The sequence below is a fragment of the Diabrotica virgifera genome, chromosome 9 (genome assembly GCF_917563875.1).
Source record: "Diabrotica virgifera virgifera chromosome 9, PGI_DIABVI_V3a".
Taxonomy (NCBI): Eukaryota; Metazoa; Arthropoda; class Insecta; order Coleoptera; family Chrysomelidae; genus Diabrotica; species Diabrotica virgifera.
In genome coordinates this window covers 143,689,324-143,761,412 of record NC_065451.1, presented here as the reverse complement: position 1 = coordinate 143,761,412, position 72,089 = coordinate 143,689,324, and the positions used below count along the sequence as shown (strand labels likewise).

At 35.2% G+C, this 72,089-nt stretch overlaps 3 protein-coding genes across 3 annotated transcripts; 1 reads left to right on the top strand and 2 right to left on the bottom strand.

Annotated features, from left to right (window-relative positions):
* Positions 1–16,679: 16,679 nt before the first annotated feature.
* On the bottom strand, positions 16,680–19,534 carry LOC126892075 (uncharacterized). The gene is made up of 2 exons (XM_050661507.1): positions 17,170–19,534; positions 16,680–17,123 (listed from the first exon to the last, which is right to left on the bottom strand). The coding sequence occupies exons 1-2, from the start codon at positions 17,918–17,920 to the stop codon at positions 16,954–16,956; spliced, it is 921 nt and encodes a 306-aa protein (XP_050517464.1). The 5' UTR covers positions 17,921–19,534; the 3' UTR covers positions 16,680–16,953.
* A 17,003-nt stretch (positions 19,535–36,537) lies between these two features.
* Positions 36,538–37,520, bottom strand: LOC126891497 (uncharacterized). Its single transcript, XM_050660675.1, has 3 exons — positions 37,150–37,520; positions 36,957–37,094; positions 36,538–36,901 (listed from the first exon to the last, which is right to left on the bottom strand). Exons 1-3 carry the CDS (start codon positions 37,518–37,520, stop codon positions 36,538–36,540), a joined length of 873 nt encoding a protein of 290 aa, XP_050516632.1.
* A 754-nt stretch (positions 37,521–38,274) lies between these two features.
* On the top strand, positions 38,275–39,132 carry LOC126891496 (uncharacterized). The gene has a single exon (XM_050660673.1). It carries the CDS (start codon positions 38,275–38,277, stop codon positions 39,130–39,132), a length of 858 nt encoding a protein of 285 aa, XP_050516630.1.
* The last annotated feature ends 32,957 nt before the right edge of the window (positions 39,133–72,089 follow it).

Genomic DNA, 72,089 nt, shown 5'->3' with positions numbered 1-72,089 from the left:
CGTTACCGCTTTACCATTTATTTTAACTATATGTGTATTGTTACCGTTAATGTTAATTTTAGCATATCGAGCCCTTTCAGGAAAAACATCGTAACCAGCAAAAGTGGAATTTTACAGGAGGAGGTTTTTTTAATTAATATTCGTACAAATCAATATTAAAAGTAAAATATTTTATATTATATTATTTGGTAGTGTGCTTTACAAATGATAACAGTAATTATGTTGTATGTTTGTTTTTTGTAATAGTACTGGTACTTACGATGTTTTGTTTTTCAAATTTTTCGTTTAAGTGTCACTTACGATTTTTGTCGAGATAGTTATGATGTTTCTTGTGTTCAAATTTAAAGCATTCAACTTACCTAAGATTTATGTTAATTGTGTTTTATTTGCTGAGAATCAATGATAAACATTAAAATTATTAAAAGATACATTTATTAAAAAAAGTTATAATCAAAAATCAACGTCACTTGTATCCTCGTTATCTGTTTCCATCAAGCAGTCTGTAATATCACCACTGTGAGGTAATAAAAGGAAGTCATCTTGAAACTCTACTGGGATAACACCCTTATCACAGAGTTTTTTAAGATCTAAGTACTTAGCTGACGAAATTTTGAGTCGGTTATTGTAAAGCTGTTGGGGAGCAGTATTGTTACTATTACGATTACGGCGTGTTCTTAAAGTTTCTTGCAAATTTATAGTTTTCAGTTCACTATTATCGAAGAATCCATACTTTAAAATGAAGCTTTGTGGGTTATCTTTATTAAACATGGCTATGCGAAGTTTACTAATGTTGATCTTGAATTTGTTTGGTATTAATGTTTCAGCGAAATCTTTCCAATTTAAAAAATTAGAAAAATTCAGTGACTCAGTAACATAGTTAAAAGGATTCGTTCTTGAATTCCGTATAATCGTTGGCCATTCTTTTGGAGACCACACAGTTTTGCGACGGCTGAAAAGTTCAATGCTACTATGCACGGAGTCTACGGGCATCATTGTATGACCTGGTAAAAGAAATGTTATTTTTATATTTTTTATAAATTCACTTCTTTCGATAAAATAGGACAGCATAGCCAGCATTGCTTTGTTACGATTCTGTCCGGACCAGCTGTCGCAATATAAATAAATTGTTTCATGTGTGGCCTCGAGATCTTTCTTTTTTAAGTACATGTAAACTATTGTACAAATTTCATTGCAGCCTCTTTTTGCATCTGATTCGCCCCACAAGTAACAATAAACATTTGCAGAACCGCTCTCGTAAAATGTTTCATTATAGAATGCGTATTTTCTACAATAAAATAAATTTACACTTTCTCCATGAGGAGTATTTAGCACCTTCTCCAGATCAAAGCTGACACATAGCACAGATCCTTCCTTTGAAAGATTCTGGTCTTTCAAAAAAATTTCAAGGCACCTTTCTTTATCTTTAATGTGCTGATTGAAAGATTCCGTCTTCTTTTCTTCCTCTTGTTTAATGCTAGGTAGATATTTTATCTTCTCACAAACATTACACTTGTCTTTCTTTGGTAGATGGAAACCAATATGAAAATCTGACCGAAATATTTTCCGAAACTTACTAAGTGAGACAATTTCAGTTAGTCTTTCGCTGTCAACAAGATATTTTTTGTATAGTCGATATAAGTTTGTAACGTTCTCAAACTCCGCTGGAAGATATAATTTATTACTTTTGTTCCTACAATAATGCGAAGGAACAGCCGGTAGTTGTTTAATGTATTCCTTTACCAAAGAGACTTGACTGGAGAGGAATTTATTTTTAGGGCTTCTTTTCCCCCGTTGGTCTTGTTTAGCAATATTATTCATTAGGGCATTTTCTTTTGTGTATCTTAGCGTCATTTGGGAAACATTAAGTGTTTTGATTAAAAATTGTTGGCAGACTTTTACTTTTTGGTTGTTGTATGGAATATAATATTCCATAGTTTTTGATCTTCGCGTAGACTCAGCCTTTTTTCGTTTAATTGGGGTTTCCACCATACAGGACAAGATCCAATCTCTTTGCCTTTGTGAGCTTGCCATACCCCAATAGTTTTCAAAAAACAAAACTCTATCTTCTTCACTGAACTTTTCAGCACATTTATTACCGCATTTTTTATTAAGACAAGGATTGGGTTGTACTGCTTTATTTTTTCCAGTGCATTTTTCAATTCTCCTTGAAACCTTTTTCGGTAGTGCCTTTTGCTTTCGGATTCCTCTCTGTCCTATCACTAAAAGATCTTCATTGGGTGGCATACTTTCAAGGTTCTCGGTATCAGAGCTATCCTCTTGTTCAATTTCTGGATTCCATGATATTTCTGAGCTATCCTCTTGTTGAATTTCTGGATTCCATGATATTTCTGAGCTATCCTCTTGTTGAATTTCTGGATTCCATGATATTTCTGAATGTTCAAGATGACTAGTTAGTGGAGCGACATCAGTATTTAAACAAGATTTTGTGTTATGTGTAGTTACAGCATCCGGCAATGATGCTGAAGATGAAGATGATGAATAATCTACAAGTTTGCTGATATTTTGTCGTGTAATTTTTGGAGAGCAATCCGGTACATTACTATTAATCCACTTCTGAACACGTTCATATGTACTATTACTTAAAAAATCTCTTTTTGAGACGGTTTCATTCAATCCAAGGGGTGGGTCTTCGTCCATTTGATACTCGGTTTTTAATGCATTTGAGGATAATGCCATATTCAGCATTCTTGCACTTCGGTTTGGCTTTTCAACCTGAAATATAAATTATTTTCTCGTAGACAAAAAAATATCAGGAATATCCAACACACATAATTTACGTCCTCATTTATTATTATTTATTTATTTACGGTATAAGTAACCCAATTTATAATAAATATAACAAACACCTGACCATAAGCATTTTTAAAGACATTTGGAAATAAAAAATTGGTTACCACTTCGGCTCAAGAAAAATAAATAGATTTCTCAAAGAATTGTATACGATTATATTTTTTTTGTTTCCAAGTAGGATTTGCTCTAAATTTTACATAGGGCAGCGACAGGCTAATTGGATTGTACGATAATGAAAATACAAGATCACAAAAAAACAATTTGTTCTCAGGTAATTTAAGTTGAGAAAGAAATAGAACGACTATTTTAGGTAACGTTATGAATTTTTCAAACTTAACAGATGAAGTACATATCTTTTGTCGTGACATTTTTCACTGTAAATCGGTTTTACGTATTGATTAAAATAAAAACAAACAATAATTAATTCACAATAACACTTTCTCTCTTCCAAAAACTACTGAAACTCGTTTATCGACACTGTGAATAGGATACTGTACAGGTGTGTTTGATGCTATCACTATTCACCAGTCCATAACGGTAAATTCTACCCCTGCACACGTCCCAACTAAATCCACCAATGGACCGTGATAGTGTGACGTCAAAACGTCAAAATTTTTCCAAACAGTTGTGTCTAGGTATACGCTAACGTGTACGCAAATAAAAAAGTTAGGTAGAATTAAACGTCACAACAAATATCTTTCTATCAAACAAACACTAAACATATCAAAATAGCGTGTATCAAAATATACAGTCACTGCCCACGCTAAATAGTCACTAGCTTGATGAAGTTTCACTTTTTATTTGCGTACATTTTAGCGTGTACCTAGACACAACGTGTTTGGAAAACTTTTTTTGACGTTTTGACGTTACGACTATCACGGTCCATTGTCTAATAGACAATCTTTTACCTGATAACGTTTAAGGTGGTGTAGGATTGTTGACCTATTAAATTAGTTGTCACATCCCGACTCGACTGGGTTTTAGCCAAAACATCGTAACCATGCAAAAGTAACCTAACGATTTTTTAAATGCACGGTTACGATGTTTTGCCTTTCACTGGTACGGACTTGTGTTGGTAACGATAAAATGCATTATTATTTTTAAATTCAAAACCGTGTTCGTGAGACTTACGATGTTTTGGTCAATGAAAAAGCTTGTTGTTACGATCACTTTCGATGAAAAATTAAAAATTCGAAAAATTGTTGGTTACGATGTTTTTCCTGAAAGGGCTCGATATAGTGAAATTGTTAACAATTTTTGTCAAGTGGATATTTCTTTTCAAGTTGTATTAACCCATTAAGGTGAAACAGTAGCGATCAACAGGTAGCGAAAACGCGTTCCAAGATTGCGGCTGTAATTTTGAATATTTTTTCGAGATATTTGGCACACGTATTCGTAACATAATAAAGAATGGCGGTACAGAGCCCAATTTGAAAAATATATTAATATGTGGAAATTACTCTGTAATTAAATACAATATTAAAAAAACGAGCCTGTACCGCCATTAAGAAGAACAAAAAATACACTTTCTTTAAATAAACTTTTTTATCCGATGTCTAGATTTTGTGTCATTTTGGAACTACTAATGAAATAAAAAATGTTAGTAGTTCCAAAATGACACAAAATCTAGGCATCGGATAAAAAAGTGTATTTTTTTGTTCTTCTTAATGGCGGTACAGGCTCGTTTTTTTAATATTGTACTTAATTACAGAATAATTTCCACATATTAATATATTTTTCAAATTGGGCTCTGTACCGCCATTCTTTATTATATTACGAACACGTGTGCCAAATATCTCGAAAAAATATTCAAAATTAAAGCCGCAATCTTGGAACGCGTTTTTGCTACCTGTTGATCGCTACTGTTTCCTCTTAATTGCTAATCTTGTGTAAATGTAACCTTCTGAATAACATTTTTTTAAGATACTCTTCAACAGGCTACTGTTCTAGTCCAAAATGTATTGAATTCTTATTGACAATTTTTTATGTAAATAAAATGGATATTATCTCTATTGTAATATTCATTAATTAATTTGCTGTTTATCAGTGACTAAATGTTTTGAATTATATAATTTTGTAAATTTTAGCATAGATAGTGAGATTGTAAACACCTTTTTTGCCAAGTGGATATTTCTTTTCCAATTGTATTAACCCGTTAATTATTAAACTTGTGTAAATGTAACCTTTTGAATAACATTTTTTTAAAGATATTTCTGCAACAGGCTAGTCGATTGTCCCAAAATGTATTGAATTTTTATTGACAGTTTTTTATGAAAGTAAAATGGATATCTGTATTGTAATATCAATTAGTCAATTTGCTGTTTATCAGTGACTAAATGATTTATAGTTTATATTGTATAATTAAATTAACTTTCTGAATAACATTTTCTTAAGATATTACTTCTTCAACAGGCTAGGATCTATTCCAAAATGTGTTGAATTTTTATTGACAGGTTTTTATGTATATACTTAAATAAAATGGATATATTTTTTTTTTATTTAAATTAACGTGCATGTGACATCTATGGTCATTAGCACGAGTTACAGTTTACATGGTAATATTATAAATTACAAATTATAAATATATAGTTAACATTAGTAGTAGTTAACATAAGTAAAAAAAGATCCATCCATCCATCCAATGGCACTACAGCCCAAATCGAGCCTTGGCCTCCTTCAATAAGCTTCTCCAATCATTTCGATTTACCGCTGTTCTTTTCCATGATCGCGTTCCCAGAAAGTTCCTGGCATCCTCATCGACTTCGTCTTCCCATCTCTTTTTAGGTCTTCCAATAGGTCTTCTTCCCTGCATTCTTGCATTCAGCAATTTTCTGGGGATTCTACTCTCATGCATGCGGACCACGTGCCCTGCCCACCGTAATCTCTGCAGTTTAGTGTGTTGTGCTAGAGTTGGTTCGCTATATTGCTCGTATATTTCTCTATTATACCTAATTCGCCAGTTGTTATTTTCACTTATTGGGCCCAGTATCCTACGTAATACTTTTCTTTCAAACACATCTAATGCATTGGCAGATTTTTGTGTCACCACCCATGTTTCGCAGTCATAACTTACTATGGGCCTGATTATTGTTTTATATACCCGGAGTTTTGTTTTCCAGTGTACGTCTCGCGATTTGAATATGTGGCCCATCGCAAAATAGGCTTTATTTGCCAGCACAAGCCTTCTATTTATTTCCGGTTCTTCTTCATTGCTTGCAACCAGATCCATTCCTAGGTACGTGAATCTATTCACATGTTCTATATCGTCAATAAAGTGTTGTTGCGCCGGTCTATTTGATCTGGTTTGTATGAGTAGTTTTGTTTTATTTGTGTTTATTGCTAGCCCTACAGCTTCTGCACTCTGTTTCAACTCAACGTAGGTTTCTTCCGCTGCATTCATTGTTCTGCTCATTATGTTTATATCATCCGCGTATGCTGCTAATTGGGTAGATTTGTTTGTAAGTATGTTATTTCCGCTTACCGTCAACCGTCTAATTACATATTCAAGAACAATATTAAAAAGCGTTGGAGCCAGTCCGTCGCCTTGTTTCAGTCCTTGCCTTATCGTAAAGGCATCAGTGATCTGTCCTTGAATACATACTTGTGCTTCTGTTTCTGTCATTGTCATTTGCACTAGTCGTATTAATTTTGATGGTATGCCAAATTCTTCCAATATATTAGGTAGAATTGTTCTGTCTATTGAATCATAGGCTTGTTTAAAATCTACAAAGAGATTGTAAACGTCCATGTCATATTCCCATGCTTTGGCTAGTATTTGTTTAACTGTAAATAGTTGGTCAATGGTAGATCTATTTTGCCTAAACCCTGCTTGATATTCCCCGATGATTTTTTCCGTGAGAGGTTGAAGTCTTCGATTAAGGATGTTTGTGAAAAAGATCAGTTAACAATAATTATATTTTGTTTAACAGTTGATTCTTCTCGAGGAATTTGATAACCTTGTTGATTTGGTCTGTACTGTTGAGGACATCTTTGAAGTTAGGACTAATACCAAGCTGTTGGCGTTCTTTGGCATAAAAAGGACAGTCACTAAGTATATGTCTGATCCGGAGAGTAGTACAGTCGAACCCGCTTATTAGAATCCCTGTTATAGGAATATCCCGGTTTATGGAATATAAATTCAAGTTCCCGAAACATTTCCATTTACTCCTTAATAAATTTATCTGTTTATTGGAATAGGATCTAACTAGATAATACCGCTTATTAGCATATTTTGCAGGTCAAAGAATATTTTTTTTTACAATTTACTAAAAATTTAAATTATGTACCTATGTTTGGTATTATGGTTTGTCGTCAACGGCTTGTTTGTAGTGCTGGATTAGATATTATTAGGGTAATAAATATTTATTACTTTGTTAGGAATACCAATTCGATCTTTAGCAAGGCCGACAAATACATGGGTCATAAAATAATTTTTATTTGTCTACACAAAGGCACTGTTGCCTGTTATAAAATTGTTAGAAGCAGTTTATTTATAATTCACTCAGAGAGTACCTACTTGTTTGCAAGATGGAATTATGGCTTTGTTAAATTCGAAAAGAAGAGAAAAGAACAAGAATGTAACAATCCATTTCTTGACGCCAATAAAACTTCTATTCAACCAATGGATTAAGGATGACCACACGGATTAACAACGAAAAAGCTATAATTACCAATAATTTCTCAAGAAAAAAAAAAGTAATTTTGTTATATATGCATTTTAATAAGAAAATATTTACATATCTACATATTGCATACATTTCATATTAATTACCTAATGTATTCATTCACATACATGTAATGTAATTTGGTATTTAACACATACATAAATAAATACTAGTTACACTACTGTATTATTGACGTAAAAAGACCTAAAACCATTTACATACACTGATTATGTAGGTACATATATGATATACATATTGGCATAGTATGTAATAAAACTACATATTGGCATAGTATGTAAAACTACACATTGGCATAGTATGTAAATAATATTATTACGTATATTCGGTAACACTTATTTCGACTAGCCACCAATGATCGGTTATTAGAATATCCCGGTTATAAGAATATTTTTGCCTTGCACAAAGGCTATTCCAATAAGCGGGTTCGACTGTATTGCAGTGTTGACATTTTGGTAGTGGAGATGATGTCATCAAATAGCCATGTGTTAGACGGGTATGTCCTATACGCAGTATTCGTACGATTGCCATGTTTTTCCGAGATAAACTAGGGCAGGTAAATAGGTTCACTGAGGGCTTAATTTCATGCAGCACTGAAGTAATTTTATTCCAGTGAATTCGCCAGGTGGATAGAGTGTGCTTCTTCAGTCTGGCTTTTAGATAATTGCAGATTTGTACATTAAGTATGGTATCCATCGATGATGCAGCTTTTTTGGCAAGGCAATCGGCTTTTTCGTTACCACTAATGCCAACATGGGATGGTACCCATAATAAAGTGACTTTTGTATTTTGATTTATAAGAAGCTGATAAATGTCATGAATATCTTCGACAAGAGGATGGTTGGTGTTTGTAGTATTGATGGAGTGTATAGATGACAGTGAATCAGTACATATGGCTATGTGTGTGTTTGGATATTTTTGAGCATGTTTGAAAGCACACAAGATAGCTAGCAGTTCGCCAGTGTAAATACTACACCAAGGAGAAATTTTACAGAGTTCGATAGGCTGTTGAAGAGTAGTTAGAGAATATCCAGCTCCACTTTCAGATTTTGACGCGTCAGTGTAAAGAACTATGTTATATTTACTTTTGTTTTTGGGGGAATATGTATGGAACAGATAGTAAGCTTATTAGGGCAAAATGTAGTTATGGCGATTGCCTCAAGATTCGTTGTTAAAGGAAGCATTGTTGAGTAGATTTCACTGGAAGCAAAAATTGATGCACCTCCACTAGCTCTGATGCAGTTCGTCCTAATGAAGTGGTATCCTTCAAAGGATTTAGGGTGAGGAATATTATTTGTAGTAAAGTTAGTCTCTTGTAGACAAATAAAATCTGGATGGTAAATTGATGTAAGATATCGTATGTGTTCAAGGCGCGGATAATATCCGTCGCAATTCCATTGTAAAATAGTGAAAATATATTTTTTTTATTTTTAGAATCGGTATCATTGGTGTTGGAGGTACATGAATTATTGGATGAAAGGCTTGCAACTTCGTCAGCGTCTACGGGATTTAATGTGATCTTAAGCTTTTTAGATAATCTTGTAATTCGATTTTTAAGCGATCTATCAGATACAGTTTGATATATTTGCGTAAGGTCTTCTAAAAGAGACTTAATGTTGGTGGTAAAGTTATGAGCTTCTTTGAGAGGATCACTGCTACCAAAGGAATTTTCCAGGAAGGCAATAAGCTGTAATGCTGTCAAAGAAAATCTCTCTGGATTAGCACTAATTAATTGTTCAATAGTTGATTGAGCAGAGGGAGTAATTTTACCAAGTTCTTTGTCATCAGTTTTTAATTTCTTTTTAGGAGCCGTTTTAGGAGTTGCAAAGGCTGTGATAGATTTATCATTTATAGGGTTTAAGTCTGGGGGGTTATCAGTAACCGATAAAGTGGGTGATTCGAGACTTGTGTCGGTAGAATAAGTTCTTTTGATGCAAGAATTTGAAGGTAAGGACACTGACATTAGAGACGGTTCATTTGGAATTATTAAGTCGTTATTAGTTAGATTGATTTCTTCTTTTGAGGAGGAGGAAGGAGGAGACATAGTAGAAGGAGGTTCAAATGGGATTAGGCTAGAAGTTGTATTTTGAGAAAGATTGGTAGATATTTCTTGAGGGTTAGAACAGGAGTCTGCAGTGTGTCCAGATTGTTTACATAAGAAACATTTTATAAGAAGTTTATCCGAAGTGATAAAGATTCTATTATTGGTATTTTCATGCGATATTAAAATTGAGGTATTTAATTCAAAGTTTTCTTTATCCGGTATAATATAGATAGAGCGTCGAAAACTGAAAATGTGAGCGTATTCGTCCTCAGGTGAGCCGCATCGGATAAAAGAGATAGGAGAAGCAAGTTGTAATCGAAGTTCGTCTTTAAGTGCTTGCTCTATGAGTGAATTCGGGATCGAAGGGCTCACGTTGGACAGTAATAGCCTCTTTGCAGGTGTAATAAGTCTGCGAATAGATACTGTTTGATTTCTAACAGTAATGGTCGGATAATTTTGCAAAAGATTATCCACTACGGATAAGGAAGAAAGATATATGCATATACGCTGGTTAGAAATTCGTGAAGCAAAGGTTATTTCTTTAGGGGTAACAATTTCGCCGATTGCCTTGATGTAATCAACTAGCACGACGTCAGGAAGAGCGTTCATAACGATGGCGAAACTTCTACTGGGACATGATATTGCTGTTGTAGGTTTTTTTGGTGTGATTTTTGTTACTGCAGCGAAGCTGGGTTGTACTGTTTGTGATGATGTTTGAGATGATGTTGATGCCATAATTTGCTTTTAATATTCTGGATGCCAAAATATTAAATATGTATGGCCAGTAAGAACTGGCCTAATTTTTTGGTTGTCGATATTTGCTGTTAATTAAGAATCGCCTTACCAGTATTTTTGTTGGTAAACATAGCACATTAACTAACTAGTTTTTATATGAAACACTATTAGCAGAGACGATAAGCGAGGAGTACTTTACTCGTTGGCCTCTGAAATGGGAATGAAAATGGATTGAAACGTATTGAAATGAATAAAAAACTTCTAAACCTAAGACTTATTTATTTACTTAAACTTATTTCTAAACTAATCTACTATAAACATAATTAAACTAATCTACTATATACATAATATAAAAAATACAACTTATTTGGAGGCATTTTCCCGATCTAATATAATTGAAAACAACTTTTGTTGATTTTCAACTAGGTTCAAAAATTATTTGCGTTCTGTCATCTCCATTTCAAACCTTTTTTCCCACTATTCCCACTGTTTTTCTTTTAGTGCTATTTCTCTCTCTGCTAAATTCATTTTTATTTTTTTTAATTCAACTTTTTCTTCCCCTAAAGCCAATTCCCTTAATTTCCGTTCGTCGTCTTTCCTAACCTTATCCTCTAAGTAATTTAGAGCTTCAATTTTGGCGTTCTTTTTATGTTGTTTTTGTTGCCTGGGACCTAAAATAAAAGACAGAGTTAAATACAGTACACTTTGTTACCTATGTGTTTTTACCTAATACTCTGTGTACTGATGTGGAGGTGGTTTTGCTTTTTTGAGGAATTCCATCAATTTTCCTCTTTTGAGGAGGGGTTTTTACTGGGTGATCATTTTCCTCTCTCTGATTTACTTAATACACTTCCATTAATTATAACAGAGGAAACATCCAAAGATTGCTGCTCATATTCTGTATTGCCTTCTTCTATTTCAACTAACATCATATCAGTGGCATCATGATCATTAGGTAAAGTATGAGCTAAAAATATAATATTGGTCTTCATATAACATAGATATAATAAGAATTAAAATTACATCCAAAATAAGGAAGTTATAATAATTTTAAAAATACTAAGTATTATCAAAAGTATATCTTAGATATACTTTTGATCTATTGATAATCGATATTTTGGATACATTTTTATGCTGGAGTATGGATCTATTTACTTACAATCCTGGTCATTTGAGTATTCTAATTCTATTGCTGCATTTACTGAAGTAGCAGCCCGCATATCCCTGACTTCTTTAGCTTCTTGAAAACTAGATGTTTGTTTTCCTTTTGTTTGTTTTTTCAGTTTCGCCTCTTTCATCAGGTCTGCTACTTCTTGCAAGAGAAAATCCATTTATGTTTGGATTTCCTCTATGCCAGATCTAAAAATTACCATTTTAATAATAAAAATTCCTACATCCAAAAAAGCGACTTTATGAAGTAGAATAACTCTTCGATTTAGATATTATACGAAGGGCTGAGAAACATAGTGGTGTAAGTCAAATTAACTAGTTTTTCAATTACGAAGGTTTTGCCTATGACACTCTAGAAAAATCAGTGAACCATTCAGAGAAACTGAATTAAAAGTTTTTATTAGTCAACATACTAAATTTACTTGTTAAACTCAGTAACATAATTTTTTGCAATGTTTGTATTTTTTTATGTATTTTATTATGACAGTACAGACTTACACCACTTACACCGTAATGCATACCAAAAAGTGACTTACACCATAATGAGTTTTGGGTATTAAAGTAAAAATATTATTTTTAAAATATTATTTAATTTAATGGAACATACATAAAAATGTTGTTACCAGTATATAACTAAGGTTCAAATTTCTTCTTCGTTCTCCTCAGAGATCGCATCAAGGAATGGACCTACGTCTTCTTCATTCTGATGACTCCTCATGTTTCTAAAAAAAAGACGTGATTCACAGGGGGAATGTATTTTAACAAATACACCATGTCTTTTTTCTTAAGAGAGGACATAGTTCGAGGACCATTGTAAAGTTTATCTTGTTCAATAAGAGCAAGGCTAGCGAGGTCGACCATGTTTGGCAGGTTTTACATCAAGTTCTTCAAACGACATAAAGTCGTTCAGTGTGTTCTTGTACAGGATAGAATAGTAGAGGGAATATGAGAATTTCAAATACAAGATGGCGGCCAGCTTGATGGCTAGGATGGCGTTGAGGCCGTAGAAGTAGCCTCTGGAGATGTAGAGGGTGATATACAAGAAGAAGTACACCCTGTCGTTATACAAGAAGTACGCCCTGTCGTCATAGGGTTGGGGCGCCATCAAGCTAGGGATTCACGTATTTTCTACTTCTCACGCCAACCCTATGACGACAGGGCGTACTTCTTGTATAACGACAGGGTGTACTTCTTCTTGTACATCACCCTCTACATCTCCAGAGGCTACTTCTACAGCCTCAACGCCATCCTAGCCATCAAGCTGGCCGCCATCTTGTATTTGAAATTCTCATTCCCTCTACTTAGAATATTCCTTGCCCTTTTGGAAACGAAGCCACTGCATTTTCAACCAGTTCACTTTGTCCCCGTCTATATTTTTCTGTCGTCTTGTTACTACTTTTGTCAAGTTTTCAACACTCAGGAAATCGTCATCTGCCATTCTTACTAACAAGAACTTGTTTGTTTTCCGTGTGGTTATTATTCTGTACCAGTCATCCGGGGTGAAGATAGTTTGATTTTGTGCTGCTTGTTCTATGTGACCAAAGTCCGCATCATTAGGTAGATACGAGTGTCCTGAAATCATGAACTTTAGATCAATGACGTCTACATTTTTTATTTCTTGTGTCAGTTTCATTAAAGTTAAAGCTACGTTAATATTCCGGTTTTGTCCGCCACAAGTGTCACTGAAAATTATTATGTGCTTACAGGGATTATGTTTTATGTGCTTGATAAGACACGCAGAAATTTCTTGTGATTCCCTGCTTACCATCGTCTCATCCCATACGTACATGTACCCTAAATTTTTCCCCATATCATGTACCCCCAGGTTGTAACAATACATGTTTCTCCGGTAGTACGCCTCAGACACTGTTAGTTTTGGAAACGGGAGGGCTTTCTGCAAATCAATAGCTAAGATCGGTGACAACTGACTTAAGTCACTGGGTTCAACTAGACTTAATAAATGGAAGTCTACCGTAGAACATATTGATTTCTCCCGTTCCAGTCGGAAGGCATGGGGACTGATCCGCAAACTGGGCGAAGCAAGCAGAGCACAACACTTAAACAAATCAACAATTGAGCCAAATAAGATAGCCAATAGAATAATTGAGAACTCTAGAGCTCCATCTGAGAAAACTCATACATCGATGGTAAAAAAGGCTCTTAAACAACTTAAAGCAAATACCCCCGCAACATCAGAATACTCACGTACCTTCTCATTGGATGAAATAAACGAAGTGCTTAACCAAACCAAAACGGGAAAAGCAGCTGGTTTCAATGGAATATATCCTGAGTTTATAGTCCACACTGGTACACAAACAAGACAATGGCTCAAACAATTCTTTAGCGACATTGTGACTACAGCTACGCTACCCCCGCCCCCCAATTCAAAAGAACAAAAATTATCGCAATCCAGAAGCCTGGCAAAGACAACAAGCTACCTGAAAGTTAACGGTCTATCGCCTTACTCAGTTGCTGTTATAAATTACTAGAACGACTCTTATATAATAGAATATGTAACACCATTGAGGACGCGATACCAATTGAGCAAGCTGGATTTAGAAAAGGACGAAGCTGCTGTGACCAAGTGCTGTCCTTAACTACATTCATCGAAGCTGGCTTTGAAAGACGTGAAAAATCTGCCATAACATTTATAGACCTTACGGTTGCCTATGATACTGTGTGGAGAGAGGGCCTTATTTATAAGTTGATGAAAATCATACCCTGTCTCAAAACTTGTCAGCTGATAAACAATCTACTAACTAACAGACTGTTTCAGGTATATATAAATGATGCACGAAGTAACGTTAGAAAACTTAACAACGGCTTACCTCAAGGCTCAGTGCTAGCTCCTTTATTATTTAACCTTTATACGGCGGATATACCTGAAACAAAATCGAGAAAATTCGCTTATGCAGACGACCTGGCCATTGGCTTCCAAGATAATAGTAAGGAAGCTGGAGAACGAGCTCTAAACGAGGACCTAACTACACTTAGTAATTACTTTAAGAACTGGCGCTTACGTCCTAACACAAGCAAAACTGAAACCTGTCTTTTTCATCTGTCGAATCAACTTGCGGGCGATACCCTCAATGTAACTCTAAATGATGCAGCTATCAAACATAACAACAATCCCAAATATCTAGGCGTCACACTTGATAAAACACTCACCTTCAAAAGCCATCTTACAAACGCAGCCGGTAAACTGTGAACAAGAAACAATATAATAACAAAACTTGCTGGAAAAACTTGGGGTGATTCTGCAGATACTCTTCGGACCTCTGCTCTAGCTTTGGTTTTTTCAGTGGCAGAATATTGTGCACCAATATGGTTAAATAGTGCACATACAAACAAAATCGATGTCCAACTTAATCAAACCATGACAATAATCACTGGAACAATAAAATCAACCCCAGTGGGATGGCTGCCTACTTTGAGCAATATTGCTCCACCAGATCTACGCCGTACCAGACATCTCAAAAGAGCACCAGCGACTGTGGTCTAGAAATCCTCCAATCAGATCTGCCCGAACAATTGGTGATTCCTATGATATACAAAGGCAATGGTCCACAAGATGGATGCCAATAATAGTAGCAGACTATATTCAGATATCCACCCCAACCCAGGGTTTCATCGGATCGGGTCTGCCCCGGTCCACCTGGGCGAGGCTTAATCGCATACGTACCGGACATGGTAAATGTGCTGATTCTCTGTTCAAATGGGGTCGTGCGGAAAGTCCACAGTGCGATTGTGGATCGCCTAAGCAGACCATAAGTCATTGTGTTTCAGATTGCCTAAATCGTGCCTACCGTGGAAACCTCCAGGACTTTGTGGAATGCTCCCCAGAAGCAATTGAATGGCTATGTAAATTGGACATTAATATTTAGATTAATTCATTATATTTTAGTGTTTGAATAATATATATGATATTTGTGTATTCATCGTACTGTGAAAGTCCATACGCTAAATAAATAAATAGCTAAGGTGCATAAATCTTCATTTTCTTTTGCTAATGTGCTATCTGTCTTCAAAGTAGCACGTGCTTTTTCAGCTCTTGCCAAGTGGAGCTTATGTTCCCTTTCCAGCTCTGCTCTTGTTTCTGGATTTTGCTGCATATTTACCAGTTGCTTGTACCTATCGCAGTGTTAACATGTATCTTTTCTAGGCAAGTGAAATTAAATTAAATTTTGAGATGAAAGTAGATCGGTAGTAATACTCTTTCACAGGATCAATTTCAGTTTCGACACACCACTGTGTATAAAGATTTTACATCTTTGCAATATTAAGATCTGGGCTCAAATATCTTCTGTTGGGATTATCGTTCCTTGTATAGTGGCTTTGATAAGATGGGAAACGGTTAATGTGGTCTATAACTGATTGTGCCTGCAACGGTGTTAACTTCTATGCAACAAGCAACAACATGTTTGCCCCGTAAGACTTCCCCAGGGGTTCGTCCATCTCTTATTTTATTAAGATCTTTAGTCACTCTACCATCGCTTACAGCAAAAGTAGACAAAAAGTACTTTTTGCACACTCGAACTGTGCAATCTCCTTTTTGAATGTGGAATAAATTTGTACTTTTCTTTTCGGCTTTTGCTCCAGACCGTGGACGTCTACACTGTATGGGCGCCTGATGGATAAGTTCACATAAGTATGCATTTTGTTTGCTGAAATCACCCATTTTATGAAAATTGCCAAACTGCACTCGTCTTCCTTCTTCTGTGAATGATGAAAAGCATCTCTTAGGGCACCCACAATTAATATTTGTAAAGCTCTTGCATGTCACAATATTACCTTTAACATTGATGTATGATTGTCCCTTATTACGAAGTCTCTTTGTACGCTCCCTGTTGGACTCGTTATTTTGGCGTTTGCGTGCTAAAACCGGTTTGTTCTGACAGCCTTGGACTTCCACATCCTCTATACTTGGCTCCTCTGCAGGAAAATCTTCTCCGACTGCCTCTTCAAATGTTGCTGGCTCTTGTAACTGAGCACTGTCGTCTGTAACAACGAAAAAAAAAAAAACAAAATAATAACTATTTTATTCTTAATTATGATACATTCATTAGGTTAGGTTATATTTTGGTGAAATTGACGTGTTTTTTATGTAGTTAATTTATGTTGAAAATTCATAACATAACCTAAGCGGAGCCGGACATTAGGGCGCGGCCACATAGGCGCGACCGTTTAGGCGCGGCCGTTTAGGCGCAGGGACATTTAGGCGCAGGGACATTTAGGCGCAGGGACATTTAGGCGCAGGGACATTTAGGCGCAAGGACATTTAGGCGCAGATACATTAGGAAAATTATTGAATAATAAAGTAGAATTAGTTCATTTCAAGCACAAGTTTATTATTATTCTATACAATAAAGGTCACAATCATATTCAACACAAACTATTCGTATAGGTATGTACATAGCAAGAGTAATCCGCACTTAGTAAAACCTAATTAATAATTAATAACAATCTATTGTAGCAATAATAATATTTAAAATAATGATAATAACAGTACTATTATGCGTTCATCTCGTAATTATGAGAGATGCCCCTAAGAAATTCAATAATGTTTCTATTTTCGTAGTCTCGTACAAGATTCTTTATTCTTACGTCGGCAAGAGTATATTTGGATCTTTTCGTTGGAGGTTCATTACCAGCAACCAGTTGCTCAAAAAACATGTCCCTACCTCGCTGTTTTTTGAGCAACCAGTTGCTCAAAAAACATGTCCCTACCTCGCTGTACTGTTTTTAAGCCATCAATCAATTTCCAAATACTAGGATGATTCATACTTAATTCTATTTGTAGTCGCCTATGTGCCGCCTCGGCATGATTATTTGTTCTATCTGTGTCAGACAAAACACGATTGTGAACGGACCATAATTCTGGGCCAAAAATGGCAGGCCGCCTTCCATTCCCGCGGCGATTTGGACGTCCAACATAGGTATCTTCAAACCACTGCAGCAACGGTTCTAATTCTGGAGGCAATGAATGGGATAATTCCTCAATGGCGTTATCCAAATCATGTACTGGAATAAACGCTAACGACGTTATCATACGGGCGTGCAGAGCAAAATCAGCATCATTATTATAACGACCCATCAAACCACATTCGCCCAAATGTTTTCTTAAGTTTTTCGTAAGGTGGAACAAACAACCCAGCATCTGAGCATTTGGAAATGCATCTCGAAAGGCATTTATGGCTGCCAATTCAAAATCGCAAGAAATTTTATTTGGATTTAAATTTGGCCCTATGTTTTTGAGCAACTCTATCATTCTTCTATAAGTGACACCTTGTTTGTTTGGCAATAATGCATATGCTACAGGATGAACTCCACCAAATCTTTTGGCCATTATTACATATATTTGTGAAAAAAAAGGCGGTGCCGTTGAAAATGTGCCATCCACAAACCAATGCTGCGATGGTACCAATATCTGTAACAAAATAAACACTAATTGGTGTGGTACTTGACAAACTCGTGCCATATAATTAGCTCACGCATATACGAAGTATATATAGTGAGGTTTACGAGATAAGTCCACTTTTATCATTTTTAGCGCACTTACTCGTGTAATTTTTAAGTTTTTTTGAAATATCCTCTTAATTATTAAATATTTTAAAATAACTTAAGTAGAAAAAATCTGATGTGGTCCAACACATGAGCTCACGCATATTGAAAAAAAGGACAAAAGTGTACCTATCTCGTAAAAAATGTTAAACAAACAAAAGTTACTTCTCTTTATAACCTACATTTTTTATACTAAAGTTTTTTAAAAATATTTAATAATTACCAAGATATTTCAAAAAAAACGGTAGAAATTTGACCATTCCAAAGCACACTTTACTCCTGTCATTTTTTCATTTTTTTTTTAAATATAAAGGTAATTTTTTAATTTTTAATTTACCTCCCGACAAAAGACAAAAGGATAGTCCCATTAAGAGACAAAACCTTAACAGTTTTTCAAAATATCTCACCTCATCGATATTCTTTGCTCGGCCAAATATTAAAATTCTGTCTGCGTCTGGACCGCTATCGGCTAGCAAAAAATTTTCTGCCGCTCCATTTGTTGAATAGGTTCTATATTCTTCGGGAATAATCAAGTTTTCTATCCGTAGAGGAACTGGAGGTGCGGCATTTATTAGATTCCTCTTTCTTCGTATCATTTTCTTCAACGATGTACTTTTAGGTAAAGCTGCTTGGGCGGCTTGCGACAAGTTAACTTCATTTAGACAAGTATTAATAATTTGAGATGTTTGTTCCATTGTTTCTTCAGCACGTATTCTCATTTTTGTACGCACAACATCAGCCTCAACCTTAGCCGCATTACTATCATGTGAATGTTGATGAATTTCCTTCACAATCACATTTTCCAATGTATGAATACGTTTTTTACAACCGTTGTTTTTTTGCTCACATCGCCAAAATTGTTTTGTTTCACATGCACTAAGTCTATCAAAAATATAACAATACCCATTGCTATGAAATTTCTTGTTTCCTTTCTGCGAAACTACTTCCATTTTTCACAAAACACCACAATAATCACAAAAAATATCACAAACAGCTATACTGTCAGAAAGCTAGCACACTAGTAACTAAATGAGAGCATGTTTACCTGTATTTATTATAGTATTTATATACCTGTAATAATCCTACGGCGGCCAATCACGATGCTAATTACCTGTAAGTACCATTGTAATCTACTGATGGGGGTTGTAAATATTTAAACTGTATATTGCCTTCTAAGAAAAAAAAATATACAATGTTTATTGTGGGATTGTTTCTTTTAGAGGACAAAAGAAACTAAGTGGTTTTTTTTTTCGGGGAAATATTATACTTGTATAATCCCTCTGGCCATAAAATGTCCCAAAAGTTTACACCTTTTCGGGCAGAGCCGGATTATATACAAATTTTGTTTACCTGCATACCTTATATTATTATATTTTAAGTAGGTATATTCATTCTACAAGTTCCACTTCTGAATACCCCTCTTAACTTAATGTATCTGCGCCCAAGTGTCCCTGCGCCTAAATGTCCCTGCGCCTAAATGTCCTTGCGCCTAAATGTCCCTGCGCCTAAATGTCCCTGCGCCTAAACGGCCGCGCCTAAACGGCCGCGCCTATGTGGCCGCGCCTTAATGTCCTGGACCGTAACCTAAGATATTACGAAAGTGGTAAGAACATTGTTTTCCGTTATTATCATCACTTTATATAAAAATATACTGACCTGATGAGTAATAGTTATCGTGCTGAGGAATGTAGTCCTTATCGTCGCTATTAGAAATTATATTAAACATTTTATCACTGCTGCAATCCATGTTACTGCTATGTAGCTTATCTGATTTTTGACAGAAGCTTAGGCACATAGTGGTGTAAGTGAGACTTACTTCACTGTGATGCTTAAGGTATTTGATATTTTAATAAGTGCGCTAAGGAGATGCTACTATCTAGTAGCTAAAAGTTTAAGTTTGACTTACGCCACGGTGCGCCGTAACAGATTGCTTATTTTAGATGCCAGACAACGGGATATCTTAAAACTGCAAATAAGTGACTTACACCACTATGTTTAACTTTCTTTGCCTTGTGTATTCTTGCCTTGTGTATTCTTACCTGGATAAAAGGTAATGAAACAGTAATGAAAGGCTAAGAATTCCACGCATTCTGGTATACAAGAATATATTTACACTGTTACGGATCTAACCAAATTTAATAATGAAAAAATAAACTATAACTGGCAACACAGATGGAAAATATTGGCGAATACTTCAAATAATCATTATTATAAGATTCATCCTATATTACCATCCTTAACGGAATTACCACATATATTCCAATACAACATATCTAAACGATCAGCTGCAACTATCGTAAGACTAAAAACTAGTCACGGTGCTGTTCCAGCTCACCTGGCTAGATTTAAATTTGTCGAATCAGGAAAGTGCTCATGCGATAATATTTCCCAGTGTGATATTCATCACATCCTTTTTGGATGTTTTAAAAATAAAGCGCTTTCAGATATATTTTCTGAAAACCTGGTAAAAAGTAATGTGTAACTTCCAGTAAACATAACCAATCTACTGTCACTCAATCAGAAATCAATATGTGAACTCGTATGTAATCATCTCTAGGGGAAAGGCGGGCAAAATGGGGTACTTAAGGTTGAAAGATCAGTACAAAAAAAATTTGTATATTTACAGTAACATCATATGATTTTATTAATAAAAGCATATTTGGACATCAAAAAAAAAACATAAATTATTCCTAGCAAAAACAAATACAACATGAACATAAAAAATTAAGAAAAGTCCTTTTGCCCCGTTTTACCCGTCAGGTAGGGTAAAATGGGGTAGGATCAAAATAAGGCATAATAACCCAATAAACACGTAAACTACCTATTTGCAGAGTTCACAAACAAAAATCTCTTCGTCATCTTCTTCAATCCCAGCGCATGACATATGCGCCCAACGAATGCACCTGGAACATGAAGCCCATCCTTCAGAGGATGTAGAATAAAGATCTCCACAATAAAGGCACTCTGCGTCACTAGCACATGATTCACTATCACTTGAAGAATCACACTTTTTAGAAACTTTTACTATTTTCGTGATAGTTTTCCCTTTAATACCCTCGGTTTGTTTGATGGTTCCTATTTTTCTTTTTACTACCCCAAGCATTGGCATTCTTTTCAGCTTATTTTTTTCTAAAGCGTCTTCCAGCTCTTTCTTGTAAGGAGTAGAAATCAAAATAGCAGTTTTTCCCTTTCTGTGTGAACTCCGTTTAGTTGCAGAACTGGCTTGCGGAATAGGCATAAAAACGGTTGGTGATACTATCGGAAAAGCTGAATCATTGGAACTAGAGGTATTTGGCTTCGCATTACTGATTGGTGTTGTATTCTTTTCAGGGGTTCTTTCGCCGAATGGAACAGTAGCTCTTGATGTGTCTGGTTGTGGACTAACGGTGGGTATCGTTTTCGTTCTTGGTGTTATTTCTTCGAATTGAGTAATAGCTTTTGAAGTTGATGGCACTGCATCAGAAAACGTCGGATTATTATTTGTTTACTGGTTTGGCTTACTGCTAGTTCGATAGACCTCACAATTTTGTTCAGGAGTTCTCTCTTTTTTCAATCTTAGTTGTTGCAGATGGCAAAAAATCTGCGTCAGAAAAAACACCTAAGTCTGCAGGCCACACCCCAGTTTTTTAAACCCATTTATAGCAGTTGTCATTGTAGCCGCCCTTATAAAAGCGGCACTAAATAATGATGAGAGTTGGTGAAATGTCACTACTTTACCTGGATTGGTTCTCAGCCATTTTCTCACTTCGTCATCGTAATAAGTGCTTAGCGGCTTCATGAATGAGACGTCAAGAGCTTGCAGCCGATGAGTTGTGTGAGGAGGGTAACATAAGAGAATTACACCGTTATCTCTTGCATAATTTATTAATTCCAAATTCTTTGTGTGGGAAGAGTGGCCGTCCAATAAAAGAAGCACCGGTGCTTCTTTTGACGCTTTAGAAAATTTTACGAATTTCTTAAACCATTTAAAAAAGAGTTCCATGTCTATCCACCCTTTTTGATTCAACTCCACCCAACCACCAGGCACCAGTCCATCCATGAACCCTTGCTGTATTCTTTTGCGAGGAAAAATCAACATAGGAGGCATGTAAGCACCTGCTGCTGAAAAACATATCTCCGCAGTTACTAACTCTCCGCGTTCTCCGGATGTTAAGTTCCCCACCTGCCGTTTACCCTTCGTAGCTATAACTTTGGAACTTCCCTTTGGATTCACTGTAATTCCGGTTTCGTCGACGTTATTTATTTTTTGGGCTGAAAAATTATATTTTTCAACTACTTCTACCAGTAGTGTAAAAAACTGTGAAACAGCAACTTTATTGAACCCTCTAGCTCTCATTCAAGACGTAGCCTCAGGTTTTCTTATCGACAGCTCCGCATGTCTCTTTAAGAAGCTTTGCATCCAAGCTTTTCCAGCCATTCGAGTTCTTCTGTTGAATGGATGATCAACACCATTTAATTCAGCCAACTGAAAGGCGAGACCTCTGCATTCTTCCATCGTAAACTCAAATAATCGTTCTTCCATATTTTTTAGGTAACCAGCGATTTCCTGTTCCTGCGTCTGTGTAAAAACTGGCTTGTAATTTCCCATAGTTTTTGAAATAGGCACATCTGGATCATTTTTTCGTTTTTTCACATAACGTTCGAGTGTGGTTTGTGGGACATTAAACTGAACCGATGCACGGTAATGTCCCATTTCGCCGTTGATTACAGCTCTGACCGCCCGTTCCATAGACTGAGTAGACCAGCTCTGCCTCTGGGTGACACGTTTGTATTTAAACACCATCTGAAACAAAGTACCCAATTTAAGGAAGGGCAAAATGGGGTACCCCATTTTACCCTACCCTACTCTACCCCGTTTAGCCCGCTTTGCACTACTTTTAGGTTGTGTTAAAACATTCTTAAAACATTGTTTATTTGAACAACCGCTATGACATATTACGCTCAAAATAGTACATGTTTAGTTGAAATGAAAAAAAAAATGTGCAAATAACCTAACAGTACTTACCTTAGTTTAAATCGCTCTTAACAATTACAACTACTACTCGTCCGTTAGTCACACAATACACTTCAGTCACCTACAACGGTATTGTTTGCACTACCGGTTTATAAAACTCGATCAAATTACAGAGGATCGTTTCCTGCAAGTACCTGTGACGGTACAAAGTAGATAGAGTTGGGGGTTTCGTTCTCAATCGCGGTACCCCGTCTTGCCCGTCCACCCCGTTGTGCCCGCCCTTCCCCTACGCTTCCAGATATATAATTTAGATTTGTAACAGTCAAGTTTCAGTTCGTAAATAGACCATAATTAATGTAACTTAAAATAAAATTATATAAACATGCAAAAATCTGTGGCAAATAGACTAGTTTCCATTCCAAACATCACCATCATCATCATCATTGTGTATTCAATCTTTTTTCAGCCAGGAATTTATTAAATTTTCAACGTGTTCTTTAAGGCATCTAATAGTAAATCGTTTTCCTGTTTGTTGACAGACAGACTCTTGGATGTCTCCCCATCTTTCATGATTAAAATGCGAGTTGACTCCTCGCACTTGTCTAATTAGCAAAAGGTCATCCTCGCTTGTAAAGCGCAGCCATTTCGCCATTTTTAATAAATCTGTGTTCATATTGTATGTATGAAATAAATTTTTTTTAAAATAAAATGTTTTCTACCACATTGCCACTAACTCCAAATGTCAAACAGGTGGTCAACCAAAACGAAGCCAAGAAAACAAAGACAAAACACCTGTTAACGTACAGAAATTAAATTTCATAACACAGAACAGATTACATAACAGAACTTACATGTCCGAGTCTTGCCGAATTGGTGTGATCCGGGAGTCAATTCTCGAGATTGATCGTTCGCTGAACGTATACGTTCGTGACGTAACGAGCGAACATTTTCCAAAAATGCAATTCTGGAGGAACGAATCTTAGCCCGAAGTCGATCTTACGGAAGCGTCGTGCTCAAGTTTTCGTTCTGTTTCATAAACGATACTTCGGCTTTTCTCGGTTAAGATTGTGCTCAAGCATTGAAATCTAGAGAATTTTAGTACATTTGACATAAAACACCAAATAAAATGCAGATTCTGTCAAGTATCTTTGCAATATTTTTATTTACATAATTTGTTTTTTGAAAATAAATTATTTAAATGCTTAAGTTAAATTCCCTAAGTTATATGGGTGGGAAGATTACATTTTTATTTTTTCTAATTCAATAATGTTGTTATGTATGTTATTCAAGGGGTTATTGGTAATCGGTATATCCGTAATCTCTTATAGTTTTCATTATTATTTGTGTTTGTGATAAATGATTGCATTGTAAATTTGGATCTTTAAAACAATGGTTTTATGTAGGTACCTACATGTAAATAATGTTCTGTTTATACTTATTTTGAAATATAATAATACACATGAAACTGTTTTAAATTCTAAATGTCAATGCTATTTGTGGATATTGATATTACCCCACTAAAAATGACAAAATAGTGTGATATTACTTTATTTTTGTTGGGGAGTAATGGGTAATAATCAAATATTCAAAGAACAGAGAAAATACTGGGAGATACCCGTTATTTCTCACTGAAAGGAAGGAAAAACTTGAGTGCTTCATAGTATGTACCTACTGAAATATTTAGTACAAAAACACTTGGATAAACCCAAAACAAATCTTTATTTGACTACATATTAAATACAACTGGTTTATTCTTTTACCTAAAATCTACTAAAATATAATGCGATAATTAGCAATACATGAGCGTCGCGAGTGGGGTTTATAATTACATGGCCAATACATTACATCATCCCACCCTAAAATCCTACTTATAACTAAATTTAGGAACACAACAAAACTAAACTTCTAAATACTATATTTCGAATCCAAAACGTTTTGGTTGTTTTCTAGATCTTATTGGACGTCTATGTGGGATGCCTGACTCTTGGATAACATCACTATCATTTTGAGAGTCTAGCTGAGGCTCCCCACCTAGATTTCCTGTTGAGTTTGTAGCGGTTTGGATAACATTTTCCTCGTTATTTTGAATATTATTTTCCTCTGAACTATCGTGCATCGTCTCCGCAAATGTAATACCTTCTAAATTATTATTAAAAATTATTTTAATTTGATTACAATGTCTTTTCCACGTAAGTTTACTACCTAACGGATTTACCAAATATGCTCTTCTACCTAAAGTTCGTAAAATCTTTGCTTTGCACCACGACACCTTGGTGTTTCTATAATCTTTAACTAAAACGATATCCCCCACTACAAACTCTACCTGCCTCCTCCCCCTATAATATTTCTTATTATTTTCTTGCGCTTGCATCAAGTTACGTCTAATTTGTGTTAAATCAATTGGGTTTGATTGTTGGTTTTGTAAATCATCAGGTTTAATTAAATCTAGACGCGTTCGCAAAGCCCTTCCAAAAAATATCTTAGCGGGAGAAGTACCTGTCGACAGGTGCACTGTGTTCCTATATGTTAATAAAAATTTAGACAATGATAAGTGAATATTTCTTTGATCAATATCTTTTAACAAAAAATGCTTGACTGTTTTAACGCTATTTTCAGCAGCACCGTTGCAATGTGCTGAAAAAGGAGGTATTGTTATATGTTTAATACCATTAATTAAATTAAAATGTTTAAATTCTTGCGATGTTAGCTGCGGTCCGTTATCGCTGACAAGTACTTCCGGTAAACCATAACGAGCAAAACACTACCTAAGTTTAGCAATCGTAGCCATTGAGGTGATTGAAGACATTGGACAAACTTCTACCCATTTAGAAAAAGCATCCAAAATTATAAGAAAATGAGTTTTTCGTGTTTCGGCAAAATCTATATGCACGCGTGACCAAACATTTTGAGGAATGCTCCAGCCTTGTAAGGGAACCTTAGGAGGATCTGCCTGTATGTGCTGACAAGGAATGCAGTTCTTACTGAGAACTTCAATTTCTGCATTTAATGATGGCCACCAAATATAAGACCTAGCTAATAATTTCATCTTAACTATACCAAAGTGAGCTGAATGCAATTCATTCAGTAATTTATTTCGTAGTTTACTAGGAACAATTACTCTTTGTCCCCACAATAAGACGCCATCTTCAATAGATATTTCATTTCGTTTAAGGAAATAGGGTTTAATTTCTAATTCAACATTTGTGGGCCATTTGGCCATAACATATTTAGTTACACGAGACAAAATCGGATCTAATTCTGTTTCTTTCCTTATATCACTTACATTAATAGGAATTTCTTCGCTTTCTGCTAAATAATTTAAATTAACAGTTTCATCTATATTAAACTTAGAAGAATCTAGCCTTATCGACTTATTTGAAGGCAATCTAGTTAAAAAGTCTGCTACATTTTTTTGTGTCGATACATGCTTTATATTAAAATTGAAACCACTTAAAAATACTGCATATCGCTGAAATCTATTGGCCGCCGTAACCGGTATCCCATTTTTAGGGCCAAAAATGGATACTAACGCCTTGTTATCTGTGATTAAATTGAACTCCTTCCCATATAAAAATTGGTAGAAACGTTTGATTCCCCACACTATAGCTTGCTTCTTTATCTAGAGTCGAATAAGCCTTTTCGGTATCGCTGAGCGTTCTACTAGCAAAATAGATTGGTTTCTCGCTACCATCTTTCAAACTATGCGAAAGAACGGCTCCGATCCCATAATCTGAACTATCAACCGTCAAATTTAATTCTAAGGTTGGGTCGTAATGAACTAATACTAGATCTGAAGCTAACATTTGTTTAATAGTGTCAAAAGCTAATTGACATTCTTCATCCCAGTGCCAAACTACATTTTGTTTTAAAAGTTTATATAAACAATGAACAATGTTTGGGAGATTTGGAATGAATCGATTATAATAATTTATACTTCCCAAAAACGATTTTAGCTGTGTCACATTCGTAGCTTGACTTTTATGCAAGCCCTTTTTATCAATTATAAATCCAAGATAAGATACTGATTCCGCGAAAAACGTACATTTTTCCTTTTTTACTGTAAGACCACATTCTTGTAAAATTGCTAAAACTTTACACAAATTCTTAGTGTGTTCTTCCCTATTCCTTCCTGTAATTAGAATATCATCTAAAAAAATAGATATACTTGGCATATTGAGAAATATTTGTTCCATAATACGTTGGAACTGGGATGGACCTGATACAACTCCTTACGGTAGACGATTAAATGCAAATAATCCCTTATGAGTACTAATACCCGTATATTTCCGAAAATCTGGATGAATCACAATATGCTGATAAGCTTGACTCAGGTCAATTTTAGAAAACTCTTGACACCCTGTAACTTAGCAAATAAATCATCGATCCGTGGTAACGGATATTTATCCGCTTCGATAAAAGGATTGATAGTTATTTTAAAATCACCACAATTCCTAACACCACCATCATTTTTTAAAATCGGTACTATGGGTGTTCCCCATTCCGAAAATTCAACTGCAGATATAATGCCCTCCTGGACCATTTTATCTAATTCCATCTCTACCTTGTTTCTTAAAGAAAAAGGAACTACTCTGGGTTTAAAAAATTTAGGTCTGGCATCTGGTTTAATATTAAATTTTAACTGAAATTTACTAAATGTGCCCAATTTGTCAGAAACTACAGTGGGAAAATCTTTCATTAACCACCCCATTATTTCAATACTTTTATCTGCTTCAATAAAATTTAGTTCCCTGAAACCCATATTATAACACCTAATAAAATTTCTACCTAGCAAGGCTGCAGTTTCTCGATGCATAACATAAAAATCCAAATTATTTGTTTATTTTGAAAAAGTTACTGGTAAGTTAATTTTGCCCTTAGGATGAACCTTGCCTCCCGAAAAATTAACTAACGATACATTAACTTGGGATAATGGTTGTGTATTAAAATATTTGTTATATATACTAAAAGGTAGGACCGAGACCGCGGCGCCCGAATCTAATTCAAATTTAAACATTTTACCTTTAATATTAATATCGATATAAATTGGCGGATCATTATTTGATGATATACATAATACATATGATTCAGTTCCTTCTTCCAATAAATTTAAAAATCTATTTCTACATACCCGTTTTAAGTGTCCTCGGATGTTACATAAATTGCAGATATAATCCTTATAGGGACATTCTGAAGGCGGATGTCTCTTAGCACACCTGAAACACTTTTGAACACTACGACTGAACTCATCACGATTAAAATCCGAACTATGTCTCTGCATCCCCGAAGTTGAAGGTCTAGTCTCCTTAAATCGCCGTTCTTGTTGATGTGCTCTGCCATCCCCACGCTGGCGCTGTGATACTTGCAATATTTCCTTACTGCAACTTCCACTCGTTATTTGACACACTTCTCTCTCTTCTAGTTCCATTTTACTCACACTTCTACTATCTACTTCGTTAATGCCAGTTATTGCTGCTTGTTCAATTTGTGCTGTTTCCATAGCTTTATTAAATGTGATATCTGACTTCAGTGCAAATAGCGTATTCTTTACTTTTCCATCATTATATTTTGAAATAAACATATCTGTTAATTTCGTTTCCAAACTATTTCCAAATTCACAAGTACCGGCTAGTTTTTTTAAACGTACACTCCAATCTTGTGCACTTTCACTTTTTGTTTTCGAAGCACCATAAAACTTTGCTCTTTCTACCCACACTAAACAAGTTTTGTTATAGTAGCTATTTAGGCTTTTTACAATGACATTAAATTCACGTTCTTCAGGTTTTTTAGGCACGGACAAGTCGGATAACAAGATATAAGCTTCTTCTGAAAGGCTATATAACAAAATAGCTCTTTTAATATTAACATCTGTAATTTCTCTAGCGATGAAATATTGTTCTAGTCTTTTTATAAACACATTCCATTCACAAATTCTGGGATTAAATTCCAAATTTAACGATAAATCTAATTTCCCGTCTTTTGACATTTTGTATTCACTTATACACACTTTAAAAACGTTTTTATCCCGTCGCCATGAAATATTTAGTACAAAAACACTTGGATAAACCCAAAACAAATCTTTATTTGACTACATATCAAATACAACTGGTTTATTCTTTTACCTGTAAACTACTAAAATATAATGCGATAATTAGCAATACATGAGCGTCGCGAGTGGGGATTATAATTACGTGGCCAATACATTACACCTACCGTTTTATTAATGGTGTCAGCTTTTTCTGTTTATATACTTCATCAGACTTAAAACTACAAAACAAAGAACTAACGAACAAACCATGACATTGGAACTTAATATAAAATGCAATTTACAATTTCCGTGGGAATAAGTCACAATTTAAGTTTGAAATTAAATTTATTTGATGTTTAAATTTTTAAAGACAAATCACATGCTATGATTTTTCTAACGGATATTCTTAAGTTAAATTTGATTTTATGTAATCGAATGAACTATCTTTCAATAAAATCGTCCCATGTCAATATGAATAAGTCAGATAAACTTAAATTATTAGAAGGATTTTGTACCAAGCAACAAAAACAATATTGATATAAAACATTAACAATCTTACCCAAATAACAGCACAAAAGTATATATTCGTGAATATTACCCCAGTATAACAACATACTGTGATATTACTTTATTCTTGGTGGGGAGTAATGGGTACTAATGAAATATTATTCAAAGTATGTACATAGAGAAAACACTGGCAGATCTCCTTTATTTCTTACTAAGCAAATAAAACTCTAGTGCCTAAATCCACTAAAAATTTCTTATAATACTTTTCTTTTCTAGATGTCTACTTTCATTTCATCTTTCTTGTTTATTGTCCAATTGTCACAATCATACGAAGCCACTGGTCAAATGCCTGTTTCATATACCTACATATTTGAATTACATCTGCCCTACATACATATTTGACTTTAATCTTATACCATTGTTCTGCTTCCTTTTCTTCTTATTGTGCTGTCTTCTGTTGGCAATCACTTCTTTAAACGGTTCTCTATCTTTTGCAATATGAAATATCTGTTCAACGCTGAGGTTAGTTCAATCTCTGATATTCCTCAGCTATGCTTCCTTTTAGAAGTATCTTTTCTATTTCTTCTTCCTTCTTCTATATTTATCAATTATTGTCACTCCCAAATACTTGTATTGAAATGCCAAATACTGGCATTTTCAATTCTGGACCTCGGAGGTAAACTACACTATGTCGACATGGTGTTATTTTAAATAAGTTCCTTTAATCCACTTATTTTGTTAGTTGGATTATACAAATTGGTAATATATTATCATTAAAATATGGTCGTATTGACTTTCAACCAATTATGGGATATATCAGATCTTTATTAACATCCTAAGTGCTCTAAACTTTGTTGCAAACACAGTTGCTCGAAATGACATAGTGTAGTTTACCTCAGAGGTCCAGAATTGTGTATGCCTTTGTTCCTGTTTTTAGTGTGACAAATTTATTCTATTTCATCTCTCCACACATTTCAATATAATATTTTGTTCTGGTTTCATTTAGACATGCATTTTCTTGCTTCACCTTTCAAGTTCCTAACCAACTTCAGTTTTTTCTTATTAAGACAACAATGTCATCTGCATAAATAGTATATTGCTGTTTACATGCATAATTAACTGTATAATTGGTAAGGAAAGGTTTGTCAAATAAACACTTATTTAAAAGGAGGGAAACTCATACTCATTTATTTTAAAATAAAATATAAAAATACATATTAAGAAATAAAATAAAAAGAATGTATCTAACATAATACAAGGATTCAATAATATATTCTCAGAATAAATAAACAAATTCCAGTTGAATGTAGAACAAGAGAAAGACACAAAATTACTTTCCAGTTTAGCTCTTGGATCTGCTAATGCACTTGGATCAAATATTAAGATGTCATAACTTGATAACTGTATTCTTGAATGCTGTGATGAAATTCAATATTAAAACTCCATTGGATTTTAGATATATAATTTTATCACGAATTTGTATACTTTCCGGGCGATTTTCTTCTTCATTACAATCAATAAACTCTAAAATTCTTCAACTTCTTCATACATTTTTTATTGTAATTAGAAAAACGAGAAAATATGGATTGGAAGTGGAACTGAATTGGAAAAATTAATATTCAATCAAGATTCAAACATAAACAAAGTTAGGTTAGAAACGCAGCCTTAAGGTAGGTATATCGACGACTTGAGACTCAGCTGTCATTAGTGTCATTTTTCAGCTCTTCAAGACCGCATTTGAGGTTGAGATCGGTTTATGAAACACAAATTTGTTCAAGATCGGTCTTGAGCATCGACGCTGACTTGAGTCTCGACTATGTATACAGGCCTTAAACGATTCGTTCGAAATCATCGCTCAAAATGATCGGTCGACAACGAGTGGTCTTCATCATACGTTCGACAACAACGGCGTTCTTCTTAACATCAATTTTGTATTTTGTTTGTAAATAAAATTTTAGTAAAATGAATGTGGAGGATTTGGTATTAGAAAATATGTTGAATGTTGCGAGGGAAGCGGAAATTTTAGTGAAAAACGGCCGTGAAAGACATTTCTAAGATAGATTTAGGTTAGATTAAAATATGGTCATATTGACTTTCAACCAATTATGGGATATATCAGATCTTTATTAACATCCTAAGTGCTCTAAACTTTGTTGCAAACACAGTTGCTCGAAATGACATAGTGTAGTTTACCTCAGAGGTCCAGAATTGTGTATGCCTTTGTTCCTGTTTTTAGTGTGACAAATTTATTCTATTTCATCTCTCCACACATTTCAATATAATATTTTGTTCTGGTTTCATTTAGACATGCATTTTCTTGCTTCACCTTTCAAGTTCCTAACCAACTTCAGTTTTTTCTTATTAAGACAACAATGTCATCTGCATAAATAGTATATTGCTATTTACATGCATAATTAACTTTATAATTGGTAAGGAAAGGTTTGTCAAATAAACACTTATTTAAAAGGAGGGAAACTCATACTCATTTATTTTAAAATAAAATATAAAAATACATATTGAGAAATAAAATAAAAAGAATGTATCTAACATAATACAAGGATTCAATAATATATTCTCAGAATAAATAAACAAATTCCAGTTGAATGTAGAACAAGAGAAAGACACACAATTACTTTCCAGTTTAGCTCTTGGATCTGCTAATACACTTAGATCAAATATTAAGATGTCATAACTTGATAACTGTATTCTTGAATGCTCTGATGCAATTCAATATTAAAACTCCATTGGATTTTAGATATATAATTTTATCACGAATTTTTATACTTTCCGGGCGATTTTCTTCAACACAATCAATAAACTCTAAAATTCTTCAACTTCTTCATAAATTTTTTATTGTAATTAGAAAAACGAAAAAATATGGATTGGAAGTGGAACTGAATTGGAAAAAATTCATATTCAATCAAGATTCAAACATAAACAAACAAAGTTAGGTTATAAACGCAGCCTTAAGGTAGGTATATCGACTACTTGAGACTCAGCTGTCATTAGTGTCATTTTTCGGCTCTTTAAGACCGCATTTGAGGTTGAGATCGGTTTATGAAACACAAATTTGTTCAAGGTCGGTCTTGAGCATCGACGCTGACTTGAGTCTCGACTATGAATACAGGCCTTAAACGATTCGTTCGAAATCATCTCTTAAAATGATCGGTCGACAACGAGTGGTCTTCATCATACGTTCGACAACAACGGCGTTCTTCTTAACATCAATTTTGTATTTTGTTTGTAAATAAAATTTTAGTAAAATGAATGTGGAGAATATGTTGAATGTTGAGGGAAGCGGAAATTTGAGTGGAAAACGGCCGTGAAAGACATTTCTACGATAGATTTAGGTTAGATCCATTTTAACATCTCTCAAAAAATAAGTTCATTCGGATGTTTCGTTTAAACAAAGAATTAGTGAGAAATCTAATACAGATGCTAGATCCTTTTCTAGCGCCTCCTAGGAGACCTCACGATTTGGACAAACAAACTAAGGTGAGTTGTAAAATAATACAAAATGTTAAAATCTAAATAAAATTGTGTTTTTAGGTACTGGTGGCATTGAAATTTTTTGCGTCGGGTAGCTACCAGCTGGAAATTGGTGCGAATGTATAGGTAGGGCTTAGCCAATCTTCTGTAAATCGGTGTATAGAGAAGGTTTCAGCTGCTCTCAATTCTGATGCGATTTTTAATCAGGCCCTGATATTCTAGTTACGGATCTCGTCCGATTGGCGCATGATGACGTAAGCAACAGAGTAAAGCATAATCCCGTATATGCGTCCGTAATACGAACGCGAATGATTTTTATAGTTTAGAGGAAAATTATTAAATTATTTCCTTTTATTTAAATAGATTTTCAGTTATTTGTAAAGTGTCCAGTCTCTTGATTATATTATCATCCGGAAAATAAAAATATTCATATATTCATAATAAAAATATTCATATAATCGATATCTAATAAAATTATTATATTTCGTTAATTGGCAAACATTGATTATTGGCCTGCACATTAGAAAATATTTAATCTTTACCAAGGGGAAGAGAAATCCCAGAAAGGATTGGGGAGGGTTAGAGGGGGGATGGGGAGGAGGTGGAGGGAATAAATTGGTAAATTCGTAGTTTTCTAAGTTTTTCGTCAATATTTCTAAAACTATGCGGGGTAGCATGAACAACCTTCTATACAAAAATGTTCTACATTAAAAACTGGTTCAGCCAAGGCACACTTGGGTAAATAATCTCTATAATGATAGTGAGTATAATCAAATATCGCGGCACCCCAGTGTGCCACGGCACACTGGTTGTGAACCTCTGTTCTATACAAAAATGTTCTACATAAACTTTAAAACAAAAAAGGTACTACACATAATTGTTATAAAATGTTACGGAGGGTGAAAAATGGATGTTTTCGAAACTTTTTATATGTCTTGGGCAATTTATATTATTACTGATGAAAGAAATTTTCTTTAGCAGGATTGTGTCTTGTAAATAAAATTTACTATTTCAGTGGCCGATGGTGTGTTAGTGATCAGCCCTTGAAGAAACGTCAACCTCACCATCTTCTCAAGGGGCGCTACTTTTTAAGGGAAAAGAGGCTTCCACAGGCCTAGGCCATATAAACCTGTAGTACGGAGAAATCCAGTCTGAAGTTTCTATGGACAATGTCGCATGCATTTTTTTCAACAGTAATTTCCAACAAAATAATTTTAAATACCCGAAATATTTCATGTAGCAGTTTTTATCATTTTCCTTTTACGTAATGTCAGGTTGTTTAGAGACTTGTTTAATTCTTTAATGCGGAAGTACATACGCGACCTAAAAAATAACTTCTTCGCTTTATTAGCACAGTCTACAGTAACACTTTTGGACATAAGGTTTTCACTAGTAATACCACTAGAGGTCAAATTATTTCCGGAAATTTTTTTGAGATCATGAATATTTTGAAAATTTCCCGAGTCGCAGACGAGGGAAATTTTCTAAAAATATTCATGATCAAAAAAAATTTCCAGATATTAATTTGACTTCGCGTGGTATTCGGTAAGAAAATTCCACACCAAATTTGCATTTGAAAATCCAAAGCTGCATGAACAGATTAATAGCGCGCCATAGCTTTGTCAGCAATTATTTAGGCTTTCAAATTCGTAATTTCTACTCATTGTAGTTGCATGGGAATAGCATTTCAAGATAGAAAATAGTATATTCTTCAATTTTACATAAGTTTTGAGTAACTACAAGTGATAGAAAATGAATCAAAACTAAATTATGTAAACAAATAAAAACCAATCTGTCAAAAATGTTCTGTTATTGTAAACGTCAAAAAATTTCCACTATAATTCGCTGTTGGGTACCCCACGAGCAAAAAATTTCCGATAAAATACCTCCGTTGCCATGGTGATCTGTCAAAATAACGTATTTTGATTGGTTCAAAATTACAGGTGTGGAATTTTCTAAATAATTTTTAGTTACAAAAATGGAATCACCATTTATGGAACGAAAAATTGTCTCCAGTTGCTCAATATGTGACAAGAAAGTGTCTGAAGGTTTACATAAACCACCCTCACTTAAATGATCAACCCATGTGTATGTTGAAAAATCTTCGGATTGAATACTGGAGTCCTTCAATTTATGGCAGATATAACCAGCCAAATTCTCCAAACCATCATACTCGAGGTCACTAATGTTTTGTTCATTCTGACTCTCATTAAAAATTTGCACATCCACAACTGTTTCGTTCTTAGAATCCAGCCTTTGGATCAATTGTCCAGAAATTGGTAAATCTGGGGTGTTGTCTATTTCCACGTTCGAAAATTCGGAATATTCACCTTTATTTTTCCCCATGATGTAGGAACGTAGGCGATACTTAAATTCCAATGAATTGGGATGATCATGCAAACCACCTTTGGCTCTTATAACACCAAACAAATTTTCTAAAACGTCTTGGTTCAGCCGTCTGGTTAAGATGAATTGTGCACCAAATCTTCTTTGTAGATCAGGTAACAAAATACCTAAAATTATTCTGGAATAAAATTTATTACGTAACAATCTCTATTTTTACCTTTTTGAAACGGAAGATTCCTGCCTTTTACCCTGAGATTTAATATTGTTTCGGACATTGTATTTATAATTTTATTTTGTTCTAAAATGTTCAAACCATAACCTCTATTGCGTATCCTTGAATCCTGAACAGGAACGCTAACATTTAAAATATCAAACCAATCATTGACCTGTAATATAATTACACATATATAGAAATTCGGAAAGTAATTATTGTATTTATTTTTTCGTAACTTACAAGTTTAAAAAATTCAGAACAATCTGACCAATTAACATCATTGGGAAGATGACCTAGAATTCCACATCTACTAATCGCTTTAGACATGGTATGTGAGAATAGTTTGGTAGCAAATTTTATTCTCTGTCTTTGTGCTCCAGTAACATTAAGGTGGTCTTTTGTCATTTTGTGAGTTATTTTCAAGTCCGAAGTGGCTGTAGCATCCAACACTTGCTCTACTATTTCTTTATTTATTTCCTTGCCGTTGATAATGAAACCTTGATCAACAAAATTGTTCCGAATCAGTTTTATCAGATGAGGAACATCAGCAAACACATAAACTTTTTCACCATTTTCAGGATTGTTAAAAAATGGTGTTGTGTAGTTAACCCCAAGTTCATTATGTAGACCTCTATTTCCACCACCCAGATCACAAGTCATAGCAACAACTTGAAATCCTAGAAAATATATTTGTATCTTTAGATACATTTATTATTGTTAACAAAGCTACTGTTATCGTTAGATACATTTATTATTATTAACAAAGCTACTGTTATTATTTGTAAATGTATTATATTATTTACCTGCACTTTCTACAAACTTTATTATCTCGAACAGAGTGTCAGCTGACATTTTTTTGTCGTAATCATAGAATATTGGCTGTTTCCATGATTTAAATAATCCAGTTATCATTACGACTTGTGCATATGAATATGGTTTTAAAATTTCATCTTCCACACGGTCGTAGATAAATTCCTTTTTTACTTTCATTTCGTCAAATTATAATGTGCACACTCGGTCCTTTTTATTAAAGTCGGAAGATTCTACAAATTTAAAAATATTTCGCAAATTGCCTGGTTGAATACGGATTTTTTTTAACCAACATCTTAAGGTAGAGACGGCCGGATAAGGACCTTTTTTTAACAAAAGTCTATATGCTCGAGGACCTGCGGCATACAGATCAATAGCGTTGGATACATCTGAGACAGTCCAGCGTATTCGTTTTTGGCTTTTTAACTTAGCAATATGATTTTTTGTGTATAATTTTTCGATTGCAGATAAAGTCATTTTCATTTCTCTAGTTTGGTTATCCAGTTTGCTTTGAAGATCATCAATATTCATACCGCTTAAATCCGTTTGTACACTAAAACAGTTCACCTTTTATGTACGAAACAAGAAATTTATGTATGTTTACTGACCTCTTACTAATTTCATGCACACCAAAACCTGGTTGATCAACAAACACATTAGACAAGCTTGTATTTACAGCACCAAGTTCTTCGGCCAACAACCTATCACCAGCATCTAAATCACTACTGCTACTTGCACCGGTTTCCCTAAATAATTTTAAACCATACATTACAATAAATAACTTTGTTTTTGATTACTTACCTTTGTAATAACTCGCTAACCAATGCTTTGTGAATTTTCTTGGTGATTCTTTCACTTCGATCTATAGAAGCTTTTTCTTTTTGTGAATGCGGTAAATGTTGACTTGGAATAGCATCATCTTTTAATCCACGATAACGCTTTGGCGTATAATTTAATAGTTTATGCTGTAAATTAACTTTATAGTCACTTTCCACGAAATCTTTAGAACACAAAACTGAATTTTTCACTATAAATTTGTCTTTCCTACCCGTTAAATGGATCCACTTCTTACACAATTCACTGTTCTTGGGAAAAGTGAAGAATTTCACTTCTGGGCAAGGATTTTTCTTAGATTGGTTGTCAGATCCACATCCAAAAACTGCACAACGCATGTTTAATGAAAATATTCACAACGTTACAAATAAATATCACAACGTTATACAGAATAAATTCAAAATATTTTAAGAAAACCACCGTAGACGTTGAAGACACGAAAGAATGCGATACTTAAGTTACATCAAGAATTCGAGATAACTCTGTTGCTGGCGTCATGACTCCGCCCACTATGCGCATTATCTTATCTTCAGTGTCTCTATATCGTGATTTTTAATGAACATGTAAATGCTCTTTTTGAGAGTTCAGCGTCAGACGCTGAACAGTGCAGACGCGTACGGAGCTGTAGTACCGAGGAGAAGCCGAAGTAGTGGGGACGACTCGACCTTGCTGATCTTTTCAGATCACCGTGAGTAAGACACGGTAAGCGGGAAGAGAAATCCACGCGCTTAGGCAAATACCGAGAGGCAAAAGCGACATCTTTGGATGTGATTAACCGAGGGAATTTCATCTTTCATTGAGTTCTCTGGGAGGTCACAATCCAGGACTAGCCAGTGAAGAAGCGAGCGGGCCTTGTGCCTGTCGGGAGCTATCTGTGCCTCCGTAGGAAGGACAATGTAAGGTGTGGAAATTTTGAATTTCACATCGGACAGACCCGGACACCTGGGCCTGATAGCTGAGAAAACGCAAGTGGAACCCTCCCTAGCGCAAGTTAGGGCGTGAACAGCCGCGTAGGTCCCTGGGACGGCACCCAGAAATTGGATGAACAGCGGTTCATCCAACCGCAAAAAACAGAGTCTTCCAAGTAAGAAAATGTTGTCTTTAGAAAGCACTGAGCTTTCACCGAGCAATTCCGCTCATAATGTTGAAAAACCCACCTTACCCGAATCCCTCTCGAAGTCAGAGCATGAGTCGTCTGACGACAATGCTTCTGGCGACGAGTCCGCCCCTAGAGCCTCTTCCCCCAAGTCGGAGATGGAGGAAGAGTACTCTAGTTCTGAAGATGAGTCTATGATCGACGATAAGTTCTCCGAAGAAGAAATCAAAGAGATTTATAAAGATCTGCCCCAGGTTACTGAAACCCCTCAGGTTTCTGAAATAACAAGCCAAACCCGCGATTCCGAAACCCCTCAGGTTTCCAACCCCACGGAGTTCGACAAAGCGAACGCATACTCCCGGCGCATCGAGGAAAAGCAGTCCAACAAAAGACCGCGCAACCCCTCAAGCCCCACCCAAGAACAGCTGAAAAAAGCTAAAGACGTTGATGGCATGCAGCAAACAATAGAGGAATTGTTTGCTAAATTGCAAGAGAATGAGGTTGAAAGACGTCAGGATCAGGCAAGGCATAGCCAACAAATCGCTGAGCTAATGGATGAGCTGAAAAAGCTTAGGACCATGCTCGAGCAGAAAGATCAAGAAAATCGGGAACTAGTCGCACAGCTGGTGAAACTAACCGATAGATCTAATCCCACCCCAACCCCCTCAGAGCCAGAATCTGAACCCAACCTAGAAGTGGCAGAAATGGACACGGAAGAGGTTGTGGACTCAGGCAGTGAAAGCACCTATCGTTTTCCAAAATACAGGAAAAAGAAAGGTGCATGCAAAAAACCTATTCAAGAACCAGAACACGGCAAAAGCAGTGTTAAAGACGCCCAACCTGAGGCAACCTGAGAGGATAAATGAGTCTACCCTAGCAAAATCTGACCTCAACTTAGAAGTGGCAATGATGGACACTGAAGTAGTTGAGGACTCAGGAGACGAAAATGCCTACCAATTCCCTAATTACAGGAAACGGAAAGGCAGAAAAGCCACAAACAAACGCGAATGCAATGACGACACCCAACCTGAGGCAGACAATGCTGAAAAGGTTAAAGAGCCGAAAAAGCGAAAAGCAAATCCTACTACTACTGATAATAATGGAACATCTCATCCTGCTGCGGTAGTAAACAAGCCCACTGGCGTTGGAGAAATCCAAATGGCCATAATTCAAGAGAGACAAGAAAAAGAAATAACAGATCGCTTAAGTCAACGTAGCACAAAAAAACAAAAATCAGCAGAGGTAGCCAACAAGGCTACGACCAGTCAAGCAGTGGTAGCAACTACGACCAAAAAACCACCAGCGATCATACTAAAGTCTGTAGGCGAAAGCCAAAGGATTTTAGCAACAGCGGCAAGCAAAGGCATAGGCTCCGTGAATAAATTCGCGAAGTCTGGAAGGTCGATAGTAATACAGACCAATGAAAGAGAAGGTTACCTTGGAATGCTCAAAGTCCTTGAAAACCACAGACCCAAAGTGGATTTCATAGCATATCCAATCGACGTAGAAACAAACAGGGCCAAGAGAAAAATAATTAGAGGGCTAAACACAGGCTTAAACCTAAGAGCGTTAGGTCAGGAAATACTAAAAGCCGGTGTTGAAGTTCGAGGACTGGAAAGAATGATTTCCAGGAAACCGGACAAGAAAGAACTACCACTTTACATCGTCACCATCGATGAAAAGGACGAAGAAAAAATGGCCAAAATAAGTAACCTCTCCTTCATGAAGGTCACCATCGAGGATGAATTTCGCACAAAAAAAGAAGTGCTGCAATGCTACAATTGCCAGAACTTCTACCACGGCTCAAGGTCTTGTCATTGCAGTTCGCGGTGTGTAAAGTGTGGAGAGGGCCACAAAACAGAAGACTGCACGAAAGATCGTGAGTCACCAGCAAAATGCGCAAACTGTGGGGAAGCGCACACAGCTAGCTACAGGGGATGCAAAAGAGCACCCCAAAACAGACCAAAGGTCCCAACACTCCCAAAAAGCAGACGTGCACCAAGTGCACCTGTTAAACCCAACATTAGCTATGCTGCAGCCACACAAGCCAAAGCTCCAACCACCAGAGCGCCCACAAGCGCCCCACAAAACCCCAATCAACAAGAACTTGTTAGCGTGATTAACGCCGCTATGGCAAATTTCGCTAACATGTTCCAAACTATGACTGTTGCCCTCGATGCGCTCAAACTCTCCAACACCCAGTAATGTTGAACAACCAGTTGGACGAACTTAAAATTGGGTCATGGAACTCGGGCGGGCTACGCTCGAAAATTAACACTTTAGACGAGTTTTCCAACAGACTCGATATAGATGTCATGGCACTGCAGGAAACCAAACTCACCGAGAGAGTGAAAACCAAGTTCCCGGGCTATGACATCTATAGAAATGACAGGACAGGGAGATCCGGTGGCACGGCCATTATGGTGAAAAAAGGAATTGAACACCATCAAGTTCCAACACCAGATGGCCTGGTCACCATGGAGGCTACCCTGGTGCGGATCAATGCGGCTAACCATACACTGAAAATTGCTTCGGTGTATGTGAGGCCGCTTGATCCAGTACTGGGAGAGGATCTCGATCTCATCCTGGACTCAGACGAGCCCACTGTGATTATCGGTGACTTAAACGCGAGGTCGCCCAACTGGTTCGACAGACTAACAAACTGCAATGGCAGACGGCTCTGTGACTATCTCGAAAACAAGCATAACACTATTGTAACTGGACCCACAGACCCAACATGCTTCCAGGGAGATAACATCCCAACACACTTAGACATTGCAATTCTTCACCATGTGGGACTACAACACGAGATAATAACGGCAAACGAAGGAGACTCCACGCATAACGTAATAGTTATGACACTTGGGGCAATAGATTTGAACCAAGTAGAACCACGTAAAAAGAAGATAATAAATTGGCAAAACTTCAGAAGAGAGATGAGTGAGAACATAGGGGATATACCCACAATAAATAACATAAATGAATTGGACGAAAGCATAATAAAACTAGAACAGACAATACAAAATGCAATGGAAGTTAGCACCAGAACCGAAAGCATAGCTACACAAAGAGGAAGATTCAGAGAAATATCTATTGAATTAAAAGAACTAATAAAAGAGAAGAACAGAAGAAGAAGAAGAGCACAACGAACTCGAAACAGAGAAGATAAAAGAATTGCAAATGAACTAGACAGGGAGGTCAAAAAACAGTTACAAGAGCACCGAAGCGAATGCTGGGACCAATATATCCAAAGCCTAAATCCAAATAAATCTGCATTCTGGAAAGTATCAGCAGTACTTAGAAACGATAGAAAACCGATTCCACCTCTACACGGAGAAACAGGAATCGTATATACAGACGAGGACAAAGCAGAGGCCATGAAAGATACACTAGAAACGAATTGTAAGAAAAATTTCCATCAAAGGGAAGATCTAGACTTCACCACAGAGGTCGAAAATAGTGCAAGAAGAATAAGAAGGAGAAAAGGCAGAATAGGCCTTGAACACACCACCCCAGAAGAAATAAGAAATATAATCAAATGGGCTAAGGCGAAAAAAGCACCAGGACCAGACAACATCACAAATAGGGCAATTAAAAACTTACCGACCAAATTAATAGTGTACATCACAAATATCATCAACGCAGTACTGAGACTAAGATACTTTCCAGATAGATGGAAAGAAGCCCACGTAATAATGATTGGAAAACCGGGGAAAAACGGGAGCTTTCCTCAAAACTACAGGCCAATAAGCCTGCTATCATCGATAAGCAAAATAGCTGAAAGAGTAATACTCAAAAGACTCCAAGAGGAAACCGAAAGGCTAGGAATACTCCCCGAAGCGCAATTCGGATTTAGATCAGAACATTCTTGCGAACTCCAAGTACTAAGACTGACAGAGTACATCACGAAAGGCTTCAACGAGAAAATGTACACAGCAGCTGCATTTCTCGACGTCAGTAAGGCATTTGACAGAGTCTGGCATGAGGGGCTAATCCACAAAATGAATGATTATGGGTACAGCGGGGCGATGACATGTCTTCTGGCTTCATACTTAGCCAACAGGAGGTTCAGAGTTCGGATAGGGGACACCCTGTCCGAAGTCGGAACCCCTGAGGCGGGTGTGCCGCAGGGAGCCGTGCTGTCACCTTATCTGTACACCATATACACGGCAGACACGCCTAAAAGTAACAGAACGATACTAAGCCTATACGCAGACGATACTGCTATAGCAGCAAGCAGCAGAGACCCAGACCTGGCAGCAAGACATGTACAAGGAGAACTAAACCGATTATCACGATGGTGCATAAAATGGAAGATTGCGCTAAATCCAGACAAAACTCAGGCCGTCATGTTTCGTAAAAGATGGGGAACACCCAACACAGAACTAAGCATGGACAATAACCAAATAGAATGGGAAAATGAAGCCAAATACTTAGGCGTAACGCTAGACAGAAAACTAACATTCACACAACACATAAAGCAAACAGTAAACAAAGCCAAAGTACTAAGGAAACAACTAGCCCCAATAATTGGGAGGAAAAGTAAATTAAATATAAAGACAAAACTGAGAACAGCCAATAGCATAATCCTGCCCACCCTAACATACGCATCAGCAGCTTGGGGACATACGTGTAAGTCCAACAGGAAAAAATTACAAATCAGTCAAAATCACATGATTAGAGAAGCCCTAAACGTGCCCAGATATGTACCACTGCGGTACATATACCGGGACACAGATCAGAGAAAGATCCTAAGGACCATGGATGAAAAAGCGTATGACATCTTCACGAACGCAAGAAACCACCCCAGTAGGTGGCTGAGGGAATTAACGGATTATGACGAAAACGTCAGAACGAAGCATAGACGGCCTAAACAGCAATTACAGGGATACAGGCAGGTCCCAGCAGAAGAACATGATGTGTGAGATAGTTACAGAGTAGTCTAACCCCAACGCGCGATAAAGGTAGAAAAAAAAAAAAAAAAAAAAAAAAAAAAAAAAAAAAAAAAAAAAAAAAAAAGATCATGCTCTGGGGCCCAATCGATGTTAGATGATTGGACGCCAGATCGTGCTCACCAAAAAAATACATAAAATATACTAACCCACAAAAAAATATATAAAACTAACAAAAGACCCTTTATTGTCGCAACCATGTTAATACGAAGTATACTTTGAAGATTAGTGAACACTGACCGTACCCACTCGGCTCATACTCAACATTAAGGGTACAAGGGACCCCTCAGGTCACCTTGTACAAGCCACTTAGGCTTCAGGCCCTTAAGGCAGGTCGAATGAGAGACCTAACCATCGCGAAACTCTGAGCATCGAGACCATGGGCGTCGGCCATGGGCTCGGTGGCCAGACTCATTCGGGTGCCCAGCTGCCGAGGAGAACAAAATTTATTTTGCCAAATCGGCAGCTGGGTGACCGAGCTCACTACACGGTTTCCCCGCGGAGTGACATCAATCTAGGTTGATGTCCCTCCGCGAGGAAACACACTCTTAGGGACTTCAGTCCAAATTCATGTCAATACCAAAGTAGAATCAGTAATGTAAATAGGGAGAAAAGCTACACAGCTACCCCTACAGTGAGGTGGCCTAACCACAACCATGCTAAAGCGAAGGGTGCTTCTTTTTCCCAAATCACCCGACGCAAAGATCATAGCCTCCCCGCGTATGTCACACGTTGGGGAGGGGTGGAGGAAAAACCTGGGGGTCAGATAGGTACCGATCCAAAATGACTCGCTCTTTTGGGGCGTGACCGGTCTGATTTTCGGACATGTGGGTCCCGCTGATTAGCAGCGGTACACACATGTTCCTAGGGGGTGGGATGATCGGCGAGTGTGAGTGAGAGTGTAAATGCTCCTTCATCAATAAGAGACTGTGAAATCATACGAGAAAAGTAAGTTGGGGAAAGTGAGGCCAAATGGCTCAAACATCTTTTTAGGCTACACATAACAAAAAACGAAATATTTAAGCACAGTTGAATTAGGCAACAATTTGCGTATAATAGAACATATTTCTTTGAAAAAATTTTATTTAAGTATAGAGTTAAAAGTAAAATAACATTATTTTTAAAAAGCTCTAAAGGGACCATTTTACATCATGGTTAGGGTAAAATGAACCCATCCATGAGGTAAAATGGCCCCTATAGTTCTTTTGTAAAGGAAACGTAATTTCTACATTTTTATTTACAAAAATCGGAAATGTACAATTTCTTATTTCCAGTTACACCCGCACACAATAAATGACCCCATTTATTACACAAACTGCACTTGATCCAAACCTCCTTCTCCTGCGATTTACTGAATAATTCCGAGCAAAATATATAGGCAACGTCATCTTTATAATCATCAAATCTCTTATTTTCTTTGTTTTTTCCAAACACCTTTTTGCTTACAGCTTTTCTAGCTGATAGTGAAGTTGGCTTGGGTGTTTTTTGTTTTGCTTTCATCAAAAAATAATTTGGTGTGGAGGTGAAAACAGTCAATCCTTGCGAAGGCCTTGAACTCCTTGTCTGAGGAGGTGCCTGAGGTAGTGGATATACAGGGTGTCCCAAAAAGATTGGTCATAAATTATACCAAAGATTCTGGGGACAAAAATTTGTTGATTGAGCCTAACTTACCTTAGTACAAATGTGCACATAAAAAAAGTTATAGCCCTTTGAAGTTACAAAATGAAAATCAATTTTGTTCAACATTTCGAAAACTGTTAGAGATTTTTTATTGAAAATAGACGTGTGGCATTCTTATGGCAGGAACATATTAACAAAAAATTAAAGTAAAATTTGTGCACCCCATAAAAATTGTATGGTGGTTTTGTTCCCTTAAACCCCCCGAAACTCTTGTATATGTTCATATTAAATTATTGTTAAAGTATTATTAGTTAAACACAGTGTTTCTAAAACTTTTTTGCCTCTTAGTACTTTCTCGAAAAGCCAGTTTTTATCGAAATATTTTGAATATTTGTCAAATCCACCACCTATTTGTATATGGTTAAGTACGATTAATTATAGAGACCTGGTAATAATATGAAAAATCTATAATTTACATTTTTATAATATGAAAATATACTAAGAGGCAAAAAAGTTTTAAAAACACTGTGTTTAACTAATGGTACCGTAATAAAAGTTTAATTGGAACGTACACAAACATTTGGGGGGTTTAAAGGAACGAAACCCCCATACAATTTTTATGTAAACATATTAAAAAGAAGCCGCATCTCGAAAAAACTGGTTTATCGAAAAAAGACTAAGAGGCAAATAAGTTTTAAAAATATTGTATCTTACTATTGGTACCACAATAATAATTTAATTGTATCGTACACAAAATTTTGGGAGGGGTTTAAGGGAACAAAACCCCATAAAATTTTTATGGGCTGCACAAATTTCACTATAATTTTTTGATAATATGCTCCTGCGATAAGAATGCCACATGCTTATTTTCAAAAAAAATCTCTAATAGTTTTCGAAATATTGGAAAAAATTGATTTTCAGTTTGTAACTTTAAAGGGCTATAACTTTTTTTATGTGCACATTTGTACTAAAGTAAGTTAGGTTCAATCAACATATTTTTGACCCCAGAATCTATGGTATAATTTATGACCAATCTTTTCGGGACACCCTGTATATCATATGGAGTTACAAAGTATCGTCCAGCGATGATGGAATTTCATTTTGTTTTGAAGTGCTAATTTCGGAAATTGGGATTGAATTACCAACTACGGAGCTTGTAACGTCAACTTTATGATTTGAAGCAACAACTTCCTCATTTGAAGCTGCAGTGACTATAGTTTCATTGTCTGATAATTCCTCCGGATTGTTTCCAAAAAAGCTGACCTCATCCGAAGATTGTCCACTAGCTTCCCATTCCTCTGAATCGTCTGATGAAGATATATTACGAATTTTTCTTTTCCCTATAGATAAAGCCCTTACAAGAGAAGAAGTATCTCTTTGTGGAGAAGGTGTTCTATGTTCGCGGATAGGATCAACGGTTTCATTTTCCACTAGAGGTCGATCAGTCGTATACGATGGATTAAATTTCCAGTCTGGGAATATGTTCGGATAAAAAGGATAAATGCCTGTTTTCTCGAATCCACTGAGTCCGTTGTTAAGTGTGGCAGCTCGTCGGTACAATTTTCCAAACAAGCTAGCTATGTTATACAGAGCTACGACCTTTCCAGGGTTTGCCTTAAGCCATAAAATAATTTCCTCATTAAAATACGTCATTAGATGTGAAAATACTGCTACATCCAATGGCTGCATCTCGTGCATGCAATGTGGAGGAAACGACAGCATTATAATGCCATTTTCTCTGCAGTATTCTATAGCTTTGACAGATTTGTGGCTTGAATGACCATCAAGCAATAATATAACCCTATTTTCAACCGAGCACTGTGTATGCTATTGGAAATGCTTTAAAAACAGAATGAAGGTGTCAGATTTCATGTATCCAGATTCATTGAAAAGAGAAAGTGTTCCAAGTGGGGCACCTTGAAATAATAATTCATTCCTTCGTTTGCGTGGGAATATTATTGCTGGTGGGATGAATTGACCTGCAGCATTTACACAGAGAACAACGGTGACATTTTGTCCTCTTTCATCGCTTGTTAGGAAACCAACCTGTTTCCGTCCTTTATGTGCTAAAATTTTGGGTAACTTGCCAGGGACCGTTTAAATGCCAGACTCATCCATATTATATATCCTCATAGGGTTTATGTTATTTTTATTTTGTATTTCATCTAAAAGAGAAAAAACTTAGCGACTGCCTCTTTATTAAAGCCTCTCGCCCTGGCAGCTGAGGTAGCCTCAGGAGTTCTAAAAGAAATCTCTGGGTGTCTCTTTAGAAAATCTCTAAACCAAGCCGTTCCAGCTGACTTTTTGTTTTTAGAAAACCTGTGTTTAATACCATTCCTCTCCGCAAGGGAGTACGCCATTTCACAAATGTTTTTCTTCGTCATGCCAAATAGTCGGTCTTCCATCTCTAAAACATACTCCTTTAAGGAAGTCTCCAATTTTTCGGGCAATGTTGTAGTGAATCGACCAAGTATTTTCGAATAACCTGTTGCCTAAAAGAAAGTAACGATAATTTTCTGACATCTCCTTTATAAATAAACTAGTCTACTTTTAGTTAACTTACCAATACATTTTGATTTTTGGCCCTTCTTTTTAAAGTACTTAAAGGCAGATTATAAAGCCTAGCAGCTCTTTTAAAAGGCATACCGTTAGAAATATTTTCCAAGGAAAGTTTCATTGAATTTGAATCCCATTGCCGTCTTGTCGTCTTCCGAACATAAGTTCTAACCATTATTTCTGTAGAGATAATATAACTACATTTGTTTGTTATAAAAATATTTCTGTATAACTCAAAACTTTATTTGATAGGCTAAGCAAGGGTAAAATGGTCCCCGGGGACATTTTGCCTCAACATAGAGGGACCATTTTACCTCAAAATCTGCTCAAATATAAAAACTAATTTACATGAGTGACTTCTGATAATTAGAGAAATTGTAACATCTGATATAAACAGAAAGAATACCTTTTTAAACTCCATTAAAAAAAAATTCTACTTACTTTAATTAAAACGCCTAAAAACACAATTTTTGCGAGCACGAAATTAACAATATCACGTGTGTTTTTATAGGTTATATTAAAACTAGCCTAATATGCTTCGCACATCTTCACAGCTTCGTACATAGGTGGCACTAGTAGTACTGAATATAATAAAGAAAGTTAAACGATGGTTTCATGAAAATTGTGAGAAATATGTTGGGGGACCATTTTATCCGACTTTCCCCTACCTATTGTAAATTTCTGTAACTTAAGTTTTTGGCTTGAAACCTATTATCTTATTTTCAGTTTCAACCAGAAGTTTGGGTTTCCCGGAGTTATTGATTGTACTCATGTAGCTATTGTACCACCTTCAAGAGGAAATGAAGAGCATTTATATGTGAACAGGAAAGATCACTCAATAAATGTTCAATTGGTAATTTTACATTCTTTCATAAATTGATTGATATTGTAAATAAGTTATTTTTAGTTATGTGATAGTAATTATGGGATAATGAATGTATGTAAATGCATTTATTTGGAATCAATCCAATTATCAAATTGTATTAAGAAATCTTTTTTTAAGAACAGGAAGATCATTTTTCCTATTAGGTAAGGATTTATTTATAATATACAGGATATTTCCATTTTCATTTTCGAAATTTCAGGAATCAATAATAGTTTGTTTACAATTGATGCAAGTTCTTCAGGAATACAAAATCAAATGAACATTAAAAAATGCCAGTATCTCAGAACTAAATCATTTTTGTAAAAAAAATATTCTTGACAAACTTCAAACTCACATTTTTTAATACATTATTTTTTAATAATATATCCATTCTTGAATCATGGGGAATTAAAATGAAAATAGAGTGTTCCGAATTTAGGGATCATACTTTAGTAGCAATCAAAAATCTTTTTTCATCATAGAGAAAGCTGGTAAAATATTGCCTCCTAATTTTAGAGGTATATTTTATTCCTAATTTTAATATATATATATATATATATATATATATATATATATATTTTAAGGTGACTCAGGATACCAATTGAGACCTTTTCTGATGATTCCATTTGATGGAAACCCAATCCCAGGAACCCCTCAATTTGAATACAATAGACGTCTGACGTATACCCGCTGTCTAAATGAGAGGTGTAATGGGTTGTTGAAGATGCGTTTCAGATGTTTACTCAAACACAGAGTACTACATTACTCTCCTGAAAAACGCGGACAGATAATAAATGCATGTGTCGTGCTCCATAATTTATGTGTGCAAAATAATATGCCTCAACCAGATCCAGAAATAGGAGATGAACTAATAGATCTTGGCATATATGCTAATATTGATAATGGAAATCAAGCACGAGCAGGTATGGCACGAATTGACCCTGAATTAGTAGAAGGGCGTGGAATAAGGAATGTTATAATGAATCATTTTTACAATTAAAAAAAAATCAATTGAAAATTTATTGACTTTTATTAATTGAATGCTATGCTGGAACAAGATTGTAATCCTCAATTGTTTCATAGGTGGGTTTTCCATGGAACAACGTTCTATATGAGCAAAATAATGTACTGCTGACTGGGGAATATTATGAGACTTTATGTATCCTACGGTCTATCATGCTACCTTCTTAAAGATTCCTTTTTTCAAAAATTTGTTGACAAAATCTGATTTAGCGTTTACAACGTTGTTCCAGCATAGAGTTCAATTATCAAAATCTTTTTCCATTTTCTTAATGTAATCTACAGAAAAGAAGACTATATACCTGGAAGTCACCAGCTGATCAAAAAGAGAATTGTATGATACTAAATTGACTATGTATTAATTAGACAAAGATACAGGAATGCAATTATATCTGCAAAAACCTATCCAAATGCCGACATAGGATCAGATCACAAACCAGTAGTAACCGAAAGTTAGGCTCAAAACAAAAATAATAAAACGAAGAACAACAAATGCAACAATTGATCCAAGTCAATTAAAAAATTCACCAATAAGACAACACCTGACAGATAAAATCAATAACAGATCAATGAATGTTAAGAACAAATTTTGCAAAATACTGAGACGGATAAAAAAATGGTTATTAATAAAGACAGAAATAGATTAAAGTCAAAAAGAAATTGTAGCGCCAACCGGATACAAAAAGAAACAATGGACGAGGGAGGAAATTTTATATTTGATGGAAGAAAGACATAACATAAAAACGATAATCAGATGTACAAAAAAGTAGATAAATAAAACACAGAATTAAGCAGGTGAAAGAACAATGGTTCAAATAAAAATGTGCAGAAATAGAAGAATACCGTAAAAGACATGATAGTTTTAACACACATACAAAAATTAAAGAATTAACTCACAACAATAGAACAAGAAAAGACATAATATACAATACTTACATAATATACCAATGGGAAACTAGTGTTGAATACCAACAACAAATTAAAGAGATGGACAGAATACATCAATGAACTCTTCAAAGACAGTAGAACAGAGCAGATGGAAATAGAAGTAGAAGAGGATATGGTTTTAAAGCTATTAAAAGAGAAAATTGAAATGGCAAAGCAGTAGGTCAAGGCCAAATTACAGTAGAAATCTTAAAATGCATAAATGATGAAACCTTAGACATTATAGTAGACTTATTTAACACAGTGTACAAACAGGACACATACCGAAACAATGGTCACTCTCTACCTTTTCTGCTATCCCAAATAATACAAATATTAAAGATTGCAGTGAATACAGAACAATATCATTAATAAGTCACATTCTCAAATTATTTGTGAAATAATACAAGTTCCAATAAAAAAAACTGGAACAAGGAATAGATGATAGTCAGTTAGGGAGCGTTCAAGTATTACGTAACGTGATTTTTGACCCCCTGCCCCTCTACGTAACGCACTGTACTAGCATCTGCCATAAACAAAGTCAGAATAGTCATGTTAATTGCCAACATTCCGAACGAACAATGCTCATGAAGAAGAAGACTGATAATACAGGGAAAGATAAGAGGAGGAAGGAGTATAGGAAGAAGGAGAGTGTCCTAGTCTAGTTGAAGAATTTAAGGGATTGGTTTAAATGCAGTTCTATAGAACTCTTCAGAGCAGCAGTACACAGAGTAAAGATAGTGATGATGATGTCCAACAAGAACCAACAGAAGAAAAATATTACTATCATCATCATCATGGCATCTACACTCCTAGCGGAGTGATTGCCGCTCTCTTTGGGCTCTTCCGATTCGTTTGTCGTGGTGAATCAATCCGCATGAACATTTTCGTTTTACAATTGGTTGTGTGACTTGGCATCTTATACAATTTTCCTCCATTCGTTCCTGTTTTTACTTCTGGTTACCCATTCTCTGACTCCCATCTTCTTAAGGTCCTCCACTATCTGGTTCTCCCATCTAGTTTTGGGTCTTTCGTGGTCTGCCTGATACAGGTTTCCATTTGGAAATTTTCTTGATAACGGCTTCTGGATTCCTCCTTTCTATATGTCCCATCCATCTGAGTCTCTGTGCCTTGATAAACCTGACGATGTCTTCTCCTTTCAGAAGTTCTCTTACTTCGTGGTTCATGAGTTTTCTAAATTTATTATTACCTAAGTTTAGTGGTCCTGCTATTCTACGAATTATTTTCCTTTCTAGGATCCTCAATCTTTCTTCCTCTTTCTGTGTCAGACACATTACTTCAGCACCACATGTGATTACTGGTCTAATTGCTGCTTTGTAAATTTTCAGTTTTGTATTCTGAGTAAGCTTCTTATCTTTGAGGAAGTTACTGTATTTCCAGTAGGTTCTGTTTCCTGCCTGGATTCTTTCATTAATTTCGATACTTCTATCATTAGTTCCATTAACTGAGACTCCCAAGATATTTAAAATGTTCTACCTTTTCAAATTCATATTCACCAATATTTAAGCTTATTATATTAACTGGGTTTTTTCTTGAGCATATTAGGTATTTTGTTTTGTTTTGATTTGTTTCTAAACCCCTTTTGGATGCTTCTTATATATTGCTATACAAATGTAATATATTTCAATATTTATTATTGAATGTGACAAATAAGTTTTTATTTACATATAATATTGCTGATTACTATTATCAGCAAGCTGAGATATACCACCATCATTCTGACAGGGGCATTTGTATGCTTGTGCAATTGTCACCAGTGCAGTGTGTGCAATAATAAGTGTGATTTGAAGTGTAGGTATCCGTTTCAGTTATTTGTAACAATATTTTGAAATAAAGCTCATACCTCAAAGATACAAAGAACACTATATTTACAATTTTACAATGAAAAATTTTACAATTTACATGGAAAAGGTTTGGAAACTCTAAGGTTTGGAAAATCTACATTTGCAAACTGTATATATAGTATTATATTAACTTTTTTTAGTTCCGACACTATGTTCTCCTTTGCTTCTACATCCCTTGTCATTAGTTCCAGTTTGCGTTTGTAGTACTCTTTTTTATTTGCACTTTTCTAACAAGAGTTTAAGTGCATCATCACTTTGCTTAACTGCTGTGTCTAGTCGTTGAGTGCCCACATTCCTTGGTTTCGAAGATGTTGCAGAAGCAGAATTTGCACTTACCTTTACATGCCCTTGCTCTCTTAGAGATGCGCCTGATAATAATAATAATAATAGCCTTCCAAGAAACCATCCAACATCTTACAGGGGGCTGCCAGGCATTTGCTGCAACTGAATACAAGCAACGGCATGACGCAGTGGGAAAAATCCTTCATCAAGAGATAGCTATCAAGCTGGGACTTCTCCAAACGGACCATCTCCCGTATTATCAATACGTCCCTGAGAGTATGCTTGAGGATGGCAACTACAAGCTATACTGGGACCGCACTGTGCTCACAGACCAAACAGTGGCACATAATAGACCAGATCTCGTACTAGTTAATAAATTAACAAGACAAACAACACTAATTGATGTGGCGATACCTAAAAACAATAATCTATGTAGTAAATTTACTGAAAAGCTCGCCAAGTACAGAGATCTAGAAATTCAAATACGAAGGCAATGGAGAATGCAAAGTACCCAGACGATACCGATTATTATGTCTACTACTGGAGTCATTCCGAAGACCCTCCTCGAAAGCATAAAAAATCTGGGTCTGAATGAACATCTTTATAAGACCATGCAGAAAGCTGTACTACTCGCGACGACCAGATGCGTACGAAAATTTGTGGGAGATACACCTGCATTTCAAGTCACCTAGGGCTCGAAAACACGGAAAGAGTCCCACCAGAGCTCAATCCTTTTGATACCGTAGGTATCTGGGATGAGTCAATTTTCCCCTTAGAAGGAGTGTGAGCCGTGTGGCTAAATCTGGCTTTATTGCCCAACAGTTTCCCATTTACAGGACAATGATAAAAATATTACATAATTTATAACACCTATAATAGGTAAGATAAAGATTTAAGCAGTAGTACAAAAAAAATAACATTAATAATGCAAGTTAGACAAAAATTAATATAAATTAGTCACCCAGAAAAAGAAAATAAATTAATACTAAAAAAAATTGTGCTTATTTCAGACACTCAATAGCTACTTTTATAAAGTTCCTTTGAGAACATGAAAAAATGTCACAATGCTTACCAATGACATTAAAATTTCTACACATTACATTAATAGAAGCCTTACATAGAATATTTGTACGAGCTCTTGTACACCTAAATAATACATTTGTTCTTAAATTAGACCTTGGAATATTAAAATTAATGTTTTCTTATATTGAAATACAATCAATTGCATTACTAACAAGTTTGTACAAAAAAATTAAAGATGCAACTTTTCTTCTTAATTCTAAACTACACATACTAAAACGAGCACACAAGTAATTATTATCTACACCTCTAGCCGGATAAAGACCATTTACTTTAAACATTAAAAATTTTAGAAATTTTCTCTGAACGCTTTCAATTGCAATGTTATGACAATCATAGAAAGGACTCCATATAATACTGGCGTATTCAAGTTTAGAGCGGACATAAGTATAATATAGCAGTGTTAATGACTTTATATTATTAAATGACTTACAATTGCGAATTAAAAATCTATAAGCCTTCAACGCTTCAGAAACTTTAACACACATATGTTCCACAAAAGTGAGTTTTGTGTCAAAAATTACACCCAAATCCTTAACCGTGTTCTGCCTTTCTAATATTCTATCGTGGCAACTATAGTTAAATATAAATAAACTTGATTTCCTAGAAAAAGTGACTACTTTACATTTTTTTGTGTAAGTTGTAATTTGTTGCTGTTTTGTGCAGCAATTTTCCAATATTTCTATATTCTGCTGAAGCTGGTTACAATCATCCAGCTCCCTAATAGTAGAAAATATTTTCAAATCATCAGCAAAGCCCAGTCGTTCGCATGAAATATTTTCAAGAAGGTCATTAATAAATAGAAAGAGCAATGAACCGAGATTGGAACCTTGAGGCACACCAGACGCAGCAAGATATTTTTCTGAGACATAACCATTATATGCTACAAACTGCTTCCTTCCCTGAAGATACGATTTTAACAATAAAAAAGCCTTGCTAAGTAATACTTGATGATCAATTCTGTCAAAAGCCTTCGAAAAATCGGTATATATAACATCAACTTGGGCATTATCGTCAATAACTTCAGAAAGATATTGAGTAAAATATAACAAGTTGGTTACAGGTGATCTTTTATTAACAAAACAATGCTGATTAGATGAAATATAAAGTTGAACAGAAGATAAGATCCTATTATATAATACGATTTAAAAAACCGTTGAACAATTAGATAAAACAGAGACAGCTCTATAGTTTTCTATTTCTGACTTCACCCCAGCCTTAAATATCGGACACACCCTTGCTTCCTTCCATAGTTCTGGATACTTCATTTGTTGTATGGATAAGTTTATAATCTTGGTTAAAGGTATGACAAACGCACCAGCGGAATCTTTAATAAGAAACGAGGGAATCTTGTCAGGGCCTGATGTCATCTTATCTTTTAACTTTCTGATAGCAACATTTATTTCATCCTCTGTAACCGATTGAAAATTAAATGATGTCATATATCGGTTTATTGGATAATTGCAACAACCTTCATCATCAGAAACTAAATAAACACTACTGAAAAATTCCGCAAAAGCATTCACTATGGCTTGCGGATCTTTGTACTCACTTCCCTCAAAACTCATGTTGCCAGGAATTCGTGATGACGTATTTCTAGAGTGATTGTAAGACCAGAACTTAGTTTTGTCTTGAGAAATATTTGTTTGAATATCCTCCAAATAATTGTCATATGCCACCTTGACCTGATATTTTATTAGTCGACGTAATCTTTTAAACTCAATAAAATCGAAATGAATCTTAGATTTTTTATATTTGCGTCGGAATTTAACTTTTAGTTTTATGTTTTTTTATGGTGATCGTCCTCAGCTACAAGAGGCCAATCATCGTGGGACACAGTACATTTTATATTGGATGCTATCAAAGCGAGTATTCGTTCAAGTGTATTTTTTATATTATATTGATCTAAGTTATTAGTACTAAATAAATTTAAAATTGCTGAAGTTTTTCTATCCGATATGTATGATGCCTGATGTAGTAGGTGTATCACTAAGAGAGACAGGTTGGGTTAATTCATCATCTTGTTGAATATGAATTTTTTCACCCAGCTCTAGATCTTCATCCTCAGCTGTTTCACAATCTATGTCAATTTCTGAAACTTGGGATTCTCTGACGTTACCCAATCCTTCGATAGCTGTGTTGCCTATGATCTCCACAACTATCTCCTCACTTTGACTCAGATCAGGCAACGCAGGACCTCCTCCTGTTCCTGAGTAGTAGGTGTTTAATCTCCCCTTCTTTGATATTACTCGAGACTGAATGTCATGCCAACTCTGAGAAGAAAAATATTATTAATGAATGGTCAATGGGAGAAGATAACGAAACTGAAAACGAAAAACATGAATTTTTACACCATTTGTTTAAATTTTTTAGCTTTTATTGAAAACTTGTTACTTTAAAAAAGTATCATACAGAACAAGTAAAAACTTCGTTTGTATAATTTGTATAATGATATAAAAAGTTTATTGAAAAACTATTAAAAAGTCATCAAAAAGGATTCGCAAAACGTTTTCAATCTAGATCAGATCATCTTCAGTGCGTTCTGCTTAGTACATGAAACTAGCAAACTTATAGAATAGGTGACATCGAGAAATATGGTTTACATTTTTAAAAACTGGTGTTAGTAGCGACTCTAAGTCGATGTTAAACGATAAATTTAAAAGTGCTCAAAGGGCAACATGATTCACTGCTCGATGATAACGTGTGGTACTTACCAGTTCGATGGACACAGGCCAACCTTTTGGTTACTTCGGTCCACATTGTGATCGAATCCTTTCTCGTAAAGGTTAAAGAAAAGTTTTGTTTCAGTTGTGGATGGACCCGCATATACTCTATCAGGAGATTTTTCTGTTCCATCGACATTGGCTGTTTTCTCTTACTGTCTGCCATGATGGCAATGTAACAATAAACTATTATTATAACTAATCACGACTGCTAATAAATAAATATTAAATATTACGTAAATTTTACGCTCTACTAGAAATAATAAGTAATCAACACAATAATAAACAGAATAAACACCTGGACGTTGAAGTGACACTTGACTTTAAGAAAAATAAACACTGACACATGTAACACAAACTTTTCAATAGTATTTACCACGATGCCAAATCTATAGATCTGTCAAAATGAGCGACTGCGTTCGGTGGAACGAGTAGTTAAAAATATCCTCGAGAATCAAGATTGCGGAATATATACGTTCGATTACATTCGTTCGTGAGCGTTTACGCACAGGGAACGATCGTTCTCGAGAATTGACGTCCCGATGCTAACGTTATCGTATTTTAGGTCCGCTATCCGACCTACCGGAACGGAGCCCGTTAACGTTAAAACCATTTCCGTTATTCAATATTCATACTGCGCATGCTCCATTGCTAAAATAACGTTACCGTATTCTCCTAGAGTTACTTGATAACTCTCTATTATTCAATGCTAGTGTACGTTAAATTATAGAGAGTATACCTAGATATATTAGCATAATAAAATTGATCCAAAAGATGGCATAACCCAGACATCCAAAGTGAAAGTTATCCTCCAACACCAAATAGTTCTATATGGTTCACATAATGTTCAGAAAAAAGTCACACCATTTTGAGTGTCGGGTTTAGGGGGGAGAAATCGGTATATTCGTAGTTTTTCGTCAATATTTCTAAAACTATGCGGTTTAGCACATGAACAATCTTCTATACAAAAGTGTTCTACATTAAATTTGAAATAAAAAAAGGCTCTATGCATAATCCTTCTAAAATGAAGGGTTCCAAAGTTACGGAGGTAGTATCGTATAATTGGTCCAAAAAATGCCTAACCCAGACGTCCAAAGTAAAAGTTTTGCTCCAACACCAAATTGTTCTATATGGTCCACATATTGTTCAGTAAAAAGTTACGCCATTTTGAGCGTCCGGTTGGGGGGAGATGGGGGAAAAGTCGGTAAATTAGTAGTTTTTTTATGTTTTTCGTCAATATTTCTAAAACTATGCTTTAGCGTAAACAATGTTTCATAAAAAAATGTTCTACATAAAATTTAAAACAAAAACGGTCCTATATATTATAATTGTTATAAAATTAACGGTTCCAGAGTTACTTAGGGTGAAAAGTGGAGGTTTTCAATACTTTTTATATTTTTTGGGCAATGGATAATGATTTTCGGTGGTGAGGTTAACGTTTCCTCAAGGGCTTATCACTAACATACCATCGGCCACTGAAATAGCAAATTTTATTTACAAAACGCGATCCTGTTAAAGAAAATTTCTTTCATCAGTAATAATATTATAAATTTCCCAAAAAATATAAAAAGTATCGAAAACCTCCACTTTTCACCCTCCCTAACTCTGGAACCGTTGATTTTGTATCAATTATGAACAGGACTTTTTTGTTTTAAATTTTATGTAGAACATTTTTGGATAGAACATTGTTTACGCTAAAACATAGTTTTAGAAATGAGGAGCTTTTTTACAAAACTGCATAAATCCATTTCCGGCTAAAATACATGTTTTGTTGAATTTCGAGAGTTTAGTCTGCCTTAGATCTTGTGTATGAGTCTCATGTGTTAAAAGTTAATATTTTCCATTTAAAATGAGCCTAATAATCACGTTTCTTCCACAAAACTTAATTAATCCACTCAAAAACCTTTACCCCATGTCCACTCTTTTTTTTATACAAAACTTAACATCTCCTTCTTTAGCTAACCATTAAAATTAGTTTTTGTGTTACAAAACTGCATAAATCCTCCGGTCTGCAGAACTATCCCTCCACTATTTTTGTTTGGTTTTAAAAGTATTCTCTAGAATTAGATGTTGATTCGTGAAACAAAATATAATATTCGTTAGGTCTAAAACTATTCACGGCTCGCACTGACAGTGTGTAGCGTAGCCACGCTATGCCACGCTGTGTCCATCTTTTTTTACAAAACGCGATATCTCCAACAGACACATGGCTATATTTTGTTAATGCGAATCAATAACAATAATGTTAATTAACGTTTTATTTCTCTAAATCTAACCTCAATTGATTACGTTCTCAGAAATTTCGAAAGTTTTAATACAACAGCTGCAGCACGTTTTTACGTCTCCTGAAAATTTTTGAAAAGTGGATTTATGCAGTTTTGCAAAAAAGCTCCTCAAATATTGACGAAAAACGTAAAAAAACTACTAATTTACCGACTTCTTCCCCATCTGCCCCCCAAACCGGACGCTAAAAATGATGTAACTTTTTACTGAACAATATGTGGACCATATAGAACAATTTGGTGTTGGAGCAAAACTTTTACTTTGGATGTTTAGGTTAGGCCTTTCTTTGGACTAATTATACTATACTACCTCCGTAACTTTGTAAACCTTCACTTTAGAAAGATTATGCATAGAGCATTTTTTATTTCAAATTGAATGTATAACATATTTGTATAGAAGGTTGTTCAGGCTAAACCGCATACTTTTAGAAATATTGACGAAAAACGTAAGAAACAACGAATTTACCGATTTCTCCCCCTTTTCTCCTCCAAACCCGAAGCTCTAAATGGTGTGACTTTTTTCTGAACATTATGTGGACCAAATAGAACAATTTGGTGTTGGAGGATAACTTTCACTTTCGATGTCTGGGTTTGGGTCAAATTATAATGCTAAGAAAAAAATCTTTTAGTGCAACCTATTTATCAGACTGCTTTGTATTATTGTGAATTTTGTATAATCTTTAAGTTGCACCATTTTAAAATCAACATGCATTTGTTAAAATACTGTCATATTGTCCAAATGGACAGCACCTACGTCTACCTTTGGACTGGTTTGTATGTAGCTTTGGACAGAGTTTGCACCTTTGGACGTATAAAAAATTAATTACAAATATTTGTTATATATTTTTTAATGATCATGAAAATGGATAGTCAACTAAAATATTGTTTATTACTAATAACAATACTAATCAAGGAGTCCGGCCCTGAACGACCTACCGAATGGCGTGTTTATTTCTAGTCCCAACAAAATTGCAAATTTTTTTTAGAAAAAGTAATAGTTTATTTGTAAATAGTTAAGTGACAATATTAGTAGATACCAGTAAGTGAATTAATCGTATAATCTTTGTTTAATCTAACGTAATAAACTAGTTTTAACTAATTCTTATTTAAAAACATCAATAATTACGATATAAGGAACAACTTATTCCAGTTTTGTTACTGGTTTAATTTCCTGCTTAATTACTGATCAGGTCCGTATTAGTTTTGAACAGATATCTCGAGTTAAAATTAAAAATGGAACCTAACATTCGGAATCTCTCTGACCCGCAACATGTACAACAACTGCAGACAAATACCAATAAACCCTATTCTTCACCCACTTCTACACCTTTCCCGTCCAAATTTCAAGCGATTGTCTTCAGCGGCTTAGAAAATACGAAGCTGCAAGATTACTTAATTCCATTGGGCAATCTAATTCAACCAAAAAATATTATATTTTCGTCTCGATTATCGAACAATAGGATATGTATGTACCTTTCAAGCAAACAACTGGTGGACGAATTTATGCAAAAGCACGGACAAATAAAAATCGAGAATAATACTGTACAAGCTAGAAGACTGATTTCTCCAGCCGAACGTATCGTTTTATCACACGTATGTCCCACTATACCACACAGTTTGTTAATTGATTAGTTACAAAAAATAGGACTTAATCTTCTCTCCCCAGTCACTTTTCTAAAAATCAGTTCCAATCTTCCTGAATACCATCATATTTTGAGCTTCAGAAGGCAAATATACGTTAGTCCTCACAATATCTCTTTACCCGACTCATTTACCTTAGACTTCGATAATACAACACATCGAATTTTCTTATCTCAAGAAACTATGGTCTGTTACAGCTGCAAAAAGTCTGAACACATTGCCGCAAATTGTTCCGATAAAATTAAATCAATAGCAAGTTCAAGTAACAGTCAACCTATCTCTTCTTCCTCACCCGAAACTATGCCTCAGCCTACAGCTACATTCCTCTCTAACGAACATATTCCTATCGAAGAAAGCTCAGCAAATAATCTCAATAATCCTAATATAGAAGAAAATCAAGAAGTTAGCAACATGGACAGTTCCATAGCCATTAATGCCGACCTTCAGTCGAAACGTAGTATCAATGAGGTTCTCACTTCTCCAGAAACAAGTCATACAGAAAAACCCTTTACTGTACCTTCATCTAAACCTAAAGCCAAGAAGATTAAAAGCAACGAGGAGCATAGAGCAACGAAATCATCAAAATCGTATAACCTTGAACCAGCCAAAAATTTTATCGAAAATCATTCACCCGCATTTGTCCCCAACTTTGACCAACTGAATCTTCTTATAAGCAATATTAGTGGCGCGCAAAATCCTATTGATATAATTATTCAAGATTTTACTTCCGACCTAATGCGACTATACGATATGTTAACTGAAATTTATACACAATTGAAAGACAGATCCTTCAAACGTTTTATCAACACTCTCGGGTAACCAGTCTCAGGTAACCAGAGAGCGAGTCATCTCAGGGTAACCAGTAAACCACATAATATTTATATAAATACCATCCCACATTGGAATTGCAGGCAACGAAAAAGCTGACCGGTGCGCGAGTGAAATTGCCGTATGTGCCGATATAGAAAAAGATGAGTGTTGAAATACCGCGAGTGATATAAAAGCTTACATTCAGAATCGTGTCTTGTGCAAGTGAAAAAACGTCACTAAAACTAATTAAAAATGACATTACAGCCTGGGAACCCTCAACTGGAAACAGAAGAGAACAGCTGGTGATAACTCGATTGAGAATTGGACACACGAGACTTATTCACTCATATTTATTGTCTAAAAGCGACCTACCTGTATGTAAAATATGTAATGTACCAGTTACTGTTAACCATTTGACAATATTGTAAAGTTTCTATAACTCATAGGAATATTTTACAAAATTTAACTTTGTATACTGTAGCCGCCGCCTATCACCATTAACCTTTAACTACCCGCGCATCAAGTTATAACATAACTACACGCGTGGCGTACTTTATATGCCACAAGAAAATACACTTAAAAACAGCGGATTTGTTTATTTTTTTTTTTTGAAAAAATACACTTTTGTACACAAATACACTGTTTGTATAAACCTTATTTGGCATCAGTGAATACTTGGAGCTCCTTCTCAGTAAGCCAATTGGGATTTATAACTGGAATCATGGAATAACTGGATTCCATGATAAATAAAATTACTAATAAAAATTTTTTTGAAAAGTGATTTTTTACAGGAGAAAAAGTATTTTTTATAAAGAAAAATATATTTTGTGCCATAATGACTAAAAAACAATTGAAATATGTATTTATATTACTACTTATATTAATATAATCGTGCCGTATATTGTCCACCACCGGAAACAACAAATAATAAACCGTAAATTACGATCTGTCCAGAACGCCGATTATATCGAAACTAAAACCAGATTGTAAAGCACATTCCAGTGATAGGTTAGAGAGATAAACAACGTCAAAAATTAAATTTTTAAATATATTTGCAGTAGAATTCTTATATTTGGCGTACAAAATACGCCAGCGCGTGTAGTTAAAGGTTAAGGTGGATGCGGCTGTATTTTCTAAATAAAAGAATACTAATCAAATATTTTTCAATGAGTATATTAAAACATATTATAATTGTCAAAAGTTACATTGAATTTAATATGAGAAATAAACCTTTTTGATTCTCCCACGCTTTGAGGCAGTGGTAATTTAAGCACTATGTCTTGAAAATCGACTGCATATGGTTCTTCTTTTCCTTCTATGAAATGAAAGTTTTGTTGAGTCTTATAAAGTTTTACAATATAACTAGTATTATTATCAATCGTTTCCAGCACTTTAGCTACGTAATGTTTAACTAACTTTTTCGAACAGAGCTTAACCAAAATAAAGTCTCCTACTACTATGTCAAGATCTATTTCTGATTGGAACTCAGAAAAGTCATGTTCTTCAACCATACAATCCATTTCATCAGACGTGTCACAGAAAGGTATTTGATCGTCATCTTCACTATCAGATGAAGAACTAGAAGGAAGTTTATACAGCTTCTTTTTTACCTTTTCCATAGGTTCTTTTTCTCTTGGCGTTGACTTTTTTTTGTTTAGCAGCTCCGACATAATAGCAAGTTTCTCTGGTGTACTGGTTAAAATTCTAGTTTTTCCTTTCTTACGCATTCCTCTGCCTTGTAAATCTTTTCTAGCTGGCGCTTTTGGAAACGGAGCTATAGACTCTATAGATATTGAGAGGAAGATCGGTTACAGGTAATGTATATTCACTCTGTGGTGCAGCTAAAGACCCTGAAGTTGGATAATCAACTTGAAAAGAAGTGGACGGAACAGGATTAGAAACGGAAGTAGACGGGGTAGAGAAATGTTCAGCTGGGATTAAAGTCAAACAATTGGAAGTTGGGTCACAAGGAGCGCTAGATGTAGATTTACCAGCCATTGTTGTCTCAGGTCAATCTGTAACGTACGATTGAAGATATTCCTCTTCTGTAAAAATATTGGTGTTAACTGGCCACAAACCTGTAACCTCAAAACATTTTACAATATTTTTTGGTGTGAATGCTTGTAGATAAGCTTTTCCTGCAATGCCTGCAACGTCATAAATAATTATTGGTTTACCAGGATTACTTAACATCCAATCTTCTGCAGTTTTGTGGTGAAAAGTTTTGTATGTACCAAAAACCGCTCGGTCCAAGGGATGCATTTTGTGCGATGTATGTGGATGAATTGTTAATAAAACTACACTGGAATTTTTGACTTTACAATTACGTCTATTGAAATATGCGTATCATGATTATCATGACAATCAGTATCGGCTTTTCCTGGGTAGGTTTAGGGTAAGATATTATGTGTTCCAAAAATTGCAGAAAAATCTTTGCTGTCGACCATCCTGAAGGATTTGCTGCCACAATGCATCCGGGTGGACCTCCATTTGTCATGTGATATCTATAGTGCACACGAGGAAATACAAATAATGGTGGGATAGCTTGACCCGCTGCATTTATGCAAGCTATCATTGTAACATTAATTCCTCTTTCTGCGGAGGTTAAATTTCCAAGTTGTTTAATGGTCTTAGGCGCTAATATTTTAGATGGTTTGTGTACTGTAAAATTTGAAGTTTCATCCAAATTATATATACGTTCAGGACCAAATTGATACATCTTCATAACATCAGTGTAATTATTAAAAAATGGCTCAACGTTGTTTTTATTAAAATTAGTGGCTCTAGCTAAACTTGTTGCCTCTGGTTTCCTTAGAGATAACGCCGGCCATCTCTTTCTGTATTGAGCTAGCCATTCTCGGCCTGCAATTGGCTTGTCTTGCTACGAGTCTGGTATTTTTTTACCTAACACTGTGGCATAATTAAACGCCAATTTTCTAGTTCGGATTTTAGTAAGTCCCAAATGAAGATAGGCAGTTTTTCTAGATAATTAAACAGTTGCTTCTCTTCTGCAACACTAAATACTTTATGAAAACAGTAGTTTGGTGGCGAAACTATGATATCATTAATACTGGTTTAGAAACGTAGATTTACTTATATGCCATTTCTTCGCCACGCTACGTATAGATGCATTATTCGTCAAAACTTCATGCAATGCCTCCTTCAATGACTCTTGTGGTACATGTTCCCGCTTTCTACCAATTTTACTGCGAGGCACTGTAACAAATTATTCTCGTTACAAAATATACTCACGATAAAAACGTTCTTGTACCTTTGGACACGTCCAGAGGTACAAGCGACGGTGTGTCCACAGGTACAAGCAGTGCACATTTAAAGTTTTAAACACGATATTCTATTTTAGGTAAAGATGCAACTAAAAATGTTATGCATAAGTGTTATGGTTCATTCCACGAACATACGCCTGTCTTGGATTCGGTATGAAGGTATCAATTTAAATGGTCGAATATGCTGAATTGTACAATAGTAAATTCTCCCAGTTTTTAAAACACATGACAGATATAAAACATTGACATAAATACGAAATCATGATATAAACATAGAGTTGATAGTTTATAGAACAGTTGTAATTCAGATTTTGAAGTATGTACCGGGTGTTCACTTATATTTTCCCCCATTTTAACTGTCTATAACTTCGAAACGGCTCAAGATATAAATATGCGGTTTTCGGTGAAATGTTTTATTGTAGTAAAAATTTTGTTTGAATGGATTTAATTTTTTATATCGCTTAAAACATGGCGGAGTTTAAAAAAAAACGTTGACTTTTTTTAATGAAACACCCAGTAAGTTTTTTTTGTAAATTAAGAGAACGGTCATTCACCTATCCTGTTTCTTAAAATCGGTTGTCGAATGACTGAGTAATTCAATTTTTATAATGAGAGATGCACTGTGGAAATCGCATAACAGAATATCAATTTACTTAGTGTGATTTCCACGTTGCATCTTTAAAAATTAATTACTCAGTCATTTAAGAACCGATTTTAAACTTTATATCGCTGGATAGGTAAATGACCGTTATTTCAATTTCCAAAAAATATACTGGGTGTTCCATTAAAAAAAAGTTAACGTTTTTTTTAAATCCGCTATATTTTTCGTAATTGAAAAGCGATATAAAAGATTCAATCCATTCAAACAAAACTTTTACTAAAATAAAACATTTCAGCGAAAACCGCATATTTCTATCTTGAGCCGTTTAAAAGGTATAGGCAATTAAAATGGGGGGAAATATAACTGAACACCTGGTATATAATTACTGTCATTAGTTTAGTTTTGTAAACAATTCGGTTTTTGAATAAAGTGATTTAAACGAAGTGTAACAAGACTTCTAAGTGATGACATGGTTTATTTTATTTAGTCGAATATTCAATCAGTAGTACAAAAACAAAAAGACTTAACTACTCTGTTATTCTCCTAACCTCCTAAAACTATCATCAACCATCAGATTCACAGCCGTAATCAGAATCACTGTCGTCGCTATCCTCATTCGGATGGTAAATTATAACAGGATTAACTGCTTCGATGCGACCTTCGCGGATCCACCATTCTTCAATTAAATTTTCACATTTTTTTACACTTTTTTCCCATATTTCAGGAGTGGAAGTATCCAATGCTTGTTGCCATGTTTCCAAGACTGCCTCCTCACTGTAACTCTTGTATCCAATATGGTTATCATATGCTGATGTCCAAAGCTATGTATAATTTCGTCTACCATATATATGTTTGGTTGTGCATGACTTTTAGCTAACGTTAGTAGTTGAGGCTTAAAGCAATATTGAGGAAATGTAATATTTTTATTCCTTAACCAATCTTTTATTTTATCTACGGTCCAGGAGTTTGTTGGTTGTTTATTTAAAATTTCCGAATGGTACGAAGCATTATCCAGTACTATAACGGACGGTTCATGTAAACTTGGCAACAGTTTTTCTTTCAACCATTTCAAAAACATCTCCGTATTCATATTGCCATGATAATCGGCTGATTTTGATGAAAACACTATATCGGCTCCCTCAATAAAACCATGTTTTCCACCTGCATGCACTATAATATATCTTTTTCCCTCGGTATCGGTATGTTTTATGGATTTTGTACTCTCGTCCTACCAAATTCGTTTGATACCACCTTTAGAAAAAATCCATGTTTCGTCTAAATAAACAAAGGAAAACATTCTTTTTTAAATTTCTTATAATTCCTTAAAAATTCTATTCTTTTGTGAACGACACTAGCTCTTTCACACAAAGCCTTTCAATTGTCTTCCTTTTTGAACCTAAAGCCGATCTGTCTCAAAACGCTCCAGAGACTTGTTCTGGAAATTTCAAATGTTTTTCTTTCTTTTAATTTCTCTAGCACTGAATCTAAAGAGACATGTTCTTTCCTTTCACGCATTTTATATATTGTCTCACGGATTTCAAATTTGCAACCTTCGGGAAGATCTACAGTCTTTGGACGCCGGCGAGATTTACATTGTGCGGCATTTTGTTCACTTTGTCCACGTTTTTCTTTTTGCAAAACTGACTGTAGTTTTTTTTTCACTAATACAGAGTGCATCACACACACGTTTATGTACGGATTGAACTGGTCGCAAGGGGCCCCCGTTGGTTTTATCAGCAGTAAAATAAGCAAGTGCATTAAATATAAAGTTATCTACATCTAAAACACGTCTCGGCATATTTGGATTCAATAAACAAACACACTAGACTACACTAAACTTTCTTAACGGACACCTCTCTTCGCCGGACAGCTCCTCTATACGGACGGCCTTAAAACAAAAATCAGTCAGCGATATACAGTGATGACCGCGCTAATAACTAGCAGAAGAGTGCAAAAGATGGAAAACATTAAATTGTGGAATCAAAAGAAATAAAACTAGTAGAGTTGTTAAAATTAGCGAAAGTAACATATAAATTGACATTATATTGATTGTTTCCCACCTTTAGACGTATCAGAGGAAGATGTCAACTAAAACTGTCACTGTGACAGTGGCATGTCTCAAACTCATCCGATTCGTCTAACTAACAATAGATCCTTTTTATTGGAATAAATATTAGACCAATTTACTTTCATACTTCTAGTTGCACAGTAAAATATTCGTTGTCGCAATAATCTAAAACAGGCGTATGTCCGTGGAATACCCTATATCTAGAAGATTATCACTCTTTATTATGATATCAAAAGTTTTGCAATAGCTACCAAAATTTCCAAAATAAATGTTGGTGAATACTGCTAATAAACTTACTTTTATCAATAAAAATCTTTAACACCAACTCGGAGCTCTAAACACACAACAACAAACACGTTTTTCATACACTGTTGCCAACTCTACATAAAATATTATAGCTGACGCTTTGTAGGTTCATACTGTTTGTAGTTTTCGACATACTCCGCTCACTACGCTACCTCGCTCACTACGCTTGGCTGTTAGTGGAGCCCAGAGCTGTCGCTTCAAGACTGGAGAATCTCCGTTCGCTGGCGTCTGCCTGTGTTGTTTCGGAGAAGTGGAAATGAGTGGGGTATCTGCGCGGATTGTGGAACTCGTACGGTTTTGTCGGTGCGTGCTCGCGGCGTATCATTACGCCGCCTTCTCTTTGAAACAAGAAAAAAATAACATATCTTTTTTGCGTCTACAGCCGTTTGATCTCATCTATCCTTCGCGGTATTTTGATGATTATTCTCCTTCCATTGTTGCAGGTAATCCTGTACCTTGGCTTTCTTGGCTGGGATGGCGGCGCTCCAAACAGTTCATGGGACCTCTTCAACATCCGTTCCGCGTCTTTCCCTAGTGTCACGGGCAGTCCGGGTCTCTCTGGCGTTCCTAGAGGGGTCATCTGCTCAGGAATTTCTAGTATGTCTTCCGTGCTTGATGTGGACGAACTAAATTCTGAGTACTCTTATTGCTGCTTAAATACTGTTTTCTTTTGGTGGGGATTGGATTTCTGTCGAGACGTCTTTCCCCTCCCACGGTTTTAAATCTTTTAGTGAAATCACAGATGTTACTATGTATGGTCCTGAGTACTTTGGCACTAGCTTGCTGGTGAAAGCTGCACTAGTCCAGTGGTCGGCAAACTTTTTAGCCAAAGAGCCGAATATGAACAATACAACAATTTAAAAAAAAAATGGGAGCCACATCTGCTTGTTCAGCTAAGTTTTATTACACTAAATAATAAAACTTAAGAGTTTAGTCGATTAAGATAGTGAAAAATGCTCCTAGCGATATTCCAAAAATAAAAAAATCACATGTTCTAGGTACATCAAAAAGTTTTCGACCAAAAAATTTTTAAACCCAATCTATAACCCCCAAAAAATTAAAACGTGGTTTTCGGTTTTTAGCGATATCTTCGTTTCTAATCATCGTAGAAATTTCTATTTTCTTTCGTTTTGTAAGGTTTTATTTCCTGTAACACCGTATTTTTTACAAAACTTTTAGCGCAAAGTCCATTTTTTTTAATGTGGATATGTAGAACTGAAAAGGGAAAGAACAGCAAACGTGAACCTTTTCAGCTGATCATAAAAATCAGGAATACTATTAGTCCGATGAACAGTCATTTTCTCGTGGAATTTTGAGAACCAAGGTCGATTTCCTTGAGAATTTGGATTTTGTAGTAATTATAAACTTTGTCAAAATCTACCCTATGCCGAACAGCGCTTTTGCCCTGGGGGTGAAAACAACCCCATCTAGGGGATGAAATTTTTTTAATCAAAATGACTATGGAAATCGATAGAGCGACCAATTCTGAGTAAATTTTGTTTTTTTTTTAATTTTTTTGCACAATTGACACTTTCCATGTTATTTGTTTATCTACTTTCTCTTTCCCCCGGATAAGTTATGCCTTTGTCCCTCTGGTCGGGAGTATTGTTATTTTCGATTTTTGCGTTTCTGTACAATAAATTATTTAGTATCCTTCGTACAAACTCTTTTGCACCATAGTTCTAGAAATCCTCTCACCTTTGATTACAGGTACAGGTAGATAACCTCACACTAAATTTAGAACCAGCATCTATAGTAACTACAGTCTCTCTCTTTGTCTGTCTAGGACGTCCTATATGAACGTCCTATTGTCATGTTGTGATAGTATTATTTCAAAACACAGGGTGTTTGGTAAAGAATGGGCCATAGCTTAACCTTAGATTCCTGAGATTAAAATAGGAATAATACGTATGGAGATTAAAATAGGCATGGAATAATAACACGAATTTTGGTAAGAGGGGGTTTTTTGGGACGAGAAATCTAAATTCTTCACCAAAAATGATGTATGACCCAGACGGGGCCACATACGTCTTTCAGCGCTCATTTAATAGGTTCAATTTTTTTTATTACCCACTCCACATACTTTTTGAATCAAAACTTTTATTCTCTTAATATTTACTTAAAAAGGTTACACTACATACATTTATCTAGCTAAACTCAACCGTTTTCGAGATAAACGCTTTTTGCCTCATCATCTGCGAGTCGGCATAATTTTTTGCATACTATTATTTTAGTTACACCCGAAAAATAGCTTAAAACCATAAAAATTTACAAAAATGTATCGCAAATTTCTTCAAATGGAATTTGTCATGCAATGACAAATATGAGAACTGGAACAATTATTATGGTTTCAAGTTTATTTTTCGTGTCTAACTACAATGATATGCAAAAAATTATGTGGTGTCGCATATTTAAAATACGTTTATCTCAAAAACAGTTGAGTTTAGCGAGATGAATGTAGTACCTTTTTAAAGTAAAAATATTAAGAGAATAAAATTTTTTATTCAAAAAGTATATAGAGTGGGGAATAAAAAAAATTGAACGTATTAAATGAGCGCTCAAAGACGTATGCCCTATGGGCAATACATCATTTTTGGTGACGAATTTAGATTTCTCATCCCAAAAAACCCCTGCTTACCAAATTTCGTATTGTTATCCCATGCCTGTCAGGAAATATTAAAAAATAAATAAAATAAAAGTTTAACTTTGACACCCTGTATTTCGGTTATTATCAACTTTCGTACCAAGGTAACTTAGCTTGAATCGACCTATTTTAAGCTACGGTATCTAAGGTTAAGCTATGGCCGATTCTTTACAAAACACCCTGTATAATAAACCCTTTTACCATCTTTTAAAGGTTTTTCAGAAGAATACTGTATATACATTGATTGCTGTTCATTTTCAATTCGTTTTTTCTAATCTTCAAATTCTAAAATCAAAATTGTAACTGGTTGATTAGCAAATTACATATACTCTTAAGCCAAGCCGCACACCAAAGAAACATGAAACGAAAAACATGAAACATGAAACGAAAAACATCTTTCATGAAAAGAAAACATTGCTAAACAAATCTCAAAGTCCGCCTACCAATGAAACGAGTGTGATTCATGCTCATGACACATTTTTATTTTCGGAGAGTTTCATAAATGGCCGGACATATATTTATTTAGCAGTGGTTTATTTCCATGAAACGTAATTTACGTTTAATGTTTCTTTGATGTGCGGCCTGCCTTAGAACACCAAAACTAAAACACTCATGCAGATTTCTATTTGCTGTACTTTGTAAATTAGATTTAATTAAGGTACTTACGTTGTATATTATTAAATTGGAGCTCTTGGCATTCAATTGATTCTTGATGGATATCTTCCAAATGTTTTCGTAGAGACTTATAGGTTTTGCTAACATGTAAACATAAAGGACACTTAAGCTAGTCTTTTCGTGTATGTAGATCACTTTTATGAATTTTAAATGACTAATCAGTTTGGTTTTCGACCGAAATTCCTCAGAACAGTAAAAACATAACAGTATTTTAGTAGTCGAAATGTTATGCTTTTAGCGAATATGTTTTAATAACGCATCACGATGCTGGTACTCTTTTTTGCAATATGTGCAAATAATCGTCATAATGGTACGAAATACAAAAAAAGATTAAAAAAAATACAAGAACAAGCTAACACTACTAACAGCCGAACAAAAACAAATTAATACATTGTAAACACGTTGCTTAGAATTTTAAAGAAAGAAAACTGCAGTATCTCAGACGTGATGCGTAGCGAGAAGTATAGCATCCTACGACTCATAATGAAACGAAAGATATACGGCAGAACAAAGCATCGCAAGAAGACGAATTTCATGGCTGAAGAACCTGAGAGAATGGTTTGGATGCAGCTCAAAACAACTATTTAGAACTGCTGCCTCAAACATTAAAATAGCTAAGATGATTGCCAACCTCTGTAGCGGAGATGGCGCCTGAAGAAGAAGAAACACGTTGCAAATGCAAACAGGAATAAGCCAAGTTAAGTTAGAAATATATCAAAGTTGGCCATTAATTGGACAAATTTAAATTTTGCATTTATTTGCATTCGTGGTGAAAACATTTTGATTGTTGTCGCATATCCCGAAAAAATCAAATCAATAGCATCAGATTTCTTATTATTCTCTGAAGAAAGTCTTTTTTTAGATAGGAAATTACTCTCTTAGTGGTATTTCTTGCGTTTATTAGGATGGGGTCTTCGATTATTTTCTTGATTTTCACGAGGCAACAAAGGTTCTGCCGCTTTCATAGAAGCGTCGCTATCTTGATATGTTAACTCATCATTCTGCACACTTCTGCTACTGACGGATGACTGTGACACTTCATAAGTCTGAATATTAGCGTTGATAGATTCACTGTCAGTATTTTCTGAATCTGGCACATCTACTATATTCGACGTGGTTTTTGCAAATGATAAAAAAGGTCGGAAAAACTCAATTTGGTTTACCCATTGCCATTTATGCAACTTTTGCTTTGCGCTTTGACCTCTAGTCGGTTTTAAGGACCTTATTTGTTTCGAATAACTATCCCTTAAACTCTTCCACTGCTTTGTAAGTTCTTGTCCTAGAATGAAAACAAAAATATTTTCATACAAAACTACAATTTGAAATTTTATGTTGTTTTATCAAATAAGCTAAATTATAAAGAGAAATGCCTAAAACCGGAACCCCATTTTATTTTTCAATTCATGTGTATAAAAAATAATAATATTATGAATCATTTATATAAAACTTTTATTAATAATAATTAAAAATTATTATAAAAAATATGCATTTTCCAAAATCCTGCGTTTGGTGAGTTCGGAAAATAGTTGCTAAAAGTGGAACCCCTTAAAAATTATGAATAAAGTTGTACCAATAATTGGAAAAACCTATTAAATAGGCGAAAACATGATCTC

Coding starts and splice junctions, on each gene's coding strand:
- LOC126892075 (XM_050661507.1), bottom strand. CDS start 17,920: ATGGCACGAGTTTGTCAAGTACCACACCAATTAGTGTTTATTTTGTTA. Junction 17,124..17,169: donor CTTAAAAACAGTACAGCGAG/GTAGGGACATGT, acceptor AAAAACAGCGAG/GTAGGGACATGTTTTTTGAG.
- LOC126891497 (XM_050660675.1), bottom strand. CDS start 37,520: ATGCGTTGTGCAGTTTTTGGATGTGGATCTGACAACCAATCTAAGAAA. Junction 37,095..37,149: donor GTTAGCGAGTTATTACAAAG/GTAAGTAATCAA, acceptor AAAATTATTTAG/GGAAACCGGTGCAAGTAGCA. Junction 36,902..36,956: donor GTGCATGAAATTAGTAAGAG/GTCAGTAAACAT, acceptor GAACTGTTTTAG/TGTACAAACGGATTTAAGCG.
- LOC126891496 (XM_050660673.1), top strand. CDS start 38,275: ATGTTGTCTTTAGAAAGCACTGAGCTTTCACCGAGCAATTCCGCTCAT.